Consider the following 72,089-nt stretch of genomic DNA (forward strand, 5'->3'; position numbering starts at 1 on the left):
CGGAATATTCTGGAACTGAAAAGAACCTTTCTCATCATATCCCTGTATCGCTGGACCGGCGCAACATTTTCCTTCCGAGGGAAAAAATTAAAAGTTCAATGTATGTCCAGTAGAGTGACAGAAAAAAATGACCCCCATCGGCCCACCCCTGAGTCGATTCCTAGTCCCACCAGGAGTGTCTGCTCCAAATTTGAGCCAAATCGAACAAGTCTAGCTACCGGACCAACGTGCTTGAAGTTTGTATGGGATTTTTCCACAATTTACATGGAGAAAACCCACTTGCTCACATTTTCGCCGCTAGGTGGCATTGTATACATCAGAATATCACCAAAAGTGAAACTTAAGAAGATAATTTTATTATCTACAACATTGTTGAAGACTGCAAAGCGATCCGACTCCAATTGGAAAAGTTATTAAACTTTTAACGAAGTGATGTCTGAGTCAGTTTTGCATGGGGCCTAGCAGTGCATGGTAGTGTATCAGTACTAGGTTTTAACAAACTAAACATTTTTATGGAATAATGGTTTGATTTAGCTGAATAGTATGTTCGGAAGAATTGATGTACATAATACGAGTTATGTTTTGGTTAGAAAATTGTAGTTCCAGATCTGACCACATAGATGGCGCCAACACTAACTTTTCAACGAAGAGAGATAGAAATTAGGTTTCTTCTACAAAGTTGTAGAACAAGAATATTGCAGTAATTCTTCCAAACATCTCGATATTCTATCTCTCTCCGTTGAAAAGTTAGTGTTGGCGCCATCTATGCGGTCACAGATTGAACTAAAATTTTCTAACCAAAACATAACTCGTAGTATGTACTGCAATTCTTCCGAACATACTATTCAGCTAAATCTAACCATTAATCCACAAAAATGTTTAGTTTGTTAGAACCTAGTACTGATACACTATCATGCACTGCTAGGCCCCATGCAAAACTGACTCAAACATCACTTCGTTAAAAGTTTAATAACTTTTCCTATTGGAGTCGGATCGCTTTGCAGTCTTCAACAAAGTTGTAGATAATAAAATTATCTTCTTAAGTTTCACTTTTGGTGATAATCTGATGTATACAGTGCCACCTAGCGGCGAAAATGTGAGCAAGAGCGTTTTCTCCATGTAAATTGTCGAAAAATCCCATACAAACTTCTAGCACGTTGGTCCGGTAGTTAGACTTGTCCGATTTGCTTCAAATTTGGATCAAGTACTCCTGGTGGGACTAGGAATCGACTCAGGAGTGGGCCGATTGAGTTTTCAAAAATTCATTATTTTTCTGGGCAGTCTAATGTCCAGTCGAAGCAATCTTCCATTATAACGTAAACATTCCGACGTTTTCTCTGGCTACGTGACCAACATTTAAACGTCAAGCCGATTCGCTAATTCTGGTTTGGTGCCATTGTCATCTGCTTTCGCCATTGTGCTGGTGGCATCCGAGGATCATCGAATTTCACGGAGATAATTCGGTGTTACACCATATCTCGCTATCCCACGAATCATCACTGCACAGTACGATTTTCGACGCTTTATGACGCTGTACGGCTGTTAGAAGTTGTTAGGCTTCGATTTTGGCCGCTGGGAGGCAGGAGTGTAGTTTGACATATTATCCATCAGTGTCGGATATGCTTCCGATCGAAACAGTTGACCATACAGCAGTTTATGCGGGAATCACGGCATCCCGTCCATTTTCTCGCACAGGCGTCGACAACTTTGGACCACTCTATGTGAGACCCAGGCGTACAGCAGATAAGGCTTACGTTGCTATATTCGTGTGTCTGTGTACCAAAGCAGTACACCTTGAATTGATCACAGATTTGTTCACAGATCGGTTTCTACAGGCTCTACGGCGATTCGTTGCCCAAAGAGGACATGCACGGATATTATTCCGACAACGGCCCTAATTTTGTTGGCACTCGTAATAAACTGCAAGACTTCATACGATTGCTGAAAGACCGCCATCATAATTACGTTGTGTCCAAGCAATTAGCCAAGGAAAGGATTCAATGGTAGTTTAGCCCACCGAATGTGCCACATTTTGGCGGTATTTGGGAGGCTGCAGTCCGATCAGCTAAAAATCATCTGTTAAAGGTTGTAGGTGAAACTCCTGTGTCCTCAGAGGACATGAACACGCTGCTCGTTTTAAGTTGAAGGATGCCTGAGTTCTCGCCCGCTTACACCCATGTCTGATGATCCGAACGATCTGCAGCCATTAACCCCAGCGCATTTTCTGGTTGAAAAATCTCTTCAGGCTGTCCCGGATCCAGATTTAACAGCAATTCCCATGAATCGTCTCAATCAATGGCAGTTAATCTTCTGGAAAGGGTGACGCAGAGAGTATCTGTGTCAACTTCAAGGCAGAACCAAACGATGGAAACCGGTTGTTCCCATCGACATTGGAAAACTAGTAGTCATTCAAGATGATAATCAACCTCCAATGCCATGGAAAATTTGTAGAATCGTGCAAACTCAACTTGGTGACGATGGAACCGTGCGAGTAGTCACACTGAAAACCGCAACTGGAATGCTAACTCGTCCGGTCGAAAAGCTTTGCCTGCTAATACTTCGGATGACAATGACGACATACAGCCAACAGAAGTCCACAATCAGCAATCCTAGCATCCTTTCCCTATTCCTGTACTACCGAAGAGGATTCTCTTTTCTTTTTCGGAAATCTGCGATATTTCTCGGCGGGTGAGGATGTTCGCGAACAAGATCACTACACTACAACCCTTTTTAATCACCCTCTCGCCAATACCATCAGCATGTGTACATCAGGGTCCATTCCAAATATCCATTCAATGAACGATGAAACCCACTGGATTAACCTTCGTCTTTTCGCTGCCGCCTTCGTTATGAAATACATACAAAGTTAAACAATAAAGATAACGCCCCTTCTTCTTTTGATTCTACGGAAGCGAGTAGCAGAAGTAGCGTCTTTCGTTTTCCTAAAACAATACGAAAATTCAATCTCGTTTTATTGCTTGTGGCACTAAAAACTGGATTCTAACCGCACTGCGCACTTACTTTTCTATTAAATTCTTCTCATACACTGGTTAGTTCGACTGGTCTGTCTATGAAATTACCATCTCTATCACTTGAAATACATGTGTTTTGATAGCACGCAGTTTTCAGTAGCAGTTTGATCACTCGCACTTTGAAGGTGCGGAGTCAAGGTTACTGGGAAGTGCGCAATAATTTTATATCAGTAATTTTGTTTCTCATTTTAATTTTTATTAAATGAAATTATAGCAATGTGCATCATAAAAAATATAGCAATGTGCATCATAAAATCAACGCCGCAAACACGGGAAATATGCATACCAGTAGAGCTTCCGTCGTCCAATTTCATCGCTAGCTCGTAATTCCACCAAATCGAACAACGACAAGTAAATATCGTTACTAGTGTATTTTCGTTTGCACAGCACTATGTTCAATATCGAAGGAACTAATGTCGTTCTCAATCTCAAAGCGAAAACGAGTGTGTAGAGGAAACAATGAAACTGAATTTACACGCATGCTTTGTCGTAGGCCGTTGTCTCATTTATGTTTTCGCAATGTTCTGGTGGTTTGGAAAAGAGCGTCGCTCACTCGTCATTTTCGCCTGATTTTGAGGCTCTCCCGTTATCAGTCGGGATCAAAAACATTGCAGGAGAGTGAGTGATCTTGATCGTGCTGCTGTGGTCGACCGATAGCTCGCTCTGGAGGACGGCGCCAGTCTGGAATTCCACATCGCTAAGGTTACACTCGAAACGGGTGCTAGTGCCCCACATCAATTAGCATTTGAATTATGTTATAGAAGATAAGTTAAAATTAGATTAAGAACAAAGATTTCAGCATGCAGTTATTTTGTCCATAGAAATAAATGTGGTTTCTTCCGTAATAAAATTGTGTCAGTGTAACAAGTGCTTTGTGTTCCTGGAGAGAACTTTTGTACACTAGTTCTCGATTCGGCACCGGTTGGGAAGATTTCCACTTCATCCATTTACGACTGCGAGGATTTGCATGCCCCTTCTCCGTACTCTTGTGCCTATCACTCGATGTTGGTTCTGGGACATCCGCCATTCACCGCTATCGAAGATCCCATCAAGGTAACGTCAAGAAACCAACAGTTCCAAACGAGTCGAATGCTCGAATGACTACTTCGATGCCTCATTCAACAATCAGTTACCAAAGGTAATCACCACCGAAATTTCCATGATCACTACGTTCGACAAACTTGCTCTAACCAAAATATTATCGCGTGACGCTTGGATTGGACGAACGATTTCTTCATCCACGCTTAATCGTTAACCGTTAACCCTATGGTTTAAAAGTTAAACGTGGATTAAGAAATCGGCTCTAAGAGTATGGAGAAATACCTAAACAGCGGAATAATTCTTTCGATTCTATTCCCAGAGACTGCTGAGCGAAAATTTTCGGATTTTACATTTATTATATAGGTACATTAAAAATGATGCATCGTTCCCTTGTTTCTGATCGTTCTTCTAGCTCTCTTAAAAAATCGTGGACTCAAATTCAATCCCTCGCAGACATTCGCCGTTCAACAAAGTATATTTCCCATGTTTCCGCCTGTCAAATTCACACACTTTCCTGATAGTAACATAATGTAGTTCTGATACATCTTTCTACGTTTTCGCTGATGTTGATGGTTGCGAGTTTCAGAACCGCCTATCGTGAACATTGATACCGGTAAGCTTCATCGACTTAATGCAGTGGTATAACCCTATAGATATAACTAACACACTGGATTCACCAGGATTAAGGCCTGAAGCTGACCACCCTAAATATCGTTTGGTTGGTTATTTTTTTTCTTCTAGTTTTTGATTTGGGGGAAAAATACGATACACTGTGTAACCAAGATGCCTTTCTTTATGTCCATCAGTTTGTGTATCGCTAAAATAGGGTTTTGGAAAAAATCTCCGCTTTTTTCTCTCTTTTTTCATATTCTCCAGATGGTTATCGTGCCTTCCGAGTTTGATTTGGTCACTCTCTCTTTCTCTTCTCCGGTTGGGTTTCAAACTCGAGGCGTTCTCATTCTCTGTTTGTAGGATTTGCTTGATTCTTCGGCCTACGTAGTGCAAATTTTCAAATATTACAAAAAGAGTTTTATTTTCGATTCGATTACCTTTTTTAAGAGATTTCTATGCTTTTTTCTTTTTCAATTGAATTTTAGTTTTTAATATAAAAAGGCAATGTTTTATATCATCTCTCGCTTCGTTTGCTAGTTTCGTCTAAATATCGCACACGCTCGAACTGAGTAAGCATTCTCGCACTATAGACTTACGGTAGGGTTGGCAATGAATGACTATTGGGTGATTCATGGCATTATGTGGAACAGTTTTAATCTAATTCGGAAATTTAGCGGCATCGCGTCGTCTGCCTGAGAAATTATTTTAACATTGAATATTTACGAAAAAGGCCATAGAGATTTTAAGTTAGCCTTTGTGCGACAAAATTTACGAAGAAATGAAAATTATATTCGATAATTTGAAAATGTAGGATATATTGATGCGTAAGACAGATGAATGGTTTACATGTAAATAACCTTAACGATTTGTTTTGTGATTACCTTTCTTCGCATAAAGCTCCGGCAACTTATGATCTGGAGGTGTAGTTGCAGATGAAATAGTGAAAAAATAAAATTACCCGAATAAGTATAGCATTCCTCCGAAAACCAACTCAAAATTAATTGCAGATGAACTTTCCTGGAAGGCACAATTAGACATATTTTAGAGACAATTTTATAAATTTTGGGACCTATATCTTAAATTCAGCAGCACTAGACATAAAAAAATATTTGGGTGGGACAAGGTAAGGCGGTTTCTAATTTTTGTATTACAACGATTGAACATAGAACATTCTGCGCTGGATCAGGATTGATCTATCATTCCCATTACACCGATCTAACTCAATTAAATTAATTAAATTTGGCTTTATCAGTATACTATTCATTCAATGAAATAGATATCCAGCGACTTTTGTAATAAACTGAATTAGTGTACAAAGATAACCAAGCTGCATATAAAGTAAGAAAACAAGCGACTGAATTTGGATCCACAGTGCCACGTTTGCTAGAGTAGTCTATCTAGGAAACATGTCATACAGAACAGCGTTTTATGGAATGCGAAACTTTGCGATAAATGAGTAAAAGTTACCTTGCGCTTGACTAAATAAGAAACTGTTCTTCGCGTAACGTGAGAATAGCAGTCATCTCACAACACGGCTGTGGCCTTCGACTGGCTTTAATGGTAATAGACTAGACACCGAAGGTATTCCACATAACAAATGTATCCCAAATGCATGCACTAGCGGTGCGACTCCGCCGTTGCTATAATCAAAAAGCCATTGGAATGATAGGTAATATGCTCGTGATGGAGAAAACGTACCCGCAAACATACCCTATTAATTCTGTACTACAACAGGAAGTTTGAGTGTGTGATATTAAACTCTATTAAGGTGCAGTTTAATTTAATAAATTTCTCACTATCTATTGGTAATTAGGATTCTGGCCTATCTAGAGAATACAATCTATTCATTTTTTCTCATGGTCGGGTTTTCTGTCGCTTCTCATATCTCGGTATGTACCAGCTTCATCTCCACGTTTGCAAACAAGTATACCCACTGGCCTGTTCTACAGGGAACCTATACATACAAGTAGGTACACATTTTGCTTCTTGTGCCGTTCGGCGGCTGATGTTGGTATTATGAATTATTGGCTTGTTAGGAAAAAGTCTCTAAATTCGTATAATTCACTATTTAAAGCTAATACAAGATGATGACAATGTCCTGCAACTGGTGCGAAAAAATGTCTTACTCTCCACAAACCCTGCTTCTTTTCCCCATACGCTGTACATGGAAAACATTTTTTCCAGGTCAAAGCTGTTCAAATAATGTATCTTTCCAAAAAATCGATTCGCCGTTCGCAAAAAATCGTGCTGCTCACAAGAAGCGTCACGATTGACTCATCAAACTTACCAGCAAAACTGTACTGCAAAAACTGCAATTTACTCGTCGTTCACATTCGAGCTCTCTTGGCGAAGTGTTCCCGCTTGCTTCAATCATATTTCTTCGTTCACCAGTTCATCGTCACCACCGGTTTCGTTTACTCAGTCAAGCTGAATCTTTTTCGCGCCCAGCTTCATTGGACCGCTGCTCGGCCCACCGGATCCAGCAACACCCCGGGCAGCACGCTTCGCTTCCAATTCGCGTTGACGTTGCATTTTCTTCTCTTCGCGCTTGCGCCGGGCCTCGTCAAGTTTAGGGTTTCCTGGACATATTTGATCATGAAGGAAGAACACATTGATTATTCTTTTTTATGGGGGGAAACGATAGAGAAACCTTGTAATTGAATTAAATTAAGCAATCAAATCAAATCAATAGGGAATTAAACCGCCAATATACATGTTTACAGACGTTTGATTGATCTAAACAATGGATATGCAGGTGAAACTTAAAGACAACCGAAACGAAAATAAACTCAAGAATGCTATTATTCAGTGATCGGAGATGCTTCCAAATGGACAAATTTGTTTAATTGGAGCGCTTCCGAAAACACTTAAACCCGGTGAAACAACAGCCTTCCAGTATATCTCGCACACTCACTCTCATATTCTGGCTCTGTAAGCCTCAGTTCATTTCATTTCTCTTCACAAAATGTCCTCTTCGGTGAAGACTACTTATGCAATCTGTGAACATCGATCGGTAAAGAGGATGCGTGCAAGCAATGTGGGGACGAAAGAGAAACATAAAAAACAGACTGATAGACTATAGTGTGTCATGAATTGGTAGCCGATTACGAATTACGAATGGAATCTAACTGAGTCAATTTGGTTAGTAAAAGGAACAGTGACAGGATATTGCGTTAGTAATAACTAAAATTCTAACCTGAGCTGGGTTCATCAATTGGCTCAAAGTCTCCATCAGTCCATCCGTCCCCGACATTGTTCCAATTGGAATTGGAATTATTTGTCGTGTGGTTGATGATATTGGTCATGTTCTTCAGGGCAAGCATTTTGCTTGGACTACTAGTGTTGTGATGGTTCGGTAAGTTGTTGTTGGCATTGTTGCAGCTGGCTGGTGCAGCTAACGCGGAAGTAGAGGCAGCGTTACTTGAGCTCGTCGTTGACGATGTAGTCGCCGGTGACGACTGATTGTGCTGCTTGTGTTGGGTTCGGTTCAACTCGTCCTCGTCATTCTCATCTAGGTCTTCGTTCTGAAATAAAGTAATGGTGTTATCCGATGAATAGTGCTAAGTTAATGTGTTCAAATTACTGGTTCTTCCTCCAGGCTGCCCCAGTCCTCATTGTCCCATCCATCTCGTGTGTCCGTTACGGTACCAATCATGTTAAGACTAGCTGTTAAAGGATTTGTTGCGCCTGCCATTGGACTGCTAGGATCTTGAGATGTCTGTAAGAAAAGGGATTAATCGATAAAGTATGCGAGTCATGAGGCTGACTAGAATAGGATAGAATGGGAGATATTCATAATTGCAAGCAGTATTCAGTTTTTGACAAACATTCAGAACAACTATGTTAAATAAATGCGGAAGAATTGTGCAGCCTATAATCGAAAATCTGTCCTATGTAGAATCTAATAGGACATGGGACTTTCGACTCTCAGACGCTGGCGGTCGCTGCTAATGCACTGATTGGAGCTGGCCATTTGGCAGAAAATCATTTGGCATAATACCATTTTGCATAAGGTCATTAGCATAATGGAAGACATGTGATATAACGGACTTTTGGCATAATTTTGAAAAGTGGTCATCCTGCAAGTCATTCGGCATAACGGACATTTGGCATAATTTTGCTAAGTGATCACACTGAAGGTCATTTGGCATAACAGACGAATTTGTAGTTTATCAGCGAATGGCCCGTAAGGTTAAAACTGCACTAAGCAATAATAATAATGTATTGGTTTACCTTACCTAATATTGATTATATTTCAAGCGAATACATTTTAAAACTGATTTTAACTTCTTTTAAATATGAGAGGTTCTTATAAGTTTCATTTTTGAAACTCTTGTGTTTGCTCATTTTAACAATTATGGATTGTTTGTTTGATACGTTATAGTATAGTGTAGGTGTTACAGGTTTTTATTGATGCAGCGCACAAGAACTGAGATGCATGTTTTGTCTTGGTTATCATTATTAGGAGCGCCAGCGAGTTTTGGTTTTGCATACAGCGTTTCAATAATTAAAATTATCCTTCTTTATATCATGAGCTGTTCTTTCGAATTATAAACCGTTCAATCCAAACGTTAGTTAACTTTATCATCTGGGTAAGTTTTTGAAACGATGATTTATTGAATGCATGTACATATATTGAATCATTGATTGTTTCACTGGTCCAACACTTGAGGCGAAGCCAATGTAATGCGGATTTGCCGCATAGCCGAAAACAAGGATCCAAAACGGTACAAAGCCCTGGAGGATCTGCCGGGCGATGTGGCCGCCGACCCGCCTTCGGAAGTGGCGACCCCTCACAAGCAAACCTGTGATCCCCTCGTTTGCCAGGATTATTCAAACATAAAATTAGTGTAAGTCCGATGGAGCGCAGCGATGTCGGACACCACGCGTCTTGAAGCCATCTTGCGTAACCACATTAGGCGTAATCGTCTTTCTATGCCGAATGACATAATTTCTCGCACAATCTAAAATTGTGTCAGTTACCCTGTAGATAAAAAAATGGCCCTCTAGTGTGATCATTATTTTCACATAATTATTCCAAATGTCTGTTGTGCCACATGACTATCACTTTACGAAAAATTAGAAATTATGCCAAATGACCGTTATCCTGTAGATAAAATAAATTATGCAAATGTCCGTTATGTCAACGTTCAATCCGATTAATTATCAAAATTATGAAATGATCATTATGTCAAATGTCCGTTATCCTTAATGACCTTATATCAAATAATTTTACACCAAATACCCCAGACCCTTCACTGATATCGCTTTTGCTTGATACTGGACTAGCAACACATGATCCTCCTTCATTTATTCTTTAGCTCTTGGATGATCAAGGTGATTTTTCCTATCTTGAACAGTGCGCTGTGTATCGGCCTCGTTCCGTGTTTTCTTTCCTAGTGAATATATTGTGCATTGCATAGTTCGCGTGCTTTTTGTACAGATAGAAGATGGATAATCTGCACAATCCTGGGTTGGCAGGAGGACCCCTAATAAAAGACCCGCACAAGTACAACCTCAGTGTTGCCACGTTTCCCCAGAAACCACTAGATGCGACTAGTTTGGAGGAGGGCTGTGATCATGTACCTTCGACTCAGTCACCAGCTGTCACTGTTAGTTCTTTTTCCGTTGCCATTGGCTCGTGCTCATGCACTTCGCCAATCTCCGGCGGATGTCGCGCATTCGATGGAGTCAATATTGTGCACACACAGCTTTTCGATGGCGTCTCGTTGTGCTGCTTGGGGTTGGCGACGCTTTTCGCCAAGGCACTGCTTTCACTTTAACGCGTTCGTCTTTGCAGCACGATGTCAGCTGTTAACCTGGTTATCCCCTCTCTCCGCGGGCAAACTGGTAGAAAGCCGAGGTCGGTCCAGCGATCCCGGGTAAAACATGACTTCCGGTACGTTGGTACCTCGACGATCCAAAACCAGTACATCGTCTCCTATCACTCATCTAATCGCTGACGATTGACTTATATTACACCGACGGAGAGTTTCCCGGCGGTGAAAGTTATCCCAAAACTGTTTCTTTTGCTGTTGCCAGAATATTTTGTTGCAATCTTCATTGAGCACGGTACTAGGGTAGCCGTGCTCAATGAAGGGGGGTAGGGTGTCGAGGCCGGTCCAACGGTTCCGACGAAGCGTGGCGCCCGACGACCCAATGTCAGTACTACGTCACGTACAACTTCACTAATTCTCGTGGAGGATCCTGTTTACACCACCAAAGAGTTTCCCGGCGAAGGAGTTTCTCTCGAGCCCGATTTGTTGTTTAGAAGGGGTTTTTAGCAGGCGACACTACCTTGTTGATCACTTCGCCACTTCCTCTGCGGTTCAGAGAGTATACGCGTCACTAGTCTGTAGACAGCGTTCCAAGTGTGCTCGTCGTGGCACAACCCTTTGACGATATTGTCGATTGTCATGCCTTGCATATCCCTTCGACGTTCTTTGAATCTAGTGTATTCGAATATCACGTTTTATCTCGCACATTTACAAACTCCGGGCAAAGAGGTGACGAAGTATGTCCAAATCGATGCAGGTAGTTCTGGAACCATCCATATCCAGACATAAACTGGGTCAAATGGAAATTCACCTATCAACGCTTCCTATGCACCCGCACCGACACATTTAGAATGAGTCGTCCTTTCTCAGCGTCATCCTACTCTGGCTGCCACTTAGTCAACGAGTCTGCTCTGACCAGCCTCCTTGCATTTCCTGTATTCCTCCGTTGGTAGCATTCCAAATCCTTAGCCAGAGTGATGCACATGGGGATCATCCCGGCTATGATGACTACCGCTACCGGCGATATCGATCTGTGAGCGCTCGTGACACGAACAGGTATTAGGCGAAATGTGCTCATCGGCTTCGTCCCAGACTGGAACGCCATACCTCAGTGTTGAGTATGAGACACCCGACAGTATGAGACCAGTAGGCATCTCTGCTGCATCTCAATCTCCCGATGTTCGGAATGACCCTCGACACTACGTTAGCTGTCTTTGCCGCCTTCTCGCATGCATAGTCGACGTGGCTGTATAAATTTAACTGATCGTCGCACCCAGGTACTTCAGCGCAGGCTTTAATGGAATTGAGTTAACACATCTTCCGACGCTGAGCATGACAGTCTGTATTTTATTTACGGTTGCTGCACAGCACTACCTTGATCGTGTACTGAGGTAACTGTAACTCGACATCAGCCATTCTGGTATCAATGATGTCTAGCGTATCTACTGTTAACGTCTCCTCTTCCCGCAGAGTCTTACCGGTTATCGTAAGGACGACATCATCTACAAATTCGATGATCTCCACTCCCCTTGACAGTTCCAGTGTTAACACTCCGTGGTACATCACAGTCCACAGCGTAGGGCCGAGCATTATTCAACCTATGTTCCATGTCCATCTAGTATATCAGGACACGCTTTTTGAAAGTAGCTTTCCAGAACAGCATCCCAACTGGCACTGTTCAACCCGTTCTCCACATCGACAACGGCGCAATAGTGATTACCCTTGCTATTTTTGCTTCGATGTGTTCCATTCGCTTGTAATAACTGTGTGGATTGCATCCACCGTCGAAGTCCCTTCTTGGAATCTGAAGTGCCTCTGCGATAACATATTCTCACTTTCCGCGTATTTCACTGGCCTGTTGAGCATGGCTCTTTCCAGAAGATTACAATACGATGCTGAATCTCGTGATGGCTCACCTAGTTTTGGTAGCAACGCTAGCTTTTGGATTACATCTATCCGGGAAGTAACCTTCGATCAGGCATTCCTATAGCACTGTGCTAATAACGTCCGGAAACACCAGGGTCACGGTATTTTATTTAGTGCCACGTAGAGAACACTTCCCAGACCAGTGGCTTTCCACACTTTCAGTTCACTCCAAGGAGCTAATCGTTGGAGATCCGATTTCCACTGACATTTTCACCGTCTGCATCGACGCGCCGTGTAGGTGGCCACGCGGATGGGTCGTGTTTCGGGAAGAGACCATCCGCAATAGTCTTCAACTGGTGTCGTTAAACGCTTGATCTTGGCGAACACAACACGATAAGCATTCCTCCATGGGTTGACGTCTGCTTCTCTGCCCCGCTCCTTGTAGTAGGCGCACTGGCTCAGCATTATCACACGTTTAAAAGTGCCGACCGAAATGTCACCTTACGCTCTCCTCTGACTGCCTCAGAACTTGCTCTCTGAACCTTTCGTTCCACCAATACGTAGGAGGATGGCAGCTCATCGGCTGCAGTTTCCTTGTCATTGTTACGTCAAGCGCGCTCATTAGTGTTTCCGACACCTCATCGACATTCGGAGTTGAAGCGATGCTGTATTCATGAAACTCTTCTTCGAAAAGGCCCTTGCCAAAGTCGTTTATTTTCTATTTTCGCTTTTCACTCTCGGCGTTACCGTACAATTCTGGTATAATGGATCGCCCGGAGGTCGCTATGTGTATACTATTCACTGATTCCCCAATTCATGTTATCCATCAGCGACGGCGTGCAGAATGTTACGTGGATGACGGATTTCCGGCCATTTTTACGGAATGTGCTAGCGGAACCTTCGTTGCACAGCATTACATCTGTAAAATCCGTCCAGGAGGTAAACCAAAAGGGGCAGTTTCCTTACTGAAAGTAAGGATTACTAACTTTCGAAGCACTCCGAAATACTACTTCTTGACAAGAACCAAGAAAAGGAATTCTTTTCCTACGTTTAAATAAACACTTCTGATTCACTATGTTCACGCACTGAAATGAGAAACTGATGTCTCCAATTTTATTTTGATTTCTGTAAAGGCACGCTAAAATAGCGCAATCCTATTTTGGGTATAATTTAGTGCTTTACTATATTATACCCATTTTTGGATACACAACCTCCAGCGTCGCCAGGGCCCACAACAAGCTGTAACCTCTTCCGTTGGTCAACCTGATACCCCACTCCACGATCAAAGCGTTGAAGACTCCACCTATAACAACCGGCGTTCGTTCAGCATCCGATTGTACTGCTCTGGTGTTCACCTTGGAGAAGCATAACAGCTATATACGAATACATCATTGATCTTGTCGATCACGAAGCTTTCGTATGTGGACAAGGAAACCGCATTGGACAGGAACACGCTCATCAATTGGGTTGCCGCCATCCCTGCATTATCTGCGATTCAGTTTGCCGATAAAGACAGAAACGCGATACAGCTGTACCATAATTGCAACGTCGCACTTTGTTTCCATCGTCCACTGCCACAATAGTTGCTGTTCAATGTCGCTATGATTAAGTTGGGTTATCTCCATCATTGTTGGCCTGTCTTCGACTTTTTATATGCAGGGCATTTGAAGCTGTTCTCCGGTTTGCTGATTGTGCATCTTGGCTGCTTCGTGCTGTTTCTAGTAACGTGGCTATTTCATCCGAATTTTGTACACAATGTAGACTTGTCCGAAGTTCAAGCATCTGAAGCATCCTTCCACCACCTTAGTAAGTCGCGGAGCAACTCCCAGCAAACACACCAACCATCCGTTTTTTATCTTGCCTTTCTCCGCCAGCTTGTTAGCAACGTCCACCGGTAGTCGAATCGCCGCCGTCTGAGTGCTTCCATACTACTTCCAAATCCGGATCGTCGTATGTATATCTAAGTTGCACTGTTCTATCAGTGCACTTCATAGATCTTCGGTCGTGTTCTCGTCCAAACTCTTACACTCGGCCACCGCTTCCTTTGACAGAGCCCTCACGTTTACTTCACGGCCCAAAGATTTAGCAATGAGCCTGCGGTAGGCCAAGCTCTCGACGAAAATACTTTTCTTCAGCTCGCAGATTATCTCGCCTTTCTGCGTACGCATCGTTTTAACGACGTTTGCTTCCAATTTTTTCAGCTCCGGGTTCTCTTTCACTCTCTTGAAAAGAGCCGTGTACGATGTTTTATCGTTCGCTTCGATGATCAGTGCATAGCTCTTGTACCCGAGGAGGCCGGTGTTTTTCCTTCTTCTCGTGTTCCTTCTCCTTTTCTTCCTTCTGATGCCTTTCTACTCGATTCGCCTGCTGACTTTTCATTATGCTCCAGTCACGTTCCTCTAATCTCTGATGGACCACAGCTTGCTTTTCTGTTTCTCCAGGTCCCCCAGCGTTTTCCTCACTTTTTTCCCGAGAGAAAATTAAGGTGACACTTCGGGTGTCTCCCCAGTATTGGTCGTTGCGTGTTCCACGGTTTCCTTCAGAGCTTTTTCGGCTGATTCAGTTCTCATCGAGAGCGCCTTCTGAATGTAGGCTGCTACTACGGCAGATTTAATGTTTCACTTCCGCCAAGTTCGATTTCTTAAGTTGCGAGTCATTCAGAGTGGTGTTACTACTTGTTCTCGGGGTGAACACTCGATTCAGGAACCCCATCTTCCGTTGGTTTTCTCACTCTGTACCATGGCGCCGATGGTACTTGCTGCGACTACCAGCGGCGTAACCAGCAATATCTGCAGCTTATTGGCTCTCAAACGTGAAACTTTTTCGCTCGATGCGCCAACTGGATTTCATTTTTGGTACTAGTCAAATGACGATGAAAACATTTTCTTGCATTGATGATATAGGATGGTTGTTCTATTTTAATTGTTTTAAAATAAATATCACATAGTTTCACAAAAAGCTTGATTACAGGTGATAAGAAAACACTCGTTCTTTCGTTTGACACCAAAACATTCAGTTGAACTCAATATTTTATTACTAATTATTGAGATCCGGAATTATTTTTGTATTGTTAAGGTTAGGTTGGTTGTTTTAGATATGGAAAATGTTTATCTAGAAATTGGACTTATCAGTGGATAACCTCGACTACCAACAACTACACTCTTTAATCCAGTGATTTTTGCCCACCTTCGTGTTTTCTATCGAAATTTCAATCTCTGAATTTCATTTTAGTATAAATTGAAACCGGAAGAATAAATGTGAGTGAAGCAACAAGAAATTTACCATCTGGATATTTTTCAGAGGTAGGAAACATATTTTCTTCACCAATATTACTTTTCATTAGAAGAAATAACATTTAATTATAATATTGATTGAATTAAAAAAAAATCAGAATTTACTTTCCAATGCGTTTTGACAGATGAAAATAAAAACATCATCATTGAATTTCCGTGCCCTCTGGCGGTCGACATCTAGTGTTAGATCACGAATTACTCCTTGCAAACGCATTCGCGTCCTCCTTTGCTCCGCGCACCTCTACAATCACATTGGAATTTTTGGATGTCTTCATGTTGGTGGATCCTCCCTCCAAGCCGCTATCTCAACTTGTTGTAGGTAGTCGTCTATTGCAGGCACGTAGCCAGAGGGGGGGCTAAGGGGCTAAAGCCCCCCCCGAAATTTTTCAAAAATAAATTTAAGAAGCAACATGTTTTTCGGTAACTCGTAAAAAATTGTATCTTGTTTGGTTTCAACAAATTAATGGGAGAATGGTCAGGAAGATTGCTATTTCGAACCACCGAAGACATCGGTCACGATATCTACTCAGTATGCCGTGTCTGATAACACACTTCCTTTCATATTGTGTGACTCGTCGGAAGAACAAAAGAAACTGTTACTTTAATTCTTGCTGGGGTGATCCGTCGGATGATTGAATCGCAGAAGCAAGAAGTGGTGCTCCAGCCAAACCTGGAGGCTATTTACTTCCGGAATTTTTGCATAAGACCGAATATTCATGCTGGGAACTATTTGCTGAAGGTGAAAATAGAGCTTATGCTTACGAACTTCGACTTTAACGTGTTCTACCTTGTCAGGCATTCAGTACTTATGTTATTTAACAAATTAGCCCAGGCGAAACCAGTCAGTGTGCATTACAACATGTAACACGTGGTTGATTCTCATCTATATGGATGATGAGAAAATCAATGTTCGGCTACAAGATCTGATACCACTTACTTGAACCGCGGGCGAACGACCAGGAGGTTAAAGCCCCAATAAACAAACTTAGCTTACTTGAACCGTGGCCATTAAAAGATTCCTGTCACATTTGGAAAAAATGGAATTTATTATAAAGGACACATCTAGGAATAAGACGGGCAGGGTCAGCTAGGATTTCGTCCTAGCTGACCCTGCACGTACAAAACGCAATGCGATAATATCATTATACACGTTACATCTTTGCACATCCATAGTCTCCAATACTATTACCTGAAAAACAAACAATTGCCAAATTTGTGGCTGCTGTTCATATAATATTGACGGCAAAAACTGCGCCTAGTATATCAAAATTAACAGTCAGCATCATCATTGAGGAAGTCGACACTGGTGGCCCGTAAGGGGACAAAACAAAGATGAAATCAGATATTTGCGAACATGGACATGGCAGTTACCACGATAATAATACGGAAGTGTACGAGATAGAAATGAACGACCACCAAGACGCGTTTGTTTATGAAAAATATTTCTCAGCCAGTAAACAGGTCAATCGCACGAGATCTGTTGGACAACCATTAACGTTTTATCATTTTCATTGTTTACATCGTGGAATATATTAAAAACTCAAGGCTTCATTTAGCTAATGCATTGAGCCGACTCAAATAAACGAATTATATAATAAAAATTTAGAAGTTTCATAGAAAACTGAGTACAAAAACTGTCCCAAAATTAACATTTATCGCTAGTGATTGCATCTAACAAAACTCATTTTATGCTAGATATTGGCCTGAATAAAGAAAGTTAGTTAAATCATACGGAAATTGGATTTCTGTAATAGATTAGAGCACTCTACGCTTAATATAAACGTCAGGCATCTCACTCAAGCGCGCTAAACAAAAATAATTCAATTAGCTGATGACATAGTTGTAGCCGAGATGACAGTTTTTTTTTTATTTTCGCATCATTTTAATGCAATAGTATTTCTATTGACACTCAATTTCATTTTATGTGGGGAATGCGGTCCGTATTAAAACACTGTTAGTCTGGAAAATCGAACAATAAGCAAGAAAAACGTGAAAAAGTAAACAAGCCAAAAAGTGGTAAACCGGCGGTTTTCCGGAGGTGTTCATCAACCCACGAATCGTATATTACTAATTTTGTTGATATACAGAAACGTACACAGTAGCGGTAGGACTACCTGACGTGATTTTACACTTACTTTCCTTCGGATGTCAATTGATCAATTGATGCTAAACCACATAATGTTGCAACCACCAGCAGCATTTCAGTCGCTTTCGATGGTTTTTAATTAATGCCTATGTAAGTTTGAAAACGACGTGTCGATAGATTGATCAGACATCAGTAGGTTATCACGGAGAGCGACTAAAACGTTGTAACTAGTTGAGTCTATAAGTCAATAAGGTGGGATTATTGTATCGATTTCATGTTTTCAGTATATGACAGTCTTTCGTTTTATTTTTGGTCTTTATGGAATAAGATGATAAGACATCATGGAGAAAAAAAGCAAAAAGGGATCAATAAATTGAAATCGAGGGGAAGTAAGTGCGATGTATTCCCTTTCATGTGTCGAAATTAAGAGATGCTGAAATTATTGAGCTTGTTCACATTTATAGTTTCTAGTTAGGGGCCATGCATAAATGACGTAGCATTTTGGGGGGGTAGGGAGGGTATACCAAATTTGTGACGAAGTGTGACGAGGGGGAGGGTAGGGTCAGAAGTTGTGCGACGTAGCATTAAGTTTAAAACCCATTGTTTAGAGAAAATAATTTAATGATCCTCTATTCCCTAGAGAAATGAATTTAACTTCAAACAAGTTACTTTTGATGCGGCTTTTCATGAGATAAATTTTACGATTCGCGGAATTACAAGATCGCAAAAATACGAAAAGATTTTGTATGCGGATTTAACTTGCTACATTAGTTAGCTAATGTTGCTAACTAGTAGACTTAGTTTGGAAGCTGAATTAAATTTTCACTTCGAATTCAACCAAACAAAATTTAGTAATTTAGATGAACGAATGGTTCTTAGAATCATTGGCAGCTGCACAATTGTGAACTGAGAGAACTTGTCTTCATGCTCCCCTTGAAAAATAAAATTCAAAACAAAACTATCAACACTATATTTGTCATGAAATGGGCTTATTTTGCACGCAATTTGTTTTTATAATGAAAATGTTGATAAAAGACGTCAAACATTTTGAAAGGACATGTGTTTAAAATAATTGAAAAACATATGTAATTTTTTTTCATCTCCCGGGCGCTTTTCATGGGACGAGGGGGAGGGGGTAGGTAAATGCTACGTTTTTTACGAGGGGGAGGTTAGAATTTTGTGACCAAATGCTACGAGGGGGGAGGGAGGGGTCAAAAATCGCCGAAAAAAAGCTACGTCATTTGTGTACGGCCCCTTATGTTGTTGGTGTCAGCAATGAAGCATTTAGTAAAATTTTACGTAAATTAGATGATAGTAGTAATCAGTGTTAAGTGATTTTCATTCGATTTGTGGATAATTTTCTTGAATTGATTAAATTCCGGGTAGTTACCTTTAGTTGATTAAATCATTGAAATACATAAGTCATTGCACGTCAGATTTACAACCAAAATTTCAATTCCTTCCAAAATGTTTTCTTACATTCTTTAGCTAATAATAATTGACACGTATTTTTTGTTTTGACTAAATATTATATTTTTTTTCAAGTTATTAGCTTTTGAACTTTTGAAGTCAATAAAATTGAACATTTTTCAATCACTGATAACTCGGAAACGACTAGCTATATGAAAAAAAATATTAAATAAAAAAAGTTACGTTTTCAAATAAGCTTAACAAAAAAAATCACATCACATCACCAAAGATCCTCCTCCATCCTCCATTTTTGTTATATAACTTATGAAATTTGCAATTACTTGAAACAAATTGAATTTTTTTAAAGTTGGACCATATTTTTTATTTATTATTTTCTTTAAGTATTAAAAATCATGTTAAAAAGATTGTGTAAAAATTTGACAGTGAAATTCTTTGCGAGATATTACAATTGTAAACATAAAACAAGGCAATTTTACACTAAACGCCCAGTGATAGGTCTGTTACAACTGAAATATCTCGAGAAACACTTCGAGTTCCATTCTGAAATTTTCACATAATCTTCTTAATATAGTTATGTAATCAAAATAAATTTGTTTTTGGGGGACTTTTAAAAAATATTTGCTTTTAACATTTGAATACCCCCAAAAAAGTCTTAAATTTGCAGAATGCGAGTCTTTCCACGATTTACGACTATAATTTTAGTTCCCTCCAATGTTTTTTGCATTTTTAGCTGAAAATTATAGACACGATTTTTTTTACTTTGGCTGAATTTGATATTTTTTTCAAGTTATGAGTTTTTTAACTTTATAAAATACTAGCTAGTACCCATCGCGCGTTTTGTTCCGAAGCGCCATCTTGTAGGCAGATAATCCCCAACCAATAGCACACAAACACGCTCCATAACAAATTCCAACTATGTATAAATTTATACGGCAATTGGTTAAGCCGTTTGGGAGTCCATAAATCATACGCATGCAACTATCGACTTTTAATAATATTTTTAAAAGTTTTATAAATTTAATAAAATTGGACATTAAATTAAGACATTAAGCATTAAATAATAAAAGCTGCGTTTTCGGATGATCTCGCCGGATTTTTTTTTTGTAATTTTTGTTTTTGTTATATAATTGATGAATTATGCAAATATTAGTAACAAATAATTTTTTTCAGGGTAGAACCAAAAAAATATTTTTAGCATTTTCAAATAATTTATAATTATATCGAGAAGATTGTGTACAAATTTCAGAAGGAATTCGAAGTATTTTACGAGATATTTCATTTACAATAGACCTAACACTAGGCGTTTGGTGTAAAATTGCTTTGTTTTAAGTTTATAATTGTAATATCTCGCAAAGTATTTTGATATGCACTCCCAAAGTTTTGCACAATTATTTTAACATGATACTTAATAATAAGTAAAAAAATTGGCACAACTTTAAAAAAATTCAATTTGTTTCAAACAATTGCAAATTTCATAAGTTATATAACAAAAAGAAATTGCAATTTTTTTCAGTAAGCTCGTTAGAGAACACAACTTTTTTATTTAATATTTTTTTCCATATATCGAATCGTTTCCGAGTGATTGAAAAATGATCAATGTTATAAACTTCAAAAGTTTAAAAACTAATAACTTGAAAATAAATCATATTCAGCCAAAATAAAAAAATACGTGTCAATTATTTATAGCTAATGAATGCAAGAAAAAAAATTGGAAGGAATTAATATTTTGGTTGTAAATCTGACGTGGAATGACCCATATATTTTGATCCTATTGATCAAAATCCTCCTTCCTAACTGGGGTTCTGACTAGGGGCAGATCACTCTAGAAATGTATAATAAATTTGCATCAAAAAATTCATTTAATTTCCATTTTTGCATCAACTTTGCACTTCCTCGCAGAAAAGTTTGTTTAACAAACGTCCTACGTTGATTCACTTTGTTCGACGTTTTGTTGAATGTAGGTCTAGTTTGTGTAGGGTTTTGACGTCTTACACGCAACGCAAAATACATTATAAATTTCTATTTTGATGGAAAGAAATGCATTTAATTTAGGCGATTTTTAAAAATGCATCACAAGTGATCTGCCCCTAGGGTTCTGATCTGCTAGGCCAAGGCCAGTCTCAAAAATAGTTTCATTTAAATAGAATATGCCAAAAAATTATGTTGGCATGATGCATTAGAACTGGTAATAGTTACAGGACGCCAGATCAAGAAAATTGAAGTTGAACCATCTACAATTCGTTTGCTAAATCAGAAGATTTTGTGCAAATTTCGACATTCTCTTCGATCGAACATTTTATGGATATTTTTCTACTCATTTCGATTTAGCGTCTTCTACACCTTTTAAACGTGCAGCTTAAAACACCTTGCGTTTTCCAGCACCGTCAAGGATTGTCATATTCGGTTAGCGCATAAATACTGAGAACTCTAGAATATCCATTGTTGCAACGAGAGTAAATTGTAACTTGTAAATAAATGATAAATATCATATTAAACATCAATAATTCGTTGTAAGAACATGGATTGTCTTAGATTTGGCATTGTTTTCATTAAGAACTTTTCAAAATTTCATTTAGCTTCTAGTGACAATATCAAGTCATTAGAACTAAAAGCTTTATGCAGGGGGCGGGTAAAGCGTAGTTGGTAAATCGATTGCCTTGTACGCAGCTCATCAGGGTTCGTTTATCAATCCCGCACATATAGGGTTAGAAATTTTTCTAAAGAAATTTTCTAACACGAAAAAAGGCGAATAACCATAAGGTTAAAACCTCTATAATCGAAATAAAAAAAGCTTTATGCAATAATTTTTTAAGCCCCTCCCGAAATAAACTCCTGGCTACGGGCCTGGTCTATTGTAACCCACCGTTTCAAGTCGGTGTCACTCTTCCTTACTCAGGGAGCAGAACAGCACGACTATCAAGTCAATTTTGTCATTTAATTCCGGATCCGTGAACTGTCCGTTGACGTTCGCCGTAATCAAGAGGTTACTGGCATCGATTCTGATTCTAGTCAGGTTTGGGTACTTTATGCGGAAGCGGTACAGACTCTCTTCGACAGGGTTGCTTCCGGATTTATATGGTTTTTATAGAGGTTTAACAAAACCCAATGACCAACACTACCATATCCTAGTCAGATTCCCGAATTCACAGAAGATCCGGAGATATGGACGATCATTATATGCGGGTATCATTTGCGGATCTATAAACAGATGACGGGCGGGTGCGTTGCTTTCACGACTCTTTTATAGAACTCGCGAACATTCGGTCCTTAGTAGCATGAGTACCAGAATTTGGTAAAGCATTTTTGTAGATGGTGTTCAGCAATGTGAATTCTAGGAGATAGATCATAATCCTCAAGAGTAGCTACACCAAGCAACGCCCGTTGGTTGCGCTTTCTCAAGCTGCTGCGCATCTCCTCTGCAGCACGATTGTCTCGTAGCTGCTCGATGTTAAACCTCGGCGTCTCTGTTCGACGAGACTGCCGACAGTTGCATACCGTTAACAGATAGCGGTTATATATTCGCACTTCATAATAATTTCAATCTGATGCCCTAACGGTCCCTCCCCATCCCAAGTAATCAAAGCAAGAATCTATAAAAAAAAACAACATATTTACTTACATCCATTTCACCCCAGTTTTCCTGATCCCAGGTCTCTGGGCCATAGTCGCTAGCTGAAACCGATGTGTCTGCACTCTCATGCTCTAGTGAAGTCATCGACGTTACACTGCTAGTAGTAGTGGATATACTACTGCTCGAAGGTTGTTCTGTAATATCGAAGAAAACATGAAAATTCAATTCACCCTGTCTATTTCATCGGTTATGGTAACAGCCTAGCTAATAACCCAGGTTTAAAACATATTCTGTTAGTTTTTTCATATATATAAAGAGAAAAGTGACGTTCTAGCATACGCCTACATACCCAGCGAAGCAGGTTTACTCAAATTTTTACCAGTTAGGGGTGGTCGCGGGCGTGCCGTGTCGCTTTGACTTCGATAGAATTTGGCAGTCACTGCGGTAACGGCCCATCCGGCCCACGTAGCCGCTGCGTTGCCCAGCGAAGGCGTTGCCGTGTGAACATCGGCCTCTAAATGAGAAGATCATTCATTCACATGTTTTTCCAGTCGAAGTATTGTTTTATCACAAACCCATGCTCTCCCGTAAACTGGGATCCTCACTGACTTTCTCCAGCTTGCCTAGGAATCCACGTATCGTCTTAAAGGCCGGATCTCGAACCGTCTTCTCCGGATCCGCTGTCAGTGGACAGAGGGCTGGCAGGATGCGATTGGCTACCTCGCTCAATAGGAAATACTGCTGCGTGGCTGCCAGTGCAAGTATACCGGCTACCCTTGCCGGCGGGAATGGATCTCGCATTGCCCGGATGAATGCTGATACGAGGACACGTTGTCGTACCTAGCACAAAGATGTTAGATGTAAGATGAAAGATGTGAGAGCTACATCGATAAAATTTCAATTTTTGTATAAACACGTTTAAGACAAAAATATGTTCAAAGTTGTTCGTTCAATAATTTTTCAGTAATCCAAACTAAAACAGTTGTTACCTGTGGGTGTAAGTGTGGCGCAATTTTTCCTAAACACACCGTGGTGTTGGTGCGAATTCCTCCTTGATCATCGCGTGACTGCAGTCGTGCGAAATGTCGCAGCACTTCAACGTTCAAATTGTTGTAGTTTAGTTTAGGTGCAAGGTGTATAATTGACTGAAAAATAATTAGATTTTAGCAACATACTTCTAATTCGTACTGTTCCAAGGTATTACTTTCACGGTCTGTTCCCTGATCGTTGGGTTGGTGTCCAGAAAACCGTGAGCAATTTGAGGAAAGATCTGATCGTTTACCACCCCCGTCTGAAGGTGGTTTATGAACAACTCTAGCTGTTGCAGTAAACGCGACCGCGTAACACGATCGGTTGAAGCAAAAAGCTTCACAACGCATGGCACTATTCGTTTCTGGTATTCGACCTCGTCTAGTAGTCGTCCGAGCTAAATCAACGGAAAACAGTTGTTTTAGTTTAACGATCCCACAAATAAGAGATTGAAATACCTTGAACATAGGTGCAAGCACTGCGGAACCCGCGTCACCGTACTCATAGGCCGTTATGAGTTGTGGAAGAATTTTGTTCCTATAAGATATGGAAACGTTAATACAACTTCGTATAATACACTCTTTGAAGTACCTACTTGCACACATTATCAGGAAAGTTGTCTAATTGTGTCGTTAGCCCACTGAAAAATCGATTTTTCTCGGCTTTGTCCTTAATCTGAATCTCCTCCAGGAAGAGCAACGTATCTACCAGATCATTTTTGAAGAAACCGCCCGGCTTGCGGCACTTGGTTATCACATCTGCCGGATTCGGTCGATTTCCAGGGGAAGCACCAACCAGCTCACAGTACAATGGAGTCAACGATTTGGGAATACTGGCCAACTCTTTGAGATTAGCGCGAGTCCTCATCGGCCCGTTAAACGACTCCCACACCAAACATCCGAGACCCCACATATCGCTGGAGCATTTGGTGACACATCTCAGTTTTCCCGGATCGTTCTTCTCCGGGGGATCGTAGATCTCCAACGCAGGTGGTATTTTGATGGGTGGCGCCAGGGAAAGGTCAGTCGATGAAACGTATTCTAGTCCACCCAGTTTCCATTCCCCGCTGGCATTGACAAGCACTGACCAGGCGGAGACGTTATTATGGCGCAGGTTACCGTCATTGTTGAGGAACGAAAGGGCACGCTGGAAAAAAATACGAGCGTTAATAAATTTAATCGTAATATAATTAATTTTCATGAGGAATGATATCGACAGTAACATCCTTCGTAGAACAAAGGTATGTAATGTTCAGAACACGAAATTCATCAATATTCGAGTAACTACTCTTTAACTTTAGAGAACATGGGAATATGGAAAGCAAAAGATTTTGTACTCCGATCCTATTACGAAATTTTAACCTGTAGACTTCACAGTAGATTTATATCGTATAGGATAATTACAGAAGTAGGACTTCTCCCGTGGAACTATAAATAGCCGCCGATGCCAGCGATCGTCATCCTTTACGCTCCCCGCTTCGTCGCGATCTACTTGATCGAGTCCCCGGCAGTGACCTTAGCCTACTCAACGGGCCAACCAGTAGGTGCCAAGAAGTCTATCCGATTCACCGACATCCCGACGGACCACCGCTAGCTGTTTTACGCGACGTAATCAATCTAGTCCCTGGTGGTGGATCTGGTCTACTGGCAGGCAACCCGGTAGGGTGTCGAGGTCGGTCCGGCGATTCCAGATGGAGCGTGGCGTCCGCTACACCGGCGCCTTGATCACCCACAACCGGTTTAATGACGCGAACTAATACGATTTAACGCTACTCCACGGTCACCAGTAGAGCTTGCGCGACCACCCCTGGCCGCTACTCCGTTATTGATCTGGACTAGCTGAAGTTGAACACGGAATCAGTAGATAATTATGCTTGGGAGGAGCAAGATATCTTTCAATGTGCAGTTCCAATCCTATAGTATTTATTGATCAATATCGGCGCCCGCCAAGCCCAAACGTAGATCGCGGAAGGAATATTAGTCCGATACTTGCTTTTGCTAGAGGCCGTATACACTATTGCGTACTCCGCAAGTATCACGGGAGGAGTATATTTGTTAGTAACTTTAGAAGTTGAATTCTACTTCTTCATGAACAACGCCAGACATGTGACTCCACTATTTGGACTAGATATCAATCCATCAACTCATGGACCGTGGACCAACGGCTTTACTTTCCTTCCGAAGGAGGACGTGACCACAGATTTTTTCACCTCAGAAAAATCTCAACGACTTTGGCTGGGATTGAATTAGACTACTCCACAGTGACCGGTAGAGTGCATTTGTTCGAACTGGCAGCTCTGGTCACTAGGTTATTGACGACCTTCTCATGTCCTCTGCTACTCTACTAGTATATGCGCGACTACTCTACCGACGGTATACTACGTTTTTTCTTCTATTCACATCTCTTGTACGACATTCTCTGCGCTTAGAGCCGACAACTCGCTTGGTACTTCCTCGAATCTGAAGCAATCAAAGACCACGTACTCCGACATTTCCTCCACATCCTCGTACTCCGGGAAGTAGGGTCAAGGCGCACGACCGAACCGATGCAGACACTCAACCTGCAGCGTTAGAAAAAAATCTATCTCAATAAGCCCACAGAGACAGACTCGGAATTAGCCGGTGGGCCCATCTCAAGTTGCTCGTATTAACCGAATCCGGTTGCCGCATGGCAATACATTCGGTTCTCGCCAAACTCCTCAAAACTCGATATTCTCGGCCTGCTCGCGACTCATATGGCGGAACGTTCCGTTTAGCTTATCTCGATTTCGCTTGGTCTCCAGCGCAGCTCCCCAGGCTGGAACACCGTACCTCTATACCTCATTACACCAGTCAGAAGACGCATCATACGGCTTCCTGGATCACTAGTATTCTGCACTATTCTAGGTCACCTTCGCCACACAATCTACGTGGTTATTGAAGTATAACCGATAGTCGATCATTACTTCCAGCTGTTACAGTACATGTTTCGATACTTTTATTATATCTCCGATGGTGATCTGAGTGCGTTGAACCGTTCAGTAGTTGCTGACCAGCACCACCTCCGTTTTGTAGTAGTTGTTGTTGTTTATTAACGACATTTTACACCGACGTGGTGCATTCATGTCGGAAGAATTTTATTTTGGTATTTAAAAATGCGGTATAAATTACAATTCAAAATACAATAGAATCAAAAAATTCTACAACATTTTATACAAATTTGCTTCTTTAAGAAAGCTTAGCATGTTCTTTTCGTTCTCTCCTTCGTTGCCTAGAGCTACTCGCATACTCGTCGTATTAATGCTTCGTCGTACCTCCTGCGGTAGAGGATCATATGATGAACGTCAACGGTTACCCCGCAGCAGTCACAAATTGGTGGGGCTTCTTGCTTCAACAGAAAGTCGTGTATTGGCCAAGTATGCCCTATGCGTAGCCGGGTAAGCACTCGCTGCTCTCTCAAACTCTCGCGGTCAGTCCACATCACCGTGTCAAATTTTACTTCGCGAAGCTTTATTTCAGTGGACGCTGACCACCGCTGGTACCATTGGTTTCGGATAGTTGTTTTTGATTGATTAACGACGTCTGCTCCTTCGTTACCATGGATGCCAGCATGACCCGGAATCCAGCACAGCTTGATTGGACGGTTTCGAGGCATGTTCTCAAGCTCCTGGATCCAAGGGTGTTAGGAAGTGCCAGCTTCGATCGCTGATGACAGCTAGCCGAATCTGACATTATTAGCAGGTCTCTGGACGTGCGGTACGCAGTTAGCGCTGTTCTTATTGCGAAAGCCTCGGCGGAGAAGACACTACATTGCGGCGGAAGGCCAACCGATTGTTGATAGTGTTCTCCAAATACTCCCGCGCCTACTGTGTTATCGTCATTGGAGCCATCGGTATAGACGACAATTGAGCGTCTGAAACGGTCTGTCAGCATCCCCTAAACAACTTTGTAGTGGCCCAGCCCTAACTTGATTCTTTCATCCCGTTTTTTATTGTGATCTATTGAACGAATTCTACGTCTATCGCTACCACAACGCAGTACCGATACCCCCCCCCCCCACTTCTTCTGCGTGGACGCCTTCTCTCTATGACTGGCGAAATTGCTACCACCGTCGATGTTGTTCCTATCTGGAATCCAAACGTCGCTCTCCGTACATTTAGTTACCCTGTTCGGGGTGACCTTCTCCAAGAATTTCCCAATGGTATTCAACGTGTATTGTGCTGGATATCCCTGGTGTGGGTAACCATACCAGCTTCTAGAATTTCTATCGGTCTGGAAGTAGCTTTCTTCCAAGCGCTTCATCATCATCATCATCTTGAAGATGTTGGAAAACGCCAGGATTACCGTTTGCAATACCACGTTGGGCATTCACCCTGGACCGGGAGCTTTCTTCACTTTTAGACCCTTCGCCATTGCTAGTGGCTCGATATTGGTGATATCTAGAGCGATTTGTGCTTCTGTTTCTGCCTCGTCGTTGTGTCGGCGGCCACGTCGTTGGATCTTGTTTAGAGAAAAGACCTAAGTTTCAGCGTTAGATTCTTAGATTGTTAGATCTCTTGCCCAAGTGTGCGCCAGTAGACGTAGGTTACTGGCAGGCGTTGCCGTATCTATCCTCAGGTACGGCGGCCCGTCATGGTCAAGAGCACTGAGAGTAACCAGTTACCTACAGAAACTGGAGAGCACCTACCGCGTGATGTGCCTCAGAGTGATATCTGCCTACCGCACGGTATCACACGATGCATCCTGCGTGATAGCAAGCATGATGCCAGTCGGGCTGGTCATTCGGGAAGATGAGGAGTGCTTCGAGCTACGTGGAAATAGGGGAGGCCGCGAGCTCACCAGGGTGACCTCGGTCGCCAGATGGCAGCGTGAGTGGGACAACTCCTCGAAAGGTAGGTGGACCCACCGGCTGATACCTAGCATATCGAGCTGAGTGGGAAGACCCCATGGGGAAGTTCACTTCCACCTGACACAATTCCTGTCAGGCCATGGCTGTTTCCGACAGTACCTCCACAGGTTCGGGCACGCGGAGGTCCCAGTCTGCCCGGACTGCCCAGGTGTAGACGAAACTGCCGAACACATACTGTTCGTATGTCATCGGTTCGACGTCGAAAGAAGAGCAATGCTTGACGTCTGTGGCTGGGACACAACCCGTGATACCCTTATTCAGCGGATGTGTCAATCGGTGGAGAAGTGGAACGCAGTCTCGGCTGCTACCATCCAGATTGCCAGTTGGCTACAGGTAATCTGGCGAACCGAGCAACAGACGACGGGCACGGCTAACTAGTGATTGGTTAGCTGGAGCGAAAAAGGCCAAGCGCAAAAAAGGGAGTGAATGGTCTGTTCATGCCGAGGCAGGTTTGGCGCAGCGACTGGCAACCGCGTAAGGGGTAAACCCAGCCACCCCGAAGCAAGACAGAAGAGTGAGTGTATAGGCGTATAAGTGGACTGCCTCATGCCAAGACGGGAGGATCGTAGCGTAGTATGTTGGGACTTAGCTATCGATGCCTCATGGCGTAGCAGAGGAGTGAAAGGGTGAGCATCCAAGTCAGTCTCACACGGCATGTTAAGGGTGAGCACAAAAGTCAGCCTCACATGGTATGGTAGAGGCTAACACAAAAGTAAGCCTAGCAAGTAATGAAAAAGGTGAGCACAAAAGTCAGCCTCGCATGGTATGTCAGAAGTGGGGCCTAAGAAAAATGTCCCACATGGGATGCCAGGGGGAGTGACAGAGGTACAATAGAGTGGCACGATCGAGAGTGAACCAGGTGATAGGGTGAGCACCCAAGTCAGCCTCACATGGTATGGGTGGGGCTAGCACAAAAGTAAGCCTAGCAATGAATGAGTAAGGTGAGCACACGAGTCAGCCTCGCAAGGAACGAAAAAGGTGAGCACAAAAGTCAGCCTCATGTGGGAGTGTTTGAGAGTGAATCAAGGTGCGATAGAGAGAGCACCCAAGTAAGCCTCATACAGGACGTATGAACGCGTGAGTGAGAGTGAATGAGTACATTTAGTACAGCCATCCCCCCAGAAGTAATACCGAGAGGTAGTTACTGGGAGGAACGATGGCGGAGCCCAATGGAGTTTAGTCGGTATTAATGGCAGCGTCACCATTCGAGCCCGACACGCCCCCAGTGCACCCCGTGCGGTAGATTGGACCCTACCAATAGCACGTGTACTGGGCTAGGACGTAAAGGTCTGTTCAATTGTAAAAAAAAAAGATCTCTTGCCCAGTGGAATTTTCTCCTTCACCGGGATACGGTGTTGACCAAGATGTGCAGCGAATAGTTGAGCGCTAATCGGATGAGTCCGATAACACTCTCTTCAGGTACGCCGACATCTGTTCGGTTTTCTATTCGTCGCGTTGAACATGTAGTACAGCAAGCTTGGTCACAGGGCGCTTGTACACACCGCTCGCCGTCCGTTCGGCAGCTGACCCTATCTGACCATCAGGCAAACAGTTCCTCAGTAGCTTTAGATCTACGATGACTGATGTCTCCTAGAATCACGGGATTCGAGCGGCCGAACTACTTCATCCTACGTGTTATCTACGGCAAGTAGTCTGTCAGCCAGCGCACCCAGAATTGGTGGACTAGGGCTTGTGATGCGCACCAGCTTTGTTTCAACGCGAGGCTGCTGTCGTTGTTTACGGTGAGTGGCTTTGTTCCATTCGAGGAAACGAGTACGAAATGTTTCGGAGTACGAACGGGGTCGGAAGCATCATCAATCTGAATGTGGGTTAATGGGCGAGAGTATACCACATTCTCGATTTCGGTCAGGAGGCTCCTGAGTACTTCATCAGTTGATTTCTTCGTCGGGCAGATAGTGGCCAGATTCTTTTTAACAGTGCGGATCGGACGTTCCCAACTGCTGCCCATGTGCGGCGAAGCTGGAGGGTTGAACAACCATTTAGTTTCAGAACTGATGAATTCTGCCATGATCGTCTGTTCGTTGATCGCGGATTCGGCATCCCGTAATTCTCGATTCGCGGTCGCTGTACATCACACAGGGTGTGGCGTGACGGCCGATAAAACTACGCAGAACCATGATACACGAATCCATGTTAAGTGAGGGTACCAGCTCAATCGGTAGACAGATTAGGTCATTTCTCCACACTTCTTCTGGTGACGACTTCCATAGGTCCGAAGTGGACGGGAAAATGCCGCGAGTCATGCTGGCGGGATATCGACCATAATCGGAGGGTTTGGAAGAGAGCTGTCGTTCTTGCACCGTTGACATTTTCTTCTGACTTTAGCGTAGAAAACTCGAAATTGTGAAATGTTGTATTTCTGACGACCTTCATTTATGATGGTTTCGTGGTTCTAGTGGTGGAATTTGTAATGGTAGTATGCTATGATCAAAATGGTCAGATGATGGTCATGAGGCAAAAGAATAGGGTTCTTTGCGTCCTCTGTGGCGTACTCGCAGAACAGTGTTTTAGCCTTCATCCTAGGTACCCGCCCCCCACTGGTCGAACACGGATGTTAGTTGACACAGCTCGCTATTCTTCGGTATTAGCACGCATAGTTAATCCGGGAACTCCTACCCTACGCAATAAGGACACTTCTCCTTGGTACGCTTCCATTTGCGTATGGCAATGAAGGTAGCTCTCTACCTTCTCAAGCTGTTTTGTTGATGGCGATCGGTTTCCCTTAGAGTCGGTTACTGCAATTGGCAGGAAAGCGGTATACATGTGCGACAGCGTCGACGAGTCGCTTCCAACTTATTCACATCTATCACTGCTTCACTGTGAAGCTCTGTGGTTATTGCAACTCCGTTCTCAGACGCCAACGAAAGTCTGATACTTTAAATCATCTGCTATCAGGAGTCAGCCCGTTTGTTAGCGTCATCGGATACGTTCAGGTTGGTCGGAACCAGTTCAATGATTTCGAGGATCTTGCAAATTCGGAACGCCACAAACCAGTCCCAGTTTACCCAACACATCACGTCCCAGTCCAGAGGTTCGAGATTGGAATAGAAGGGGACTCGGCAATCGTTCATGCTAATCTGGAAGCTACATCTGGTTGTAGTTCAAGCCTCGAAAGCCTGGTGTCTTGGCCAAGCCTATAACACATGCCACGATACCGTTCTGGACAAAGCGTAGATATACGGTGGCGGTATAACCGTTCTCACTAGCATGGACAAATGTGTGCAGCTATATTTTTTTGCGCTGGAATTAGTCTGCATCCCATAGTATCGAGGGACCGCGACCTGTTTCACTCACGGTAGAACCTGAACCCACCGCTTCCACTTCTCCAACGAAGATTCTCTGTTCGGATCATCCATCTGAATGCCAGATCGCCAAACTTCTTGCAATAGTGGGTCGTGGGTCGAATATCGTCATGAGCATCCGAAGCATTTCCCTTTTTGTAGCTGTTGTCTTTTTAACAAGAACCAATCTACCGAACGAGTGCTTGAGATGTTTTGGAGACCAGAAGAAGATGTGTTCACATTTTCACCAACACTAGCACTTGAAGCGGATCCTCACACAAAACGACAAGCGCTACAGGTCGTGATGAGTCAGTTTGACCCTGCTGGATTACTGAGTTTCTTCCTTATCCACGGTAAGATCCTGATCCAAGAGTTGTGGAGAGCCAAAATCGATTGGGATCATCAGATCCCGATGAAGCTAAAGGAAAAATGGACTAGGTGGACCGATGTGTTTCAGTACCTAGACCAAATTCATATTCCACGCTGTTAGTTCCCCATAATAGGCTGAAGAATCCAGTGACACTACAACTACAGATTTTTGTTGATGCCAGTGAGGAGGCGTACGCGTGCGTAGCGTATTTACGGGCAATGTGGGAACAGCAGTTATCGGTGGCAAATGGAAAGTAACCCCTCTAAAAGCAGTATCCCTTCCAAGGTTGGAGCTAATAGCAGCGGTAATCGGAGTTCGTCTACAGAAAACAATTCTTAACCCTCCGGAAGTCGCGCTTGTGGCCCACTGAACGAGCAGCCGCTGGCGTCCTAAGACGATTTCGCTAGATTTTCAGAGCAGCGTGCACTCAGTGCACTAGCGCGACTGCCGGAAGATTAACGGACATTCGCTGAAAATCGACAAGGTCGTCATGTGGACTGATTCTAAGACTGCGCTTGCGTGGATCAACTCGGACCATCGAAGATATCGACAATTCGTCGTATGCTGCGTCGGAGAGATTCCATCTAAATCGGAAGTGGAGGATTGGCGATGGGTGTCATGTACGGAGAATCCTGCTGATTTAGCAATTAAGTGGGGGACAGGTCCTTCCATATCGCCCAACAGTCAATGGTTCAAAAATCAACAGTTTCTACGTTGGCCGGAGAGTCAATGGCCCAACAAGGTTACATCAACGGATGTGACAACAGACGAAGAATTACGGATATGTTTAATTACATAGCGAAGTGAACGGGAATTCGGTATTCGATTGGAAGCGGTTTTCCTACTGTAAACGTTTGCAACGTACAGTGGCATATGTTCTTCGGTATCGACATATTCTACGGCAGAAGGGGAAAAAGAAAACAGAACCGCACGGTCCGCTCACGCAGCAAGAGTTAGCATTTGCGGAGACAATTATCTTCGGAGGCGTCTAAAGAGAGGAGTATCTCGACGAAGCAGCTATTCTCAGTAGTGTTCGTGATATGCGGAAATTAAGACACCAGGAACTTAAACAGGAGCGTACAAGTAAGATCAGAAAACTGTCGCCGTTTATGGACGACTCCATTGTGATAGGTGCTGAGACGCGGATTTCTGAGGCTACGTTCACTTCCAATGATATCAGATTCCCAATCATTTTGCCAAAGGACTATGAAGTCACCTATTGAAAGTACGTGCTGTTCCTGCGCCAAAACACGATCGGCTTGATACCTTAATCGGGTATGGCACGGTAGTACAAAATCTCAGCGATTACCTGAAAGCTGGCGGCCAGGGAGCGCATCTCAATAATCCGATGTTATTGTTCGAATTAGTGGAAAAGCTACCCGCTAATATGAAACAAGATTGGCCGTTACATCAGCAACGCTGTGAGACAGTGAACATACGCTCGTTTTCGCAATACATGATGACATTGGTGAGAGCGGCCACTGATGTGACTCTGTATTACGATTCGAGTCCATAGCTACAACAGTCGCGAGTTTCGAAAGTGGAAAAAGGTGGTAAGGACAATAACTTCTGTGGTACGCATTCTACGGAGGAGTCGCTTAGGACACCTTGTAATGAAGATTCTACAGAGGAACGCGTACGCCCAACGGAACCAGTATGTCTCGTCTGCCAGGAACCGAATCGATAGACGATCGATGGAAAATAATCCAGCAGAGCAAGGATTGTGCCGCAACTGTTTGGGTCTTCATGGGAAGAGACCGTGTAGAATTCGTACAAAAAGTGAGATCGACGGATGTCAGCTTCGACACCATTCAATGCTGCATTCGGAGCCTAAGCAGTGTGAACAACAGAAGGTCTAGTGCAAGCAGGCAATTGAGCCCAAGTATTCTGGATCCGACGCTGTAACTAATCATCATTCTTCCGGAAATGCTGCAGAGCTAGGCGTAAAGGGAAACATCATTCCACGTCGGCAATGGACCGCCAACATGAAGCGTGTTGGCAACCAATTCACAGCGAATCGGTCTAGAAATTTCGGGAGACAGTGACACGGAGAGATTTGCCCTACAAGACGTCCGCACGGTTAGTAAATTGGATCTACCACGACAGTCACTGCGGTATGCGGATTCAGTTAAGGCGTTGCCGTATATGAAAGGTATGTCGATTAAGGACTACAAACCTCGGATCCTTATCGGAAACGACAACGCGCACGTAACTGCAATGCTCAAAATCCGAGGTCAACAAGGGGAACCAATCGCAGCGAATTCACGACTCGGGTGGACTATATACGGCTCACAGGACTACTCTAACGAACATGCGCACACCTAGTGGCGCAGTGCTTTTCGGTGGAATGCTAAGGTATTGAAACCCCGGAAGTGCAGCGGGCAAATCGGATTCTCCAGGCTACACCAAATCGTGTCGATAAGAAATTCGAGGCAGTGCTGGTCTAGAAATATGACAGCTTTGAGTTTCCAGACAGCTATCCAATGGCAATATGGAGGTTAGTGTGGGCAATATGGAGCGACGAATGCAGAAGGATCCAGTGAGCGGCGAGGATGTAAAATTGCAGTTTCTCGGGTATCAAAACAAAGGGTACATCCATCAAGCGAATCAAGGGGAACTTGCAGCAGCAGATCCAATACGTACGTGGTATCTGCCACTTGGTGTCGTCCTGAATCCGAAGAATCCGCCAAAAACCCGCAATCCAATTTTCATATCCAATGTTTTTTTTAAATCGGCTGATGTATAAACAATTAAAGCTGATAGTACACTGTATCAATTATTCGACAAAGATGTAATTAATAATTTGTCGAATATCCAGAAAGTTTCTAACAGGGTCAATTTTTGTGCAAATAGCTGCTGGATAAAGGTCCGGTCACGTCAACTAGTGACTATGACTTTTAGTACTGCTCGCACTTATTCATAAAATTAGTTCTTTTTTTAATCTGACTATATGTATATAGCTACACATGCATAAAACTACACAAGCAACATAAGCCCATCCCACAACGTCACCCCCCTGACTCATAGATCTCTGGAACTTCCTTACCGTAATCTGGAATATCCCCCATGCCAGTGACAGATCCTTCTGGGATCCCTCACCGGCCAGCTTCTCGAAGTATGTTCCCAGCGGTTCGACTTGCTCGGTAGCCACGTATAGCACTTTGTCCGTTTCTAAACTATCCAAAAACTGCAAGATGCTAGGATGGCGCAGTGTTTTCAGTCTCTTCACTGCTGCTCTGGCCAGCTCCAGCTTTACGTCCGTGCCATTCTTGATATCGTACACAAATACTGAAACTTCCTCACCGGTGCCCCCTTTTCGTTTGCCCCGATGCAGCGACCAAATGCTGCGGGAATCGAACTGCTGCACTGGTTCTCCAATTTCATATGGGAAATCTTTAGTGGAGTCCCTTGAAAAAAACGACCACATCCTGCTGGGCACCAACTATTTCACTAGCGCTTCGTACAAATCACTAATCCGTACAACTTGCTCCACAGTTTGTTGGTGGTTTAAAATCGATTTTGTAGATAAACTTTATAATTTTTCGTCTTTTTCGCTAGCTGACGCAGAATCTTAAACATCACAAAATTTTTGATCTGAAACTTTTTTCTTTCTTTATTCCGTTTTGCAGCTTAAAGAGACGTACGAATATGTGACAGTTCGGTGAAAGACAAAAAGCGACAACTCCAGAGACACGGAACGGCGCATGATGTGCATGCCTGAGCCTGTTCGACGCTTCAGCTGATGAGAAAATATTCAAGAATACTTTTCAAAAGATTATAATTCACCTCGAATGGAGAAAATTATGATCTGGTGGCCACCGCGGATAAAAATCTCGACAAACATATGATTACGGCCTAAAAGCCAACTGTCAAAATCCACTTTGAATAGAAATTCCAGACAAACCGTTATTAGTCGAACACAGTTCACAACAGTTTATGAAAGAGAAATCTTTTCTCTTTCGTTTACTACCAACATCTGTGATTGGCGTGTAACGGTTTGTCCGGAATTTCCATTCAAAATGGATTTTGACAGTTGGCTTTTAGGCCGTAATCATATGTTTGTCGAGAAATTTACAATAACATTGCGTATTTCGCGTATTTCACATCAAATTGAAGAGCAATCACAAATGGGTTCCACCCTTCAAAGTGTGATAAAAGTACACGATTCCAATTAAAATCGGCTGTGTCACTGAAGTCGGAATAACTACACAAAGAACAGACATCCATGATCGAACAAAAATATTTAAAAAACGTGGGTAAACATTTCGATCATGAATCGACCAAAGGGCCGAAGACGCAATGATATCGAATCGAGAAAAATAGCTTTGAAAATTCGCCTCAAAAAATTAAATCGTATTTTAACAGTGTTTGCATACTACGCTTTCAAACGTATTGAAACACTTCAAAACAATACTAGTTTTCGGAAGCATTACGAAAATATTTTATATAATAACGTTTTCGTTGATAAAATTGAAAAAAATATATTTCGCCGAGTGTTGTTATGAAATGTTGATTAGGCCATTTTTGAGTCGCCCTCTTATTTTGACCACTCACAATTTCGCCCTGCAGTGTCGCCAGAAAACAAAAACCAAATGTGGGTTTCGCCGTGCTCGCCGGAGGGGAAAATTTGTTATTCTTCCCGGGCGTATCAAGCAGTTGGTTTTTGTTTAGGGCGACACTGTTTACGGGCTTTGTAAACAATGATGCTGTCAATTTCGCCCGTACACACTACCTTAGAAATGCAGAGGCGTAATCCGCCTGGCGGCTTGTTTACAGTCGAAAGTCGGTTCCGCCGTTTTGTTTTTTATTGATTTTCATGAAGTGTGAATCATTTATAAATGAGTTTTTATATTTATTATGAAGTATTTTTACTCCTCTTTAAGATATTACTCAAATCTCCATTTGTGTACATTTGTTATATAGGCCCATTTGTCGGTTCACGATCGATTTGAATTAATATACGATAAACACTAGCACCGCCACACCAACCTATCCCAACTATCCGTCAAATCCATTCCGGAACCGGTTGGAAATCCTGAATGGATGCAGTATGGAATCTTGCTCAAAGAAAATAACCGATTCCGACTCTATCGGTTGATGTATTTGAGCTGGAATTCATGCTGGAAGTCCGAACCGGTTCCGGATTAGTTTGACTGGGTAGAGGAATAACCGCTGTCAATTCTGTCGAATTCAGCCACAAAAAAACATGACGACAGTAGCGCACCTAGTTTGGATATCCCAACTACCTTCGAAACCGTTAGAAATTTTACACATGTTGAATGCCGAAAATGGACGTCTGTTCTATGTGAGGGTATAACCATCTTAACATTAAAAAAATTAATTTTTCTCTATACATTTTTTTCTCGAAAACAGCAAAATTTAATGTGAATGCACTGTATCAGTTTTTTGCTGAACAGTGAAATTTATTGTTACATAAAATTTTATCGTAAATCTACTGTGAGAACTTGGCATCGAACAATGTTGAAACAGTAATAACTATAATATTTATTGTTTTATGATTGTTTGTAGGGTAAATGCTATTGTAAAATTCTATCCGGGTAACTATGACCGAACCGAAACAAAACTTATGGCAACAGAAGGGCCCGCTACGTCAATTGTTTGTGCTTTTCTTCTTCATATCCTCTTGTTTTTTCGGTTTCACCGAAGAAAAATGACAACCGCACTCATGCACAGAAAAAAATGTGCACACCTGTATCCGTCTTGCATCTATACTCTGAAACATTGGAAGAATATTCTCTAATAATAATTCTAACGATTGAAGCAAATAAATCGATTTGATTTTTTAAAGCTGTGTTATGTGTTAGTCTGCGCTATAACTTCTATCTTGTGAAATTTTCTAAGCATTGTAGTCTCAAACTTTCCGACACACTACCATCACCTTTCGTGTCTAATAAACTTGTCTTTTGACATTTCTTTTCATCTGGTTTGTTTGCTTTATACCTGCGATGGTGTTAGTTTTGGCTTTCATTACGATTTTTTTTTGTGTGCGGGCTGCTGAGGCCTGCTGTTGTTGAGCTGGCTGGTGCTTTAATTCCATTTTGTGTTGATGATACGAAAGGGTGGATTTTCTTTGTCTCCGAAGTTGGACAAAGGTTTGAAATCCTCCATATAAATCAATAGTTCCAAATTAGGTTTGTATCAGGTCTAGTCTATGAACAATTTGGAGGTAATACAAGATTTTCTATTAACTAGGCTTTCAGAAATCCATCTCGCGAGCAATGAAGAGATTTCGCGTCCGTAAATTATCACAAACGTTTTGGTCAAATTTATATTCTTCGAGCATTCTACAGTGACATGTGTAGAAATACCTTTATGGAGTTTTAGTCGATTGGAGGAAAACAATGGGCCGTCCGAAAGATCGCTGGTGTCAAGTTGTGAATTGTAAAAGTTTGTGCATGCAGTCTTAGCGATCTTTAGGTAAATAGTTTCTGAACATCAATCTTAAATATTCAAAAGTTAAATGATGAAACCTTTCCAGGTATTTGCAGGTGCGGTCCGACCAGCTACTTCAACTAAAGTTTTCGTTTACTATGACCAAAAATACCAATTTATTTTTCCTGCATGAGTAACACGAACGGATGTCGGAGGTTTTGAGCTCAAGCAACGAGAGGTGCCTGCATACCTATGGATTTTCTGCCATCATATTTTATAACTCACTGTACATTCTTATCCATCTGCGTTGATATTGAGCCGTTTTGACATTTTAATTTGGAAGCAAACAAACTAGGCGCTAGTGTATGATCAAATATCTCAAGTCGTGGGAGGATCATTGCATATTGCTATGCATTAGCTAGCTTGTTAATACATGGTTCGATTTCAGTATGTCAGCAAACATAAATTCTTCTCTTACGAGACATCGTAAGTTAGTAGTCGTTTAGTGTGTTCACAAGTAGTGTTTCCCTTTTTTGACCAGCGTTAGCCTGGGAAGAGTGTGCATCAATATCTAGCTCCCATCGACTTTGAATTTGCATGATATGATTTATACACAACGACTCACTCGTCTACGCTTCTTCCATTAACCACCGTTACATTGTTAGGGTAAGAAGCCGTGTTTTTGTTGGAAAACAGCATCTTTACATTGAACTAAAACATTTTTTTTCCATTTTATAGTGTGCATGGATATTTACTAGCACCCAGCCCAAATCATCTAACACTGATTCTTGATACGAAGGTTGCGGGTGTAGAAACGAAACCATTGAAGGCAATATTACAAAAAGGTTTTACGTTTAACTGGTAACATCGGCATCTGCAGAACCAACTAGAATTATGGCGTCCAGGTACTACGGGAATAAGAAGCAAAAAATGAATGGAGACTACATGAGTACCAACGGATATGGCGAAATGAGTCGTGGGAATAGATCAACAGTCAATGGTCACCATAGATACCTCACCAATGGGCACACGAGCGATGATGCTCCTTCGATGGCTAATTCAATGTCAGAGATGTGCTTCTACTGCTTCGATGTGCTGTATCGCGAGTTATACAATTTAGAGGAACCTCGTAGGCCGTCATTTACTAATGATTCTTAGTGAGTAGCGTATTACTTAGCCACGACCATGTCTCAAGTATTCATGTCTCTTATTTTAGTCCATTATTTGTTACTTGGAAAATTGGAAAAGACAAGCGCTTGCGCGGATGTATCGGAACATTCACTGCAATGCGATTACACTCAGGTTTGGCACTGCCGGATCCTCCTTTTGGTTAATTTTAATCGGTGGCTTTTTGTCATAGGTCTCCGAGAATATGCAATATCAAGCGCATTAAACGACTCACGCTTCTCGCCAATCACGCGGGATGAGATTCATAGACTGACCGTTTCGGTGTCGCTGCTTCAAGACTTCGAGGAAGCGCGTGGCTATCTGGACTGGACGCTCGGCGTACATGGTATTCGGATAGAGTTCTACAACGAACGGGGCTCCAAACGAACTGCCACCTATCTACCGCAAGTTGCCACAGAGCAAGGTGAATTGTCATGCAATTTATAATTTATTAAAAATGGAAACACTTAAGCCTTTTATGTTTCTTCAGGATGGGACCAAATACAAACGATAGATTCTCTTTTACGCAAGGGTGGTTATCGAGCTTCAATCACTCCCGAAATGCGTCGTTCGATCAAGCTAACGCGTTACACTTCCCAGAAATGCCATATGACCTACGGAGAATATCGCGACCGACTAGATAGACAATCGCACTACAACCGGCGTGGTAAACTACAATGCTAACAACGCGTGTTTTATCTATCTCCTTTACAACCACCACCACCTCTGCCATTAACTCAGCGGTACATCGACATCACCATCAGCAACATCACACTCAGTCATTGTAAAATCTGCTGCAACTGACGACTATGTATCACTCGGCATGTAACGTCACTGGTCAAGTACTGCCTGATTAGGATGTTGGAGTTTCGTTCTCCTCATCCTCACCGCCACTCTTCTCATACTCTTCGTTTAAGTTGCTTGCACTTTAACATCACCGGCCATTTTCGATATCACTAGCCGCGGAACTACCACCCACACCAGCAATTTCTTCAGTCATCACAGCAACATAATCCTATACAACTTTTCTTACACCCACCGCTGACACCACGGTCCTGCTATTTTCACTAAATCTACAGAAAATGTGATTCAGACAGATAAAATTTACACAACGGTAGCTCTACTATACGAATTAGTAGTATTAATTTAAGCCAAACGATAGGCATTTTTTATAATTTAGGTCTGGCCGACAGTCTCAACTAAAAATATATTTAAATTGTCCGGTAAAGCTGGCGAAGAATTGTTTTCGGGTGTCATGTTTTTTAGTCTATAAGCTCCCAGCGTACAGAAGGGAACCAATAAAAGAGTTGATCTTGAATGTTTTATTAAATTCCATTCGTTATTCGAATCAATTGTACCTACATATTTTCAAACCTAATATTCGTGTATAAAGTTTCGAGTGAATTGTGAAAAAATTAAATCAGATAGTAATAGATTGAAACGGGGCCACATTGAAAGGTTCAAAATTACGAATAATAATCGCGCCAACAACAAAATTTACAACAAATCGAAATCGAGTAGTTTTAAACCGCGTTTAAGCAAGTTAGCTTTATATGACGTGAGAAAATATGTAAAAAAACTAAAAATTTACTACAAAGTCGCCTGGATGAGATCAGCCACTTTGCGCAGAATATTATTTTATGTTATTCTACCTAGTTAAGTTGATTCTTCGTTTTCGGTAATATGTTATGTTCGTTTTTGACAGTTTTCAAGGAATGTTATAGTTAACACCGATGAATCAGTAACGTCAATTGAAATCGTTTTTAAAAGAAAGCAAGTTTCCTATTCCAGCGGTTCTCAACTTTGTTTGCATTGGACCCCTTCAAAATCCCTCTGACCCGACCAGGAGAAAATAACTGGGCAATAACCCGAGCATACTATTTTTTGGTATTCATACCAAAACTTAGTATTAATTGATCATTATACCTCATTGAGGTATTAAGCAAGTATTGAAGAAACATTTTTCAATACCTGCTTAATACCTTAATGAGGTATAATACTTTATTTTAGTATTATTTATGTATTCCAGTTATTTTTACAAATACCAAACCAATACCTTATTGAATATCTCCATAGAGTGAATATTATTATTGGACGGTTGAAAAATGTTTTATTATTATTATTCAGGTATTATAATAACTCGTGTCATTATCAAATAGTTATTTGTAGAACATGTCTGTGTTATTTTTTGGTATTTTACCTCTTATGTAGAGCTCATTAATACCATATTGTGGTCATTCTTCTTCGTGACACCCCAGTAACCACTTCAAGGCCCCCTAGGGGTTCGCAGACCACAGGTTGAGAATCGCTGTCCTATCTTTAATTTCGATGATAAAGTGAATTGTTTTCTGCATAGAACACCGTTTATTACAATAACGACACGACATGAAAATTGATGAAACATGCCGATGAAGAAGTGCCCGTCTAACTTACAACCAGTTACCAATTTATTATGATACCCTTCGATACGAACAGCAAAAAAACCAGGCAACACTTTTGTTTATTTGATTAAAGCAGACAGCAAAAATATAAATTTACCTCAAACTCGTGCCGACGATGTTCGATGAAATAGAATCACTGAAATGTATTTAATGATAGTTAGGACCGAAAGAAACACAATAGGACCTACTGGGGGCATGGCCGTAGCGTGGTCTTCTGGCGCTCTTGGTGGAGTCTAAGTTTTGCGCCCCTTTGCTGTTTATTTTGGCTTTCCTTTTCGATTACACTTTCGAATAATAATAATTTAGTATTTACATGGGAAATACACTTTTTTTCGTCTCGATTATAAAGGTTTTAACCTTAGGGTCATTTGACTCTTTTTCGAGTTAGAAAAATTCTGTTTTTCGCCCCATCTCTACACCCTATGTGCGAGGTTGGGACTCGAATCTGTGGAACAGTGCAGCATTTACCACTTTAGTAGCTCCCCGTGTGCAAGGACCACCTACCAATGAACTACCTTGAACAGTACGGGGTAAGAGAGAAAAACAAAACAGTGTTCGAATCATCACTCGTGTAAGTACCGCTACCGCGTTCAGATCGCTCGCATTACTCGATAATAATAACCTGTAAAGTGAATAACCGCGTGTGTCCTTTCTTTATAACTGATCCGAATCCATACGATGATTTCCCTGACTCTGCAATCTTGCCGTCAGGTTATGGGCCCAGCGGGATCGGATCGTAAAGGGTGAACACGAAATTATTGCGACACATTCAACAGGGCATAACATTTTAACAATTGGGTAAAAATCAACCAAATTTTGCACACTTTCTCATTGATGTGTATTGTTTACATGCTGTCAAACTCGAAGTTGTGTTTTTCGATTCAACGAAAATGGAGGTGAACCAACGCGAGTCGAGAGAACAAATTCTTTCCAAACACCTGGAATTTCCTGACCTGTCGCACCGGCAGTTGGGAAAAATGTTGAACATTCACCATTCAACCGTCTCCAGAGTGTTAAATCGGTTCCAGGAGCGGTTGACGTTGGACCACGGCAAAGGAGCAGGAAGAAAACCGGGACCGGAGAACAAAAAGACGAAGGGAAAGGTGAAGCGGATGATTACAGCAAATCCCAACGTCTCAAGCCGTGATTTGGCTAAAAAGATCGGCATATCGCAGAGCTACGTCCAGAATGCATAGAAGAGAGCTGGACTACATACAAGGTACAGAACGACCCAAACCGCGATGAGCGGCAACAATCAACGGCTAAAACTCGGGCACGGAAGCTCTACGAGAAGATGCTGACAAAATATGGCTGCAGTGTGATGGACGACGAAATGTATATAAAAGCAAATTCAGGTGTTGGAGTTTTTCACCGGCAAGAGCAAGTTTTTATGTGGACGACAAATTTAAGAAGAAGAAAATGTCGAAGTTCGCCTCCAAATATCTAATTTGGCAGGCCATCTGCTCTTGCGGACTGAGGAGTGAGCCTTCCGTGACAAAGGGCACAGTAAATGGCGAGATCTATAAATCTGAGTGTCTCGAGAAGCCCCTTTTGCCGTTCATGCAGCAGCACGACGAAGCTCCGCTATTTTGGCCAGATTTGGCATCATGCCACTATTCTAAAAGTGTCCTGGAGTGGTATGAGGCCAATGCAGTCAGCCTTCCATAAAAAGATTAATGTACCATTTTTGATTGGCAGTCACTGATTTGCTTATGTTCTTCTTTCAGGCATTAAATATACTGCAAAGAGAACGAGTCAGTAGGTCAGTTTAGTAGAAAAAACTTCACTGTTTCCAAAATACATTCAGTGTGTCCAAAATATGCTTGGAACACTGTCCACATTAGTGTGGAAGGGTCCGAAATGTGAAAAATTCATGCTGTGAAGAAATGTCATTTTCTAGTTTACGTCAATGTATAAAACATCCACTGACAGTTTTCTTTCAAGCAATGTTGCAAATATTCTTCGCCGAACTAGTTCATTCGTTCATCATCGATGCGATATTCGTCGTGTCATTCACCCATGCCTCGAATAACGCTGCGCCGTTCGTCACACGAAAGCACAGAATCATCGAAAATGAATAATACAAACAAACAAAAAATCCGAATCTGATGACTGCTGTTCGCTGCTTGTTCGCATCGTTGTTTGTTGAATTTAGCCATTCATGCAATGTTCATCTTCACGCATCGTTCGGATCGGCACACGAATGGCTTAGGTGATAATCGCCACTAGCCATTCTTCGCTAAGGATTCTTCGTTCTTCATTCCTCCTGCATTGCGACCAAGAAAAACAAATTTCTTGTTCATTGATGGAAGGGTCAGAGCTTCATGACTGAAGTGGTGCAGAAATGCTTGCTATGTTCGGAATAGGATGACTTTTGCTATAAACAACAATTAGTATTACATAATGATTATTTGCTGATGTTTTTTTTTATCAGATTTGAAACGGGAAGCTGCGTAAGCAAAGCAAAACAAATCAATTACATATGTAAATCTGCGGATGTCTCGCGGGCGAAAACCGAATCAACACAATTATGAATCTACATAGTAGACTATTGGTACTTCAAATAACTTTTTTTCTAATGATGAAATCAACACTGGGTGATAGTTTCCTTGAATCTACGTTTAATGATTTTCTTAGGACCATTTGGCACAAATAGCAACCGTAAGACGAAATACTCTTATATAATATAATTTCTATATCTATAGAAGTATAATCAAGCCACAAGTTTTTGACAAATCGATACATTCCGATTTCAACCAAACTTAGCAAATATTAAACTTTTTGCCAAAACTGAACTGGTTAGTCTTATACCCTAGTATCAATTGAGGTTTTATCGTACTTTTATAGCCACTCATAACATTTAAATTGCACTTGTAGCGTGCTATAAAACTTCAATTGTTGCTTGTAAACATAAGTTTTTGTATCATGAAAGACTATTCTTTAGCTTAAATAGCAGCTAATATGGTTTTAATTTCAGCAAAATTTAGCATGTTTTCAATAAAGTTGTACAACAAAGCATTACAGAAAAAAATGCTGAATATGTATATCTTACTTGACATGACATCATGAAATAAAATTTGGATATATTCTATTAAGGGGCTACACCACTGTAGAGCACGCCAAATATGTCATGAAAATGGACACAAAATTAATTAAAAAAGCTAAGCAATAAAAAAAAATCCTCCGTACGTCGCTGGAGAAATCAATTTTGAATATACTGTGAAAATTTCCAAGCGTTCAAAAATCATTTGTTCGAGTTACATTTGCGGCTTCGAGAAAAACACGGTTAAAGTTTTCAGTACACACGAGATATACATAAGAGGCATTGCGGTAGAATGGAAAATCTGAATATTTATGTATTGTTTGCGTCTTCCATGTTTTGGGACATGATTTTTAACATTCTAAAGCCATTTTTGACTAATAAATTGAAAATCGACTTTTTTTTATTCTACAGTGCTGTGACACTTTAAAACTGTTTTTAGATAAATTTAGTAATTATTATTTAACATAAATGTAATCTCTGGACATATTAAAAATATTTTAGAGCGCATGAGATGTTTAAGGACACCAACCACTAAACTATTTTCATTTGAAAGTTATAAGAACTTCGTCATCTTCGAATAAAGTGCCTGAAAGTGAAACCTGTTTTTTCCATAAAGAATATACGACTTTTTAGAAAAAAAATGGGCTGAAAATGCCAAAACAATTTTTTTATATGTTGCAATATTCATTCAAAATCCTATATAAAAAGTGTTCATAATTTTTTCACGGAACAAACTAGAGTCTAGGGAATCAATATGTCAAGACATATCAATCCTCTAGGCCAGATTTTTAAAGGCAAAATTTTTCTTCGAAAACTTCAAAATTTCTTTTGTGGAGAATATGAGAAATGGACGTTAAAAATATCAATATTTTCCAATATCGCTCAAGTGTTCTACAAGTCATGACATACTATGAAGTTGAACGGAAATAAGCTTTGCTTGCCATAATCAGTGCTACTGGAATATTAAACAGAAATATTTTTAATGAAAAAGTGTTCATAACAGTTTCATAAATAAATTCAAAATGTCTAGCGTGAAAATGCGTTCCGCGATATGCTTTTTTTTAAACGACTTATTTTGATCAGAAATGTGTTGATTATCTTGAAGCTTGCGTTACTAAACTTGATCAAGCTGTTTATTTTAAGTGGGCGAAATTTAAATGTAAAATTGATTGGAACTTGGTACTTCTAGCATATTTCGAAAATGTACGAAAATTTAATTGCTCTGACGATAGAGTAGGGGAACATGGGGAGACTTGACTAAGTGTAAGATTCTACATTTGGCTATAACGTATTCTCTTTGGTTTTTAATTTTTTTAAAATATTTTTATGCTTGTTTCGATCCCTTAAGGTAATTATAAATGTTTGAAATGGAAAATACTTTCATCATAGAAAATATTCTGCTCGGGGCCGCCGTACCCTAATTACGTAAGGCTTTTTTTAGAACTATTCAACCTCGCCCTCCCCCCAGATGAGAGTTCGTATGATTTTGGTGAACTCCCTCTCCCCCTACATAAGATTTTATCTTACTTTGTGTAATTTTAAATCATATTGTTAATTCATTAAATTATTCGATAGCGAACACGATACTTATTGAATTATTAAAAGAGAACTCAGGACAAAATTTAACTACACACCAAAAAATTATAAATTTTATCATTGACGTAATTGCAAACATGACACAATTTAACAAACCGTAATTCACGAAATGACTAAATATTAAACATCACCGTGTTCCATTTAATTTTACATGAAACATATTTTCCATGCGCAATGACATAAAATTACACTTACTGTCATACAGAACAAACGCCATATGTGGAGTAAAATTACATGATTTACGAAATTCAATGTCATGTAAAATTAAAATCAAACGTAAAACTAAGTCATTTTTGATGCTCGTATATGTCAGGATCAGGAGACGTAAATTTATACGATTTTTTCTAAGTGTGTGTATAATCATCTGTAGAAATTTCATTTGCATCCTAATCTCGCCCAGTAGAAATTTCAGAATAAATTTTAAGAGATATTTAGAAACTCCGATTTGTTCCACATAATTTGCTTCGCTATATTCCACTTCCTTTGAATCTATTTTCTTGTGATGTAGAACTCAAAAGAATTTATAACCTCTTCTGATGTGAATTTGTTCGGAGTTTCAACTATAACGCTTATCGTACGCATAGTTCCGACATAGCTATCTTCGAATTTTCTTGAAGTAAAATACAGTTCACACTCTGGAACTATACAGCCAACAAGTTCTTTGACAATCACATGACAGAAAATTTTTCATATACCTTGCGGGTTTGAAGCGAAAGTTTGAAAAGAAGGATGTTGGTCTAACAACACGAATGGTCTCAACACTTCTTAACTCGTAAAGCAGATTGTGACTCCAGTTCCCGATCAGAACAATGTACCACCAAGAGTCAAGAAATTTCTGTAACTGCTCCAAAACCATCGACAATTAAGCCGCCCCTTACGTTGGCAACAATAAATTCCATAACTAATTTAACAATCATATTTTGTCGCTGCAAAACACTTCGATTTGAGGTCTGCGTTTCCATGACCATGATGTACAGTATGTGCTCATTTTGATTGATATATAAAATGTTCATGGCACAAATAAGAAATAGTTTCTTTTCTTATGAGAAGAATATTTTTCTTATCGATTTCATTTTTCATGCATGTTTTATGATATTACTTAAGAAAGGACAAACCTTCCCTCCCCCAGGTGAGAATTGGTAAGATATTTTGAAACACCCACTCCCCCCATATGTCCTTACGTAATTAGTGTATGACCCCTAATTAATAAATTTGCGTTAAATGATGTTTTTTTTTATCAAACTGTGGTACCTACTGTTAATGTTAACCACGTCACAAAAAATCTCACCTTAAACATCAATCTAACTTTATAGCACTAGTTAACAAAGTTAGCAGTCATGGTTGAATTCGTGAGATGTGCACATGCAATGTAATCATTATAGCTAATCCCTAGAAGGGAATGCATTAAAAATCGAAATTCAACAATTTTATATTTTTTGTTGGTATCTAAGAATCTCGACAATATGGAGTAAAATAATTACAGCACGTTTTTTATGCCAAGTCTTTCCCGATGGGGGAACAAGAAGTAATATTTGTATTGTCCATATTACACCAACAACACACTGTTCATTCTACAGCTAATTTATTTTTAAACAACCGTGCTGATTAAGCGAATTCGTCGTGATACTAGCAAAACATGCGCAATAGGTTAAATTATTGTGATATAACACCATGAGCAGATTAAAATCAAAACTTCATCCAAAAGAATTTTATTTTGCTTATGCCGAGTTTTATCACCAAACATTGGTTCAATCTCCTTTGAATACTTGGCACACAAGGCTTCTATTAAGATTGTACTATATTTAACAAATATTGCCTTGATTCGGCTGTTAATTTAACCCATAGTTTTGTACTGAAGAACCAGTAGCGCATTGGCTTGTTCCGAAAAGTACAACGCATCAGAATAAAAATATATTTCTTCGCGAGCCATCATTCTGCGAAGATAAAATTGAAGTCATCTTCGCCAATAGTTGTAAGCGATCATCGCTATGGTGAGGAATGGTTTGCTGATTCGTTTATTCGTCATTCGCTGCATAGCTTCCTCGTGCAGTTCATTCGGTCGTTCGATGAGTAGCAAGGCAAGAACGTATGGATAAGGCATTCGGGTAAACACGGATTGGCAGTCGGATTCATTCGTGGATGAATATCAACAGCAAGTTGAATATAACAGCGAAGAACGATGTTGGACGAATGCAGGTGATTCATATTCACCGTGCTTCGTCGCGATGAAGATTCTGAAGCAACATTGCTTTCAAGAACAGTAATTTTGGAGCAGACTCGTGCATGTATTGCATTAAAAAACATAGATAAGCCAAAGAGAATAGGAAAAGAGACGAATAGTGTGAAGCCAAAAATACCTTATTGAGCAGACCAATCGTGCAATGTAAATAAACATTACTCATGCCTGAGTTGGAGGAGATAAGTATTGTAAATCTATCAAAAAAAAATTTGAATTTTCGTCAGAATTTAGTGCAATCGTGATTGTAAGGTGCATTCTAGAGTCTATGTATGAGTAAAAACAAGTTTTAGAATTATTTCATCTCTTTGTTTCGAAATGCACATCGTTTGATATACAAATTCAACGATCGACAAAAGGTTTGTTTTCAAAATATAATAGGAGTCATTTAAAGTGCTGCCTTTGGAAACGGTTGCCAAATTCTAGTGTTGAAATCATCGTAAAGGGAGTGTTGCCGTTTTGACTGATTTTCACTCTGCGTCTCTTTCACTATTCTCTTTGAGATAAGCAAATATTTTTTGACGTTCACGTAATTTCACTTCCTCTAGGGGTCCAAACTTGGTTGGTTACCCTAAACATAGACAACCATACATAAGAAAATTGCGGTTGTTTACATCTGGCCTATCAAGACAACACCCAAAATGAAAAAAAAACTATGCATTGGATGGTGTTTATGTCGAATAAAAATAACCCTGCGGGAAAACATGTATTCATTTTTTCTGACATGGCATCATTTGTCGTGAAATGCGATATGTCAAATGCTTCTGATAGTGTCAAATCGAGTTTGTCAACATATTTATTTTAAATTTCAATTTTATTTTCACATTTCCTGAGTTGGAAAAAACATTGTTGTGATCACGAAAATCAGCTTTATCGTTGTATATAATAAACCAATTTTTTCTCATTTAATGACCCAATTGAAACACCATTTCATGTCGTTGATTTCATCAAACCTAATAGAAATACCATTTTTCCTGAAGAAAACAATTTACGTTTAATAGTTCCCGGCCAGATTTTTCGCGCGCAAAATTTTAAAAACCCGTGACGTTTTGCGTGGTTATCGGCTTACATTTCATGAACACTTTAATTTTTCTGTATACTCATTTGTCTGCAACGAGATTCAAAATCCCAGACTCAATTTTATATATGCAGCTACCCAAATCCTGTGACACGTTTCCGAAACTATAAACTAGTCTTAGGGCCGATTTTTTCATCCTTGCTTTACGTTTAGACCAGGTTTAAAAGTACTGAGAAACCTGATTTAAAAGTTAAGCGGAGATGAAGGAATCTGAATAAAGTTGTCATGTACATGGAGAAGGTGCCATGATAGTCCAATAGATAACTACCCGCACCTTTCGAATCTAGCAATCTTGTCCTTTGACAACTCGCTGTCATTTTTGTTTGCGCTTTATACGTCGGTTTTGGTGTTAGTTTTGGTATCGAGCTCGAGCTGCTGAGTTTTCGCTGGTGTGCTTTAGTTCTATTTCGTGCTAATGGGAAGAAAATGTTCCACAACCTGTGAGTTTTCTTTGTCTCGGGCGAAGTTAGGTGAAGATTTGGAATCCTCCGTGACCATCAGCAGTTCCAAATTACGTGTGAAGAAACCGTTTCGCGTCTAGTCTGTTCGGAATTGAACGAAGGTGAAGGATTTTCTGTACCCTGCATATTTTCAGCAAATCGATCTCACGAGCAATGAAGAGAGATCTCGCAGCCGTCAATTTTCACAATCGATGATGCCAAATTTAAAGAATTATTCCTCGTGCGTTCTACAGTGACATGTGTAGAGAGAAATATGACTACGGAGTTCTAAGTTGACTGGTCGAAATCAATGAGCCGTTCGAAAGATCGACGGAGAAAAGTGACATGCCAAAAAATTGTGAATTGTGAACCGTTTGTGCAACGAAGTCTCAATCCACCATCTTTGGGTAAATAATTTCTAAACAATCGTTATGTTACTTAAAGCCTAAAATGGGGTTAAACGACAAAATGTTTCCAGCTTTTCGCAGATGCAGTGCGACCAGTTGTTACTGCTTACGCATACTCCAACTCAAGGTTTTCATTCACTACAACACAACCGAAGGTTGTAATTTATTGCTCTTGCATGAGCCCCCCAACATCATCAGCTGAAGAGTCAAAAGTATCGAAATGAAACCAAGCACAAGATGCTACTGCTGAAGCAACTAACAGCATAACTAAGCATTTCCTGCCATCATCAAATTACATAAGTCTCTGTGTATTGGATTACCAGAAAGAAGACGGAGAGAAGCACTGACGGATTGGTAGACAAAACAAAGACAGATAGCAAGAAGGGCATTGAAAATCAGAAACCATCCAACAAGAGTGTTGTTGGTTGGTTGGAAAATGTGTTGCTTGCATTCCCAGTTAACAACAAAGCGCGAATACATGCATACACTCAAAGGTAGATAGAGTGATCGGCTTATTTTTACCCTATCAGGGAGGATGACGTACTGTTTCGTTTTTTTTGCGTAGGCTACAATCAATGGAACACGTTCAAATTGGTACCAATATGTTTGTTTTGTTGCTAAGTAACAATCACAACAGTTGCTTAGAAATTGTGGATTTCTCGTGGTTCAGCGAAAAGGAAGTGCGTGTTGATCATTAAATTTTGAGCCAATGCTCTAAACAAATGTATTAAAGACAAGCCATTTTTTTCAGTTTTATGTTAATGATCTGGTTACTAAATGAAATAGTGTAGCATCAGCCGTAATAGGATCAACATAGGCAAATCACCCTAGAACATCTTTTTATACAGTATTCCCCTACTTATAGAACAAATTCGGTTTATGCCAAAAGGCTTTCTAAAGCAAAATTTGATCTGCGCCATCTGTGTTTCATTTCGTGAACCAAGAAATATTTTTATTTTGACAAGAATCATACAATTCGAAAAAAGGGATGAATACACAGTAAAAAACTGAAGGAGCGGAAAAAATTGCTAATCTCAATTTTAATCACTTTTACAAAAAAAATATAAATTTCAATTAAAAGTGATCATTCGGTACAAAAACACTTCCAGCCCTTCGACTATAAAATCAGTTTTTTTACAGAAACTTGCGATTTTTTGGACGAAAAAAACATTTTGCTTGTATTTTGATAGCACACATAATATTTTTGACTACCTTTTTTACAAGTTTAAGAAATAGACTTGGCATAATTTTGCTTTACATGTGTTCTCACTTTGTAAGGTAAATTGGAGAAGCATTTGTTTCAGATTTCCTTTTTTTGCAAGGGTGCTTTCGTTGCCCATTTGTCCAAAATAATTATGAAAAATCTGCAACTGCCACGAAGTGTTTTTATTGTGTGTTGGATTCACAATGACATTACCCAACCATAGTTTTTTTCTGTTAGGATAAGAAGTGCTATCTATATCTATTAAAAATAGTCTATGGTGTACTGAAATTTTTCTTCCTATTTTACAGTGTAGATGAAGATTTACTAGCAACCAGTGCAAACCAGCAAAAACGTTGACTCTCGAAACGAAGGGTTGCGGGGGTGGTAGCAAAGCCATAGAAGGAAATAGTACAAAGGGGCTTTGCTTGCCAGTAGTATCGGGACCGGCCGCAGAAAGTAAACGTCCAGCACCATCAGAAAACATGTCGTCCAGTTGCTGCGGAACGAAGAAGCAAAAGATGAACGGAAATTACTTGAATACCAACGGGCACTGTTCAGGCGAGGGGAGTCGCGGAAACAGTGGGAACGGGCCAATGGTTAATGGTCACAATGGATACCTCACCAATGGGCACACGAGCGATGCTGCTCAATCGATGGCCAACTCAATGCCAGAGATGTGCTTCTACTGCTTCGAAGTGCTGTATCGGGAGTTGCACAACCTAGAGGAACCTCGTATGCCGTCATTCACCAATGATCCTTAGTGAGTGACGTGTTGCTTAACTACGACAACGTTTCACGTAATGTCCTTTTTTATTTTAGTCCATTATTTGTTACTTGGAAAATTGGGAAAGACAAGCGCTTGCGCGGATGTATCGGAACGTTCAGTGCAATGCGTTTACACTCAGGTTTGAGAATGATACAACCCGCTATTGGTTTATTTGAATAAACGCCTTTTTCGTTACAGGTCTCCGAGAATACGCAATAACAAGTGCTTTAAAGGACTCACGCTTCTCGCCAATCACGCGGGATGAGATCCAAAGACTGACCGTTTCGGTGTCGATCCTTCAAGGCTTCGAGGAAGCGCGCGGGTATCTGGACTGGACGCTCGGCGTGCATGGTATTCGAATAGAGTTCTACAACGAACGGGGCTCCAAACGAACTGCCACCTATCTACCGCAAGTTGCCACAGAGCAAGGTTAGTTATCACGGAACTTGTTTAATTATTAAGAAACGGAAATGCTGAGGCACGTTTTCCTTCTTCCTCCAGGATGGGACCAAACGCAAACGATAGACTCTCTTTTACGTAAGGGTGGTTATCGAGCTTCTATCACTCCAGAGATGCGACGTTCGATCAAGCTAACGCGTTACACGTCCCAGGAGTGCCATATGACTTATGGCGAGTATCGCGACCTGCTAGAGAGACAATCGCACTACAACAAGCCTGGTAAAGTGCAATGCTAACAACACGTGTTTTATCTGTCTCCTCCACAACCACCACCGCCTCTGCCACTAACTCAGCAGTACGACCACCAGCAACGACATCAGCAACAACAGCATCATCACTACCATCAGCCCTTGCAAAATCTGCAACCGTCGCCTATGTGTCACCCGGCCTGGAACGGCAACGGTCACGTACTGCCAGATCATGCTGTTGGTGTATCGTTTTCCTCATCCTCGTCATCTTCATCGTCCTCACCGTCGCTCTCCTCATACTCACCATCTGGAATGTTTCCGCTGTATCCCTACCAGCAACCTTCGATATCGCCAGCCACACATCAACCACCACCACCTCCATACCAACAATTCCATCAGTCATCAGTCATGCAACATAATCCTATACAACTATTCCTACCCCCACCACCACCTCCGCGGTCGCGCTATTTTCACTAAATCGGCAGAAAACGTTGTGATTCAGGCAGATAAAATACTACGATAAATACCAGCTCTAATACACGAAATAATAGGTTTGTTTTTACGCCAAACGATAGGCATTTTTGTTTTAAATTTTGGTCTTGCCACCATCGAACTGTGGATCTTATTACCGACGATGCCAAAAGGACACACTCACACAGAGAATACGGGCAAAGTTGTGGAAAGACCTAAAGATTTTGCCACAGATTTAACGAAGCAAAACAAGCGGTAACTAGATGTTCATTAATATAAATTACTAACTGTAGTACTAATAATGAAACAAAAGGAAGATATTTTAAGAAATTAATTAATATTGAACCATTGTAGGGGTAAAATCTAAAAGCGTATTTCTGAATTATCGAACGATTGCTCTAGCATGTCTAGGACAAATTAAATTAAATCATTTTTAATAAAAAAAAATCAGATTTGCGTTTATATTCTTGACAACAACAAAAAAGCGTGATCCTTCTCAATTTTGAGTGATATGGAATCAATAATTAATGAGTCATTTAGTTCCGTTTAATTTTTCATCGCTGCCAACAAAACCCCCACCATATTTAATTTCTCAAGAGATTTTGCGACTTAGCGTTGATAAATTCGCTAGTTAATATTTTGAAAGACAGGTTGTGCCGTTGAGATAGCTCTTTTGCGTGTATCGCCAAAATTCCAATAATCAGAATCAAGATTGCTAATAGTTGAATTTTATTTTCTGTCGGAATTAAATATTTAAATTCAACTGAATCCTCCTTCCTGTAATTGTATTAATATTAAACTTAATATCAATCAGAGCGCATAGGAAACAACTATTTGCATTGTGCATAAAAAAAATCTCTCAAAACCTCGTTCTAGCGATTGCAATGCCAACCAGTGTCTGTACTTAACAAAGTCATTGACGAAGGGCAATCTGAACATCGAAGCATTTTGCACTTTGTCCAATCCAACGACTAAAGTGAACCATTTTAACAGGTGGAAACATTCCGCAAGACCTATATATAAAGTGGCATTACGATATGATCATCAAAGAACAGCAGAAAAATTCACTAAAGTTGTGCCGCCAAACGTCTTGTAAAATGTTTCTGCCAACAGACCCTCATTATAATTTCTACATCTAACGCACACACAAATTATTTAATTTGTTTTTATGACGCCTTTTTTAAATTTGATTTTTAAAATGATTTCGATATACCTTAAGGTTTTGTTGAGAAATCCGATCAAGTCAGTTTCCAACTACACTATCATTTCCATAGTTTGTTTCCCTTAAATATTTCCAAACCGACAGACATTTTCAGATTTCTCAATTGAATCTTCACTGCCTCCGCAGATCCTCGATGTTTATGGGCATTAGGCAGAGCATAAGAGCAAAAAGAAAAAATGAAACAAAATCTCATAGTTAGCTAGGCATCCGGAAAAATGCTTTAAATAAAAAAAAATGTTCAACCACGAATAATAATCGCAGCAACAACAACAACAAAAAATTATAACAAACAAAAAAACGAGTAGATTTTAATCGTATAAGAAAGGCAAATTTATATGACGTGAGAAAAAAATTTAAAAAAAAACTAGAATTTTACTATAGAAGCCGCCCGGGCGATCGAGTTCAAAGGCCAGTCGTTTTACGCCGAATAGTGTTATTTCCGATTCTACCCCAGTTCAGATCATTCTTCGTTCTCGGTGATATGCTTACGTTTGTTAATTCAAATTTCGAGCAGAGGTTAGTTAACAACACACAGATAAAGGAAGTAACGTTTAAATCGTTTTTTTTAAAGGGAACTAAACGTGTCCCATTCGAGATAGCCTTTGTTTTTAAATGATAGCGTTTAGTAGACGAAATTAACCGTATTTTGATTGTGAGCCGTGTTTGTTCTGTGAAATAGTTCATTTGAAAGATTCTTTTGCGTAACCTACAAAAAAGAAGCGTTAATTACATGTTTCATATCACAGAGCGAAAATATATATATTTACCCTAAACTCGTGCAAATGATGTTCAATGAAATTTAATCGCTGACTACTAATAATTGGAACTAAAAGAAATGCAATAGGATCTTCCGGGGAGTAAAGACGTTTACTACGGACTCTACTAAGGACCCATAAATTATGTATGATAAAAATCTTATCTTAAGTTTTATCTTAAGCACTATTTAGACTCTCCGTGAAAATGAAAGTGCACAAGTGTTGAATACCTTCAGCACTATTTAGACCAAGGAGTTTTTATTCTCAGGTGATACAATCCTCAAAAACTCCGATCAGCCATGTTGGTTTTAGAAACGACAGCTAACAACATTGCTTACTATTTCTCTCCATATGTTTGCTTAGATTTCAGGCGGTAAACAAAGTTGTTCGCTGTCATTTTTCTTCCCCGCAGTATGCTGCACGCTTACCTCACTCCTCACCTAGTTACTGCCAAAGACGAATCACCTAATAACTCAAAGCACCTTGATTTAGACTCTCGGTGAAAATGAACGTGAACATGTGTTGAATACCTGCCATTGTTCACGGTGGACGACGTCGTGAACAGTTTCATCAGCGAACAACGTTTTCCCGCTCAACTGGCAGTTTACAGTTTGTCAGAATGCAATTTGTTATTCGAAGGTGAACGTTCACCGTGAACAGCGATGACACTTATATTCACCACTACGCATCAATTCCGTCCATCGGCCCGTTTACACTCCTGGTGAACAAGTGCAATATCCACTGCGAACATATTTCACCGCGGAATATTTAAAATGATCGGGGAAAACGAATATTATTGCATTGGTTCAATTATATCGAATAATTGTGTATGGATTCGCTAAGTATATTAATGAACTATCGTTTCGTTCCATTTTCATCAATTTCTATGCACTAATAAGTGAGAATACACTCAAGTTTTTTTTACGCGGTTTTTTTGCGCGGTATTTTTTACGCGGTTTTTTTTTACGCGGATTTTGAAATTTACGCGGTTTTCATTTACGCGGATTTTGAAATTTACGCGGTTTTCATTTACGCGGTTTTTGAAATTTACGCGGTTTTCATTTACGCGGTTTTTGAAATTTACGCGGTATCCATCAATGAGGTTCTTTTTATCGCGGATTCTTAAATTTAAGTGGTCTTCATTTACGCGGATTTTGAAATTTACGCGGTTTTCATTTACGCGGATTTTGAAATTTACGCGGTTTTCATTTACGCGGATTTTGAAATTTACGCGGTTTTCATTTACGCGGATTTTGAAATTTACGCGGTTTTCATTTACGCGGATTTTGAAATTTACGCGGTTTTCATTTACGCGGTTTTCATTTACGCGGCTCGTATCCCCCGCGTAAAAAAAACTTGAGTGTATTGGAAAAAAGAATTTGGTGCGCATCAAGTTCACGTTCATTTTCACCGAGGGTGTAAATGGGCCTTTCCATTGTTCACGGTGGACAATGTCGTGAACAGTTTCATCAATGAACAACGATTTCACGATCAACTGGCAGTTTACAGTTTGTCAGAATGCAATTTGGTATTCGAAGGCGAACGTTCACCGTGAACAGCGATGACATTTATATTCACCACTCCGCATCAATTCCGCCCATCGTCGCGTTTACACTCCCGGTGAACAAGTGAATTGTCCACTGCGAACATATTTCACCGTGGAATATTTAAAATGATCGGGGAATATGAATATTATTGCATTGATTCTATTATATCGAATAATTGTGCATGGATTCGCTAAGCATATTAATGTACTATCGTTTAGTTCCAGTTTCATCAATTTCTATGCACTAATAAGTGAGATATTAGAAAAAACAACTTGGTGCGCATCGAGTTCACGTTCACTTTCACCGAGGGTGTAAATAGGCCTTAACAGATTGCATTCTGACAAACTGTAAACTGCCAGTTGGTCGTGAAATCGTTGGTCACTGATGAAACTGTTCACGACGTTGTCCACCGTGAACAATGGAAGGTATTCCACACTTGTTCACTTTCATTTTCACGGAGATTTTAAATAGTGCTTTAAGCAAAAACATGTTCGACCCTATTCTGCGCGGCGTGTGACGTGAGACGACTAATCTCACCTCACTCTACGTGACTTTTCTCACCCAATTCTGAAGAGTCAGTTCGGGTGACGTGAGGCGCCCATTTAACCGCAATGGAGAATCTCACCTCACCCGAGTCGGCTCTAAGAATCGAGTGAAAAAAGTCACGTAAAGTGAGGTAAGTTTAGTCACACGCCGCGCAGAACAAGGCTAGTTATGTCACGTTTACTTCACCTTCCCTATATGCCACATTTTGAAATTTTTTATCTTTGGACTTTAAGATTCGAAGAACTATAGTTTGCAACGAATAAAGTGACTGATTTTCGATTTCTTGAAACGAAGTGTATTTCAGCGCAATCGACGATGATAACAGCGCGGGTCGTCAAACGGTGGGATAACAAAATTCTAACAAGTTTCCTATCTCATGCCTCCACGCGAGTCTAAGTCTATTGATGACATTTGGTCCTTAGACCGGCGACGACTGGGTGCTATCAGCCTTCTGCCGATAGTAGCAGAATGAGAGGGTGCGAACAGATCTAGTCGAGAAAACATTGCCGTAAAAATGAATAGTTGATCGGAAATTAGCCCCAATACGAATAATCTGACTAGTATCTATGATCACGGGTCAATACGTATTGAAAATTCACCGCGTCTGTTTTTATCAGTGTTTCAAATAAACCACACATTTCACACCAAGGAGCCTGTTTCCAAAGGAGCGGTGGAAACCAATCATTGTTATGCACGTTTCTGGGAGTGAGTATAACAATCAAAGCAATCCAAGTGGGTTTTGACTCTTAGGTTTTCACTCCTGGTTTTGGCTCCTCCTGTCCACTCCGGTTTGTGATTCTTGTTCTGTCGTCTCTTATGGATCGAATTTAATAACAAACTTTGATAACAGGTCTTCAAAATTTGTATGTTTAATTTCTCAATTATCCCATGTGGTTGCAATATACATCGGCTATCAAGATCCAGCAGCAAAACTGACACTTCATAATCGTCATCAGAAGCGAAACATCAATCCATAACCTATGTACGCCGACAGGGCCACAACTCAGTGTGATGTATCTGCAATTACCGGTAAGAGCGTTCTAATTATATTGTTTATACTTTCAAATGGTTATGTAATTTGTTCTATAGTGGTAGTGACTTTATTTCTTCTAAGTATTGGATTACTTTTTATTTTCACTATCTGAAGTATATCCATAAGGTTCGTTATATGCAATTAATCCATGATATTTATTTCAATATTTGGGCAAGGAGGGTGCATCAGGGTATTATACGAACTGTGTCATGGATTAGGGTACGTAGATCTAGTTAAAAGATTATAATGTCTGCGCTTATTTCCTAATTCTTCGGAATTATGTAGTTATTGTTAATATTATTATCTGGCACGGCACGGTAAGTTTAAGAGCGAGTAAAAGCGCTTCAACCTAGGCTTATTAGCCAGGGCAAGGTGTAAATACCTCTGTCCCATCCCAAAGGACCAAAGGAGTGACATTAACCTTCTTAGCCAAGTCACTCCCAACGATTGATTGTATTCCCTTTAAACTGAAACGGTTGGTACGGTTGTCCTCGTTTCTTCCTCCTTTAAGATACAAAACAATTCGTTAATTAAATTGTTCACTAAATGAATAATTTAATTGCCGTCTAATTTTGAAACATCTTGAAACTTAACTTTGCACTGTTGCCCTGGCCGTTTTAATATCTGCGACATATGAAAATATGCTTCAAATATTAATGATGACAAGAAAAACACTACAGACCAACTGCAGTGTTTTCCAGGATGCTTTTCAATACTGGCTGTGTAAGGGTTAGAATGGAAATAGAATAGAATGAAAACTAACAAAGTTTCAAATGGAATTGACAGATTCAAAGAAAACAATTTTTGTTTTGAAAATTATAACTGTGAAAATTATAACTGTGAAAACAAAAAAGTAGAAAAAAATGCTACTTCGGGAAAAATGTGAGATTTCCAAAGCTCTCAAAATCTCTAGAACAAAGTGTTTTAATGTAAAAATGTCTGAGGAACATGATGGCAAATTTTTCAAAATCAAAATATACGTATTGCGAGAAAAACGTTCTTTTAATTTTTAACTGAAAAAAAAATCGCATAGTTGGCAACACTGCTGCTTAAAACTAATATTTTTACTAGACTTCCTTCAAAAAACATCTTGCGATTCGAACCGCAAGATCAATTATTATTCAAAGAGAATAGGGAAAGAGACGAAGAGTGCAAATCAGTCAAAACGGCAACACTCCCTTTATGATGATTTTAACACTAGAATTTAGGCAACCGCTTCCACAGGCAGCACTTTAATGACTCCTATTATATTTTGTAAACAAACTGTACGTCGATCGTTGGATTTGTTTATCAAAAGATGTGCATTTCGAAACAAAGAGATGAAATAATTCTAAAGCTTGTTTTTACTCATACATATACTCTAGAATGCACCTTACAATCACGATTGAACTAAATTCTTACGAAAACTCAAATTTCTTTTTTGATAGATGTGCAATATTTATCTCCTCGAACTCACGAACATTGCACGATTGGTCTGCTCAATAAGATATTTTTGGCTTCACTCTATTCGTCTCTTTCCCTATTCTCTTTGTTATTATTAGGTTTGTTCCAGTACACGGAAGTCATTCCGGAGTAAACAGGAGCAAAAAATCTTTGCTCCTTTTTACTCCGGTTTGCTACCAGAAGAAGAAAAAAGAGAAGAAGAGAGTACAGGAACGATTTTCTCCGGAGTACTTCCAGTTTTTCCTGGTACTGGAACAGACCTATTATAATCAAAAGAAAAACAAAGGTTTTGACAATTTGTCAAAACGGGGGGTGCTTCCATGATCCGAGCGATGGTTCAATTGACAAAAAAATGGATTTTTATTTGATGGCACTAGATGAAAAACTCCTTTAAAATTGGTTCAAATTCGTGAAGGTCAATTTCCATATGACTTAATAACCCAATGCAGCCAAACTCGTCAGTATTGCATTATCCTAATCACTGTGAATAGACCGTTAATTTTTACACAGTTTTAACACTCAAGATGACAGTCTGTTTGAATATTTTAGAAGTTGGCTTTTTTGTATCAAAACGATGAATCTCTTGAGTCAGAACTAGGAATCGCAAAGAGATTTATTCCAAGGAACGCTATGTGGGATTAATCGAGTTAAAGGAGATATGGGATAGTTGTAACGAGATTATGAATAATATATTAATATGTTCAACAAAAATTGGAAATCAGAATGCCTGTGAAAAGAAAAATCATTTTGTTGTTTTGAAAGATCTAGGTTTCGGAACCAGATTAAAATGCAACACCGATGCCGACTCGATCGGTTTGAGAATGGATTGTTGCATATGAGCCGAAATCCATTCAGGATACCGAATTAAATGTCTAATAGCTTGACCGGGCTGCTGCGCAGGAAGTAAACAGGTTAGGTGTTCTAGTTGCGACAGTATACAGCTTTGAAGAAGGATGTGAACATATGAGTACACAGGGACCCCCGAGCAAAGTCGAACATCCTCATTCAGTAAACAACGATTTGCAGTCGCAATACTCACCGTTGTAAACAACGTGTTTCCAGCGTGCTTACGCCACCATTGTACATAAGGCTGTGGTTAGCATGAGTTTGCTCAATAATATTTACTTAGCTATCCCGGTTCCGCTCTGTATGACTGGATATGCAAAACAACTGTTGCGTATCGTTGATATGTGGTCCCTGTGTACTCGCATATTCACATCCTTCTGCAAAAAAGTATACTGACGCAACTAGAACCTAACCTGTTTTCGTCAGGTGCAGCACTGTTATAAGTATATTCTTATTCTTCATTACCTAAATCTTCCAAAAGTAAACAAATAGAATTTCTTTTCACGTGCATTTTCGTTTCGTTTCAAGCAGACTGTTTCATCATTTTTGCAACTATTGATGCAAGAAAAGTACATTTTTACAGGTATTGGTCATTTCATGCTTGCAATATTTCGCATCTATTTAGTTTGATGTTCCAAGGGCGACACATACTAGCAACGGGTTCATTATAACCATAATTTGTTCTGGCAACAGAGAGACAAAAGAATGATCAAGTAAATTGATCTAAATCTTTTCAGTTATCGTGGCTATGGCTTTTAGTGTTTCGGATTCTTCTCCACAGTAACTAACACCAACTTAATGCTAGTTAGATAAGTCTAAACCAGCACAAAATTGGCGCTAGTTAGACACTAAAATCCAAAAAGTCACACGTCTTGCTTGAACACTAAACAACAAGCTGATACCGAGTGATGTCCCCAATGGTCAGCACAGAAATTCTGTTGCCGACGAGGAATGTGAACCGAAACCATCTTTTGGTACAGAAACCAAATGCCTGGTACTATGCAAAATTCCCAAAGAGAAAAGATTTGGACAAAACCATTTTATGATAGGTATTGTGTCATTATGCACAAGATTTCGCAAACTGTTCTCTAGCGGGAGTCATCTGTAAGACTTGGGGATTTTATTAGACTCTAAACTGGATTTTAAGGAACACATAAAATTTACAATTTACAAGCAGTCTAAGTTACTGGGGTTTAGTTTTCGTGTTTCGAACAACTTCGACGATATACATAACTCAAAGGCACTCTACTGTGCTCTGGTTCGTTCGACGCTTGAGCACGGCGCTGTTGTTTGGGCACCATATTACCAAATCGATATTCAGCGCAACGAAGTTATTCAGCACAAATTTGTTCATTTCGTTATTCGGCGACTTCCTTGGGGAGATCCACTAAACATCCCGAGCTATCAGGACCGCTGTCAACCTATCGATCTTGATCTGCTGTCCGTTCGAAGAGATGTCTCAACATGTGGACATCCCACTCTTCCATTGATATCGCTTCTTTAATTCTTGGTTCGTTGACTCCCGAGCTGGTCAGGTCACCCATTTTCGAACTATCCGTATAGAATTATATTGTACCTTGAGGTAGTATGGGACCCCTTACGTTCCATATCTGATGAACCACTGTGGACCTAGTATGAGACGCACCCTCTACGTCAAGAAAAGGGCAAATTGCTATTTTCTTGAAATCGAGGGTTTTCTCAACTAGTGTCACTAAGGTATGTAGGGCTGTTTCCATAGATTTGCTCTTTTGATATGCAAACTGGTATTTGTTTAGCGAAACTTTCGATAAGTGCTCCGTTCGAACATAGTAATCCAGTAGTTTTTCCATCAGTTTCAGATGTGCTGATAATATTATCCGAACTTCTCTCCAGACTATAGATGGGTGCCCAAGCATAAGACTGGATCTCAGGATGTTTAGTAGATCCAGAAGAATTATTTCTAGTGATTTTTGTTGAAATATTGGAAGAATGTAATCAGGGCCGGGAGATTTGTAAGGTTCGAAGGTGTTGATAGGACATTAAATTAGAGATGGTAGGAAAAGCTGTGATACCTACCAAGTCCAATTAGGACGACGTCCATCACAATTCTGACCGGTCGAATTCTCATCTTTTTCAACCGACCTGGGAAAGTTGGTGTTACTTAGACAATCCAATGTTTCACTATTGCGAATTGTGAGGGAACAATCGCCTTTATTTACTTGCCTTAGGCCATTTGTGTGATACTTTCATAAGACTTTTTGGAGGCGAACTGCCTCTGGAAAGTATTCGTTTTTCACAAAACTCATGCATTGAGTTTTTAGCCTTCCTGAACTGTATTTGGTTAGAGTAGTCCTGTGATTTGACCAGTTACCAGTAATCTTCGCTTTCTTTGACAAGCACTAAGCTTCCTTTCTAAGTGTTGCTAGATTTTCGTTCCGCCAAGGAACATCACATACAGATACACATACAGACCAAGTTACAAGAGGGCAACTGTCATTATAGGCGGTTATTATCCTCTTTTGTAGGTCGTTTGCCGCATTATCTTGATCTGCTGGTGATTGGATTTTACTACTCGTTCTTTTTGACTGTTCCAGGTGTGAGCGCAATAACCACCGATTTTTTCCGTATTTCCCTGTGTTTCTGCACTGAGTTGGCGATCATTATGTGTCTGTGATCCGTCAGACTAGGTTCGTCTGAAACGTGCCAACTCTTTATCTTTTCCGTTATTTGAGCGCTGCCTAGCGTGAGGTCCAGTACTTCGCTCCTAACTGCATTCATAAATGTACACACCAATTTTTTGTATTTTGTTTCAGCAAAATATTTTGTTAAAACTATTCAGCAAAACTGGATTTGCTGATATTTCAGTTTTGCAATTTTTGTTTCGCTGATTTTTAGTAAAGCCCATTATTTTGACGAAAATCAGCAAGTCTATAGAATTTGATTGCTGAAACAATCAGTGAAAGAATGGCAATTTTGCTGAGTTCCTGCAAATCAAACTGACAGTTCAGCAAATTTTGACAGTTTTGAAGTGCTATAATTTCAGCGAAATATTTTTTTCTGGTAGCATTGCTGATATTTCAGCAAGGCAAAATTCAGCTAAATTTTGCTGACATTCGGCAATCAAAGTTTAGTGTGTAGGTTCAACCCCATTGTTACATACATTAACATCATTTGACGAAAGGCATTCTATAGGGTGCTTGCAGAGCGCATATGTATTGGTGAGCCGTTGGGCAGGCAAAAATGACAGTTGCATATAATGTATATGGAGCGGATAGATTGATTTATTTTAAATATTTAATTCACAATTTTAAGAGCAAAAATGAGAATATGTAATGTATTATAGGAATCACAATTAAATATTCATTGCGTGACATAATGTTTTCTATCGTTTGAACCGGATACGCGGACAAAATAAGTAAAGCATTGCCAATGCTATGCTTCATACCCATGGAAACAATGAGCATTCCAAAAGATTTTTGCAGAAAAAATGGTTTTTATTTCAAATTTGTGAAATATCTTGTGCATCGAGAGTTTATGCATACAAAAAAGCTTCTAGACTTGAAAGGTTTTAAGGCCTATACGACTCAAGTAGAGGTGTGCGCCGATGCATTTTTAATCGGCGGCGGCGTAAGCGACATATTTGGCCGGCGGCGGCGGCGTTGGCGGCGTCACGCCGTTGGACCCCATCGGCGGCGGCGCGCCGGCGTGTGTCGGCGTAACAAATATTGACACCTATGTAACTAAAAAAAATCTTGGCAGTACAATTCCTTTCCCAAATTTTCGGGTTCTATTGTATGAGGCACATACAAACAGACGTTACAGCTTGAAGAAAATTCTAAAAAAATCATCGCCCACAATGTACTAGCGACATCTGTTGAACACATTGCACAAAATGTAATTCTCGCAACCACATCATGCCCACCCTGCTTGCGAAATGCAAGATAATAAATGAAAGGCAGAACTATTTTTACAGTTGTAAAATTTGAAGAACGAAATAGAAAAATTGTCGATGTCGCATACTACGACTTCGCATGAAATAATGATTGCAATTGACAAATTTGAAGAATGCAGAGTAACGACTGTATTTCAATGACCCATAATAATTATTTATTGTTCTATATTTGGGAAATTAAGCAACGGTAAAACAGTTTTTGTTTTGTTTGAGGAAATTAATTTAAGTTGTCGTTTCATTGTTTTTTGTTTCAATTTAGTCTTCTTTACCGTCGCTCCCGCAGATACCAGGTACCCTAACAGGAGGCGTTATTAATGGTATTACTGCGCAGAAATATCACTTTTAATACGTGTAAGGACGGTATTTAGAATATTTTAGTCATCATGCGGTCACTTTTCGAAAAGTCGCCTCGAGATAATCACGTTGTGTAATTTATTCACATTTCAATGAAAACGTACCCGAACGTACAGCACAGAAGACTATTATTTGTTTGATCCCGTTGATTTGAAACACGGCACAACAATATTTAAAGTTTGAAACAGGTCTCCGGAAATATACTGTGATATAGCTTGCACCCATGTATACCCCATGAACTTCAGAGTGCTCAGTTCGCTATGAAAAGTGCACCACACGCTATTGAGGATATGATACTCACAAATATATGAAATTTATTTTCGGTTTTTGGCCAAGCACAACAAAAATCCTTAAGGTAAAATAGTAAAAGTATGTATTTATCGAGCAATTTTTGATGAAATGATCATCTGACTGTAATGCAACAGTCTGCGTTTTGGCTCATATAAATGTCGAATTTTGATTGCATTAATCGTAATTTTCAGCGGTCAGTAATCATAAAAAAACTCAACAAAACTACCGACTGTAAAAATGTTATTAGAAAATTTTCATTCTCAGCAAAGTTACAATCTAAACAATCTTTTTTGAAGACATCAATTCTAGACTATGAATAGACTTCCAAATTTATCGCAATATTTATTAAAGTCTCCAAAAATAAGTTTTCACAATATTTTAATACAACATAATGTTTCTGAATAAAGTATCCCTATATCACTAACCTTTTTCTTTGTGATAAATTCGTGTACAAACAAGCATTTCAAGCACTTTTGAATAATAGAAAAATAATGAATTTGATTAATTATTTTGTATTAATCCCATTTCTGTACAGACTCCTAATAGTGTTACCCAAAAAGTGCCGAAATGTACTTAATGAAAGGACAATGTATCTCTGCCATTCATGCGATTGATATTTCCCTCTAGATTTAATTATTGTATAGGAATAACAAATAGAAATATGCTAGTTTAGGATTAAACACATAATTGAGCTATTTTTGTAAATGACAAGTTTAAAAGATGTTTCAAAGATTTTCTTCCATTTAATTCCACTATGTTTTTATAGGAAAAGAATGGAATAGAAGTACCGCCAGGCTTATTGCTACTTTATGTAACCACTTTTCCAAAAACTTGTAAACAAACTTTCAAAAAGACGAATTTTGCGCTAAATCGTATTCAGAGTTGGCAGCACCCTCTCAGATTTTAATGAAATTTTCTGTACATAAAGACTTTGTCATAAAAAGCCACTTTGCATACTTTGTTTTTCCAAAAATGATCTAGACTGTATTTTGAAAAAACTTTTTTTACCAATTTTTTTTCAAATGGTTATAGTCTAAAAATGACAAGTCCTACAAAAAAATGTTAAACAAGTGATTTTCACAAAATTAGTCAAATAAGAAATAAAATGATTGAAAAAATTCACACTGAAAAAAATCGATTTTAAAAATTTAAAGTCGGTTTGCAAATAAAAACCCATTTTTGATTTGGATGAAATTTTGTTCCAAGATAGGTAATTATGTTCCCTACTTACCGTCAAAAATTCAAGTTTGTCACTTTTAAGGAAAAAAGTTAATAAAAAAAACTTTTCCTTGACCAAACTGATTTTTTTCTTCAGTATATTTTTAACTAAAAACTAAATCAATGAAAGCCATAATCATCTCAGACTCCAATAAAACTTGGTTTGTGAGAAGATGTTGTCTAATTTAGCAACAAAGCATATTTTTATTTAGGGGTTAAGTACTTTTTCATTTTTCATAAGATCGAAATTTTTTTGTTACTTTATCTGAAAGTACAACTCCTTGAGAATGTTTTCCCATATTTTTATAGAGATCCGAGAAATAGATCGAAAGTTACAGTGCTTCCAAGCGCGCTTCGTCTACCAAGAGCAGTGGTAATTTGAAATTTTAAACTCGATTATCTCGAAATGTAGTTTTACTAAAAATGGTTTTTTCGCGATCACGATTGTCGAAAAACTAATGAATCAATTTTCTTATTTTTTTCAATTGATCGTAATAAATTTTTCGCGTATCTTAACTATTCTTTTTTCATTCATAAATTTTTGTTTCATGGATAAGAATTTTTTAATACAATTTTTAGAGCTTAAAACAGCGTTTTTTACTAAAAACGTTCTCGAATGCAGGAAAAAGTTATTTTTTATTCAACTAATCGTAAAGAAACGGGGAATACTCATATACGAATGGAATTTTTTGAGTTTTGGGATTTTAGATGATCTATTGGTCTTCAATCGGTTTTCGGGAAAAGCCATAACTCCACCAATTATCAAAATATTTTTATAAACGTATGCTTGTTTATTTCACTGAAAAGTGTACTACCAAAATATTATAAGTTTGATGTAATGAAATAATTGCTTTATTCATTTACATAAATTCAATTTTTTTTGACATTTTTATCATTAAAAGGTATGTAACTCCTTAATCAAGAATCCCATTAAAAACAGTTTACGTCATTAAAAGAATATTTCATTATTACTTCTTTATTTTCTTGTTTAGTGCTGAAAAAGAATCAGAGAAAGAAAAAAACCACCACAACATTATGAATTGAATTTTATATATAACATTTGTCTTAGAATTATCTTCAAGCATGCTATTTTGTACTATTTTCATACAAGGAAAATATTTTTGGTTCATCTTTTGAATTAGAAAACCTTTTCTACTTCGCCACTAGGAATAGGTACAAAACTGTGGAATTTTTGAGTACCAGATATTGTTTTGGAGTTATTATACAGCTCTTCGCAGCTCTTCGAATTCTTTTGACATTTTGTTGTGAATATGTAGCAGAACATAAATTTTGTGATATTTTTATCAGTTTGTTCAACTGCTCAGTTATATAACTCTCGGGGAGTTGTTATGGTATTTCCATAGTCGCGAGCAAGACTGGATGTTTTTGCCATTCGCTTGAGAGTACCACCAATAGCATCACAGGGTCCTTTTCCATGGGATGCTGCAACAAAATGCCATTCTGCGCTTAACTCATACTTTGATTGGAATCTACACAAGCTTGCGAAGTTTTTCTTATTTTTGTATTGTGCTACTGCTCCATCAGACATAAAATAAATTTTAGAAATTTATTAGTTTTGAGAGGAACAAATGAACTGCAGTCTTCATGTCTTCCAGTCTTCTAGTCTTCCAGTCTTCCAGTCTTCCAATCTTCCAGTCTTCCAATCTTTCAGTCTTCTGATCTTCCAATCTTCCAGCCTTCCAGTCTTTATTCAAGTTTGTTATGAATATATACCAAGTTCGTTACTGATACTTTTTGCATGTATCAAGCAACTAGCAGCTGGGAAAATGGAATCTGAGATGATTGACTTTCATTGGTTTTTCGATAAAAATGCACTGAAAAAAGTCAGTTTAGTTTGAACAAGGAAAATTTTTATTCAAATAACTTTTCAAATATATTTCATCCAAATCAAAAATGGGTATTTTTGTAAATCGACTTTAAATTTTTAAAATCGATTTTTTTCAGTGCATGAGTCAACGAAGAATTTTTTCAATATTTGTATTCAAAAATTTGACTAATTTTATGAAAATCACTCCTACAACACTTTTTTAGGACTTGCCATTTTTAGACTATAGCCATTTGAAAAAAAGTTGGTAAAGAAAGTTTGGCCCTTTTCAAAAGACAGTCTAGATCATTTTTGGAAAAACAAAGTATGCAAAGTGGCTTTTTGTGACAAAGTTTTCATGTACAGTAAGTTTCATTAAAATCTGAGAGGGTGCTGCCAACATTTGTTCGAGTTGGCGCGAAATTCGTCAAAAGTAGCTGGTTAATGTGAGAAGTACTGTTATGGGCCAAGTGCAAAATGATCAAAATATCACTTTTAACATTGGACGGTTTATTTCACAATAGTTCTTAATAATCGAAATAAGACATCAAAATTTGAGATCAGCTTGGATTATTTTCTGGAAATCAAAAAAAAAAAATTTGCGATTATCAACTTCATACCACTTGATACCTAGCCCTTGCGTACTTTCTACAGTCAACGGTGAAAAAAATTAATCATAACTTTTGTCGCAGATTTGCGCAAGATCGCACTAAGATTTACTTAAAGTACACAAAAGTTGCCACAAATTAAAGTTGGAGTGATCCGTTTCTGCCTTTTCCTTCCTATTTAAAAACCTAGTTGTATTATTGCATTATAGCGCCATATGTTTTCCATGAAAGGAATGAAAAACATCTTTCACCACCCCTAGTTCAAAATGCTCTGGAGAGCTTATTTGTCATACGATAATCAAGAAAATTGGAAGTATGATGTCTGAAGTGCCGTAGAATTGGGAAAAAATAATATGGCATATGAATTAAATAAAAACTTTTTGGGGGTTTTTGCCATCGCGGCATCACTGTGCAACGTCGCTAAAAGTCAAGATCACTCTGCCCAACTATTCTTCAAGAAAAAAATTTCAAAATAGGTCACGATTCAATCAATGATAAATAAACCTTGTATTGAAAATAATTTTTGTGTTTTTACAAAACTAGTTCACGCAAAAAAAAATTCCATTATACTCAAATGTTTAGTAGGTGGTTGTACCTGAATATGTTTAATATTTTTATGATTCTAGTTCATAACTTGATGATACATTGATTTATATTAACTTTATTGACTGAAAAAGTCAAGAATTTAACGATTGTGCAACGATTTTCGTAAATTCTTGTCGTGTTATCGTGTTATTTTAGTCTTGAGCTTACCGTCGGATTTTTTACACAGAGTCACGTGTCTTATAGTTTTCTTAATTATTTCACGGACATGAATTGTGGCTAGATAATGTATTTTAGTGCTCAGCGCAGTTTCATTTAATTTCGAAACTTACACTGAATCTTAACAAAAGAATAACAGGGTTACAGGCAGGGATGCCATTATGCCAGATTTATCTGGTACAGCCAGAGGTTTTGGCAGCCTTCAGACAAAATGACAAATCTCTCATTCTGTTAGATTTTTAAGTTTTGGAAGCGGCTACATACACATTTTGGAAATTTGGGTAAAAATGTCCCAAATTTTACAAAAATCGATTGATGCACATTCTAGGAAAACTAAAATATATGCCAAATTTCGATGACTATGAGGTCGCTGTCAAGTGCCAGATTTTGCCAGATATTTTTAATTGAACTGCCAGATTTTCTTTGAAAAATAGTGGCAACCCTGGTTACAGGTCCTAGTAGTTTCCTTGTATCTAATACTCGCGCCTATGAGACTGGTTGCTAGCAGTTGTACACAATAGCTCACATAGAAATTTCGAAACCAAAGAGTAGAGCGAATAATCCATGAATAATAGTCTGAATTCTTTGTAATTGTTTACGTAAGTATATTAAGATTATGTGAAAGATTTATTACTATATGAACTATATCATGAACAGTTTCACGAGCTCGACTGGTGAATCGTGTCTAACATATAAGGAATCAACTATATCTTGAAAGTGGATGTGTTTTTTAATATGTGGACCATTCCACGAATGGTGAATTGTAACTTATATGCTCGCAATCATAACCAGTTCGTTTAGCAAGAATGGATCCATGAATTATATTCCGAGTGTCGTGTAATGATTTTCGAGAAAATATCAAGACTTTGTTAACTTAGTGATCTAATTCACAACCACTAATACCAAATAAAGATCAATATGTGATAAATCATGAATCAGTTAACGTCGTATATTCGGACCATAGACAATGTTCATAGATTTGTGGATAAAATTATGAGCTAATGATTTTCGAGTTCGCGAATTGTCGGCGTGACGAAAAAGCGTCGGCGGCGCGCCGCCGGTCTACCTTTCGGCGTCGGCGTTTGTTGAAATTTACCGGCGGCGGCGGCGTGGCGCGGCGGCGCACAGGTCTACAGTCAAGAGGAGGCGGGGTAAGGGTTTCGGTATAAAGAAAACACTTTTTGCGATTTTTTAGAAATTTGAGTGAAGCGAATGAACTAAAACTTGTACATTATAATATTTCATTTCATTAACATGCTGTAATTTTTCTATGTAAAAATATCAAGCGAGTCGGAGGTGAAGCTTTTCGTAGAACGTCTTTGAAAAAACACGACTTGAAGTGTTAACTGCCATTTAAAGACTACTGAACCGATTTATTTCAATCTTTGCATATACATTCTATGTAAAAAATACCTAACCCCTACGTTGAGTCTTCGAGATAATTTTTCAAAAGTTTTGCTCGATTCGCTTCAGTTAAATTTCTAAAAAAATCGCAAAAAAAAAGTGTTTTTTTTTTCATACT

The 72,089-nt window shown here is 39.7% G+C and overlaps 3 protein-coding genes across 9 annotated transcripts; 2 read left to right on the forward strand and 1 right to left on the reverse strand.

Annotated features, from left to right (window-relative positions):
• Positions 1–4,419: 4,419 nt before the first annotated feature.
• LOC131680870 (N-terminal kinase-like protein) lies at positions 4,420–35,945 on the reverse strand. 3 transcript variants are annotated; one of them, XM_058961603.1, is made up of 12 exons: positions 35,344–35,945; positions 24,334–24,884; positions 24,197–24,275; positions 23,914–24,135; positions 23,699–23,854; positions 23,285–23,549; positions 23,059–23,223; positions 22,758–22,903; positions 8,269–8,403; positions 7,882–8,209; positions 7,600–7,682; positions 7,129–7,264 (listed from the first exon to the last, which is right to left on the reverse strand). In XM_058961603.1, exons 1-11 carry the CDS (start codon positions 35,722–35,724, stop codon positions 7,624–7,626), a joined length of 2,487 nt encoding a protein of 828 aa, XP_058817586.1. In that variant the 5' UTR covers positions 35,725–35,945; the 3' UTR covers positions 7,129–7,264; positions 7,600–7,623. The 3 variants fall into 3 exon arrangements, with proteins under 3 accessions (XP_058817579.1, XP_058817571.1, XP_058817586.1); XM_058961596.1 differs by lacking the exon at positions 7,600–7,682 and having other exon boundaries at positions 4,420–7,264; positions 23,089–23,223; positions 35,344–35,944; XM_058961588.1 differs by lacking the exon at positions 7,600–7,682 and having other exon boundaries at positions 4,420–7,264; positions 35,344–35,944.
• A 2,339-nt stretch (positions 35,946–38,284) lies between these two features.
• On the forward strand, positions 38,285–42,431 carry LOC131680894 (uncharacterized protein CG5902-like). 2 transcript variants are annotated; one of them, XM_058961611.1, is made up of 7 exons: positions 38,285–38,449; positions 38,511–38,735; positions 38,797–39,356; positions 39,429–39,847; positions 39,907–39,992; positions 40,051–40,281; positions 40,348–42,431. In XM_058961611.1, exons 4-7 carry the CDS (start codon positions 39,585–39,587, stop codon positions 40,539–40,541), a joined length of 774 nt encoding a protein of 257 aa, XP_058817594.1. In that variant the 5' UTR covers positions 38,285–38,449; positions 38,511–38,735; positions 38,797–39,356; positions 39,429–39,584; the 3' UTR covers positions 40,542–42,431. The 2 variants fall into 2 exon arrangements, with proteins under 2 accessions (XP_058817594.1, XP_058817600.1); XM_058961617.1 differs by having other exon boundaries at positions 38,797–38,928.
• Positions 42,432–50,606: 8,175 nt separating this feature from the next.
• On the forward strand, positions 50,607–56,211 carry LOC131680908 (uncharacterized protein CG5902-like). Of its 4 annotated transcripts, XM_058961627.1 has the most exons (6): positions 50,607–51,098; positions 51,170–51,592; positions 52,611–53,062; positions 53,122–53,207; positions 53,267–53,497; positions 53,570–56,211. In XM_058961627.1, exons 3-6 carry the CDS (start codon positions 52,785–52,787, stop codon positions 53,761–53,763), a joined length of 789 nt encoding a protein of 262 aa, XP_058817610.1. In that variant the 5' UTR covers positions 50,607–51,098; positions 51,170–51,592; positions 52,611–52,784; the 3' UTR covers positions 53,764–56,211. The 4 variants fall into 4 exon arrangements, with proteins under 4 accessions (XP_058817610.1, XP_058817619.1, XP_058817614.1 ...); XM_058961636.1 differs by lacking the exon at positions 51,170–51,592; XM_058961631.1 differs by lacking the exon at positions 51,170–51,592 and having other exon boundaries at positions 50,607–50,813.
• The last annotated feature ends 15,878 nt before the right edge of the window (positions 56,212–72,089 follow it).

Source organism: Topomyia yanbarensis, chromosome 1 (genome assembly GCF_030247195.1).
Source record: "Topomyia yanbarensis strain Yona2022 chromosome 1, ASM3024719v1, whole genome shotgun sequence".
NCBI lineage: Eukaryota > Metazoa > Arthropoda > Insecta > Diptera > Culicidae > Topomyia > Topomyia yanbarensis.

Excerpts from the sequence above, each read along its gene's own strand:
- LOC131680908 (XM_058961627.1), top strand. The coding sequence starts at position 52,785 with ATGTCGTCCAGTTGCTGCGGAACGAAGAAGCAAAAGATGAACGGAAAT. Across the intron at positions 53,063-53,121 it reads TCATTCACCAATGATCCTTA|TCCATTATTTGTTACTTGGA; the intron begins GTGAGTGACGTG and ends TTTTTATTTTAG. Across the intron at positions 53,498-53,569 it reads GCAAGTTGCCACAGAGCAAG|GATGGGACCAAACGCAAACG; the intron begins GTTAGTTATCAC and ends TTCTTCCTCCAG.
- LOC131680894 (XM_058961611.1), top strand. The coding sequence starts at position 39,585 with ATGGCGTCCAGGTACTACGGGAATAAGAAGCAAAAAATGAATGGAGAC. Across the intron at positions 39,848-39,906 it reads TCATTTACTAATGATTCTTA|TCCATTATTTGTTACTTGGA; the intron begins GTGAGTAGCGTA and ends CTCTTATTTTAG. Across the intron at positions 39,993-40,050 it reads TGCAATGCGATTACACTCAG|GTCTCCGAGAATATGCAATA; the intron begins GTTTGGCACTGC and ends TTTTTGTCATAG.
- LOC131680870 (XM_058961588.1), bottom strand. The coding sequence starts at position 35,724 with ATGTGGTCGTTTTTTTCAAGGGACTCCACTAAAGATTTCCCATATGAA. Across the intron at positions 23,550-23,698 it reads CGCCACACTTACACCCACAG|GTACGACAACGTGTCCTCGT; the intron begins GTAACAACTGTT and ends TCTTTGTGCTAG. Across the intron at positions 8,404-22,757 it reads AAAACTGGGGTGAAATGGAT|ACATCTCAAGATCCTAGCAG; the intron begins GTAAGTAAATAT and ends CTTTTCTTACAG.